Source organism: Convolutriloba macropyga, chromosome 1 (genome assembly GCF_964194025.1).
Source record: "Convolutriloba macropyga chromosome 1, txConMacr16.3, whole genome shotgun sequence".
Taxonomy (NCBI): Eukaryota; Metazoa; Xenacoelomorpha; order Acoela; family Convolutidae; genus Convolutriloba; species Convolutriloba macropyga.
The window spans coordinates 65,497,389-65,569,477 of record NC_134468.1 but is presented as its reverse complement, the minus strand read 5'-3'; the positions used below and the strand labels follow the sequence as shown (position 1 = coordinate 65,569,477).

Genomic DNA, 72,089 nt, shown 5'->3' with positions numbered 1-72,089 from the left:
CAAGAGTGGCAAGTACGTGCTCAGTGTCAGTTCAAGCAAACTCATAAAGGATGATAGGAAGCTGATCATTTAAATTATCAAAGGAAAAATTTTGTGGTTTCAAAATTTTCAACCTTCTGCATGAGGACCTTTTTTAACTGGTAAAACTTCTAAACTTATTATTGAGAGATCGACTTTTAATCCCTCCCAGACAAAATTTTGATCCAACGTTTTGTAACCAGTTTTGCTATTTCAATGTTCATGAAAATGGTTGCGATTGCTATTTGTTAAAAACAGAATCTGCTGATATTATTTTTCTTATTTCTGCAGTCACTACAATCCCGACATTCAACTAAAGGGAACGTGAGGTAAAATTATGTCTGTGTAGCCAAATGAAACATTGGAAAATCATTTCATCAAAGTCTCCCTTGGATTCAACGTCAGCCCAATCCTGTATGTTAGAAATTCGACTCAAAGTATAGTCTTGACATTAGATAAACATTAAAAAGTTAAACTTACCAGTTTAATAAGATGAGCAAACTAATTCAGGCCACTAAATTGATATAAAAGAATGTCTTTCCCATTATAGAACCTCATGAATTTGAAGCCCCCCATATGGTATCATTACCATGATTGGGGGGTGCTATAGGTAAACTGACCACTAAGCTGGGGGGTATAATGGGAAAGACCCGAATCTTCAAGAGATTCTGCCGTGGATCATTGATCGGCTCAAACTGATGTTTCTAAATGGCTATTATTAGATTTAGACTATTTGATGTAAATTCTTCCCAGCAAGCTTTGATGGCTTTTGATACCACCAGAAGTGTGAAGGAATTCTTAGAAAAATGCAAATTCATTCTTTATATGTTATCCGATGCGACTCAATTCTAGGAGTTTTGAAGAAGCGAACAATAATGGTCAACCATTTCGAACCCCACTAAAAACCTTGGTGCTAATATTAGTTTCACTAAAATGGATCTTGACTTTTAGCACTGATAATGGATATTTATACAGCTGACATTTGAGCTCATTTTCATTCCTCATTTTAAATCAGCATCTTGATCTATTATTTAGATTTTTCCTGTAACTCTTTTTAATCTCTTGTAAAATAACTTTTTGATATTCTCTCAGCATTCTTATATCATTTCACCTGCGATAGTTCATAACCCAACAGGTTTTGGAACCAGCAATTTTCTCAGTCATAAAAATTATCTGAAACAAAACTAATTTCTGGTTGACATTCGCAAACTTTTTTCCTCTAAATACTCATTTTCCCAACTGTTTATCCAACTCACATTACGATGGATCAACAGACAATGAACTTGTTGAACTACATAAGAGAGACACAGGACATTCCAAACTCGAGATTTATTGCCATGACGCAGACGAAGGGCTCTACAAAGCACTACTGGAGAAAGACTGAGGAGCAACTCGATAAGCCTGCACCACTGGCCAAAACCCCCATCAGATGCAGGAAGTTCCAGACTTCGGGGAGAAGAGAAACAATATGTTTTGCAATCAAGCACTGACTCTAATTGCAAAGACTTTCTTGCTGATGCGACACGAATGTGTGGAATGCAACGGTTTTTGAGATGTAGCAAAGTCTTGGGAGATTTTTTCGAAAAAGTTTTAGATTGTGGAGATTGAAACAGTGGTGACTTTGACGGCATAGCTGTATCGACTAGTAAAGAATAGTAATGACGAGTTCAACGAAGCCAAAACCAGACAAAAAAAATGAGGCGTTTCTTACCCAGTGGAAGACAGCAGTTAAGTTAAGGGGCAATGGTTACACATATAATTTAGTGACAACAATAGATGGGTTCCTGCAATTTGCACGCATTCAATCAGTGGTCAGTTACACCTACGGAGAGGTTTTCAGCGTGTTGGGCAGAGATTGTGTGAGGATCAGCATATCCGAAAACACAGAAGTTTTCCAATGCTAACCAAAGAAACTTTGTTTTTGCTCTGCCGTACTTCTAGCCCGCCATCTATCTTAGGAGGCACTGATTGGGGACATAGCTTCACTTTTGAGAAAAAACACAGGTGCATGAAACTCCATAAGACAACTCAGTTGAAACTAACTCAAAAAAACCAACTGTTTTTTTACCCTGCGGGGTTCTAGAGTTCAAGATGTGTTCTAACAGCGTAAAGCGTGACAGAACAAAAAGTGGCGTAAATGATTGGTTCATTCAATTCAAGCTGATGTGGCCAGGAATGCAATACAGACAGTGATAATTCAAAAGTTTGTGCAATAAGTGCTCAATGGCCAAGATCACAGAGACTCCAGCGCCAAGTGTGGCAGAAACCCCAGCAAAAGAGAAACCGGAGAGGATAATCAATTCAGAGAATTTGAGAAGACGGCACGAGACTTGCCTATAAACTAAGTACTTCCAATGTTGACGTGGTGTGCAGCAATTCTCCCCACGCAGTGAATGTAAAACACATGGTTGAGAGACAAGTAGAAGGCTGATGCAGAGTATATAACATAATATTTCCTACGATTTGCCTGACGATGAAAAAAATAACACCCAAAGAACCAAAACGACACTGAAACGAAATGCTTTGGATGTTGAGGAAGCAGCACTTGATGACAGATCTACTGCAACAACAGGGAGACCCGGACAATCAGAGTAACTGGACGAGAGTAACACAGAAGAGTGCTTGGAGTCGGAGAAAGTTGGTTCCCACTTAAGATGCATTGGAGCAAGTGGATAGAGCAGAGACCCGTTGAAGAGCAGGCGCACGGATTGTTCCATGTTTTTCTTGGAGAAACAGAACACATCTTGTTGTTACATTGAACAAGGATGAAACAACATGGAAGAACATGGATTACTTGGAAGAACATGGATTACTTGGAAGAAAAACAATCTATGGATCCCAGAAATGAAATGTGATTATTGGGACAGTGATGCCGGGCAAAAAACGACGAAGTCAAGGCACTCCAAGGCAATGGCACTTTCTGCTTCGCTTGACCACCAACAGAGACAAACCTCATTCTGGGTGAATGTCTCTACAGCCTGAAATTGGGAGCCAGTGGTCAAAGCGATGAATATAAAGCACGCTATGTGGCAATATGTTCCAGCAAGCAAACTATTTTGAGGCTTTTGTGCCTAATTGTTACCCCGAGACGTTCAGGATTCTACTTCAGGTGTTTTTTTGACGCATTGTCATCCGATTCATTAATTTGATGTCAAGACTGCCTTCTTACACTCACCAATTGTGGAAAGGTGTATCTGAAACAGCCACAGGAGTTTATGAAATGATATTCGTGTTTAGTGAAGTCAGTAGGCCGACCGAATAAATCACGCTATGGTTGGAAACAAGCAGCTAACAACTGGTACCAGAAAATGGCGAAATTGCTAATGAGACAAGGTTTTATCAGATGCAGGAATAATTGATACTCGTTCGCGGGAGCAGATCCAGACAGTCACATCTCGGTTGGTTTTGATGACACTAAGGTAGCGTCAATAAGCACGAAAGTGATCTCCAATGTCGCAAAAGTATTCGAGTCAATATCCAACAAAGAAGACAGAGAGAGACAGGAGACTACAACCGTATCTGGGCCTCTAAAACAGATAAGGGAGCAATGCAGCACTCAACCAGGAGCACTACATAAAAACAATAGTTGAGAGGTTTTACAAGGATCAACCCTCAAAAACTCCAGCTGGCTTGAATTTGAAACTTCTGACAGCACGGAACAGAGCCGAAGAGGTGGATCAAAAGATTTACAGAAGTTTTGTTGAATTCGTTCTTTTATTGACCAAGCAGACATGGGCAGACATCATGTTCACAGTCAAAATTCTATCCTGACACAAGAGTTCTTTTACCACTCAACACAGGCTCTGCAGAAAACGGCCTCTACGGTATCTTCACTTTTCAAAATGTTTAGCACTCTTTTATTCAAAAGGGACTAGCTACCTTTCAGAAGCGAAACTGATGCAAACTGGTTTGGTCATGTGAACGACATAAAAACAACGGATCTTGCGCACCACTCATCTGGGTTCTCATGAAGCAGGCCACAGTTGCAATTTTCGTCAGAGGTAGTTTATCATGGTATGGCAGCGGAACTTCAAGAAGCACTGTACTTGAAGCTCCCTCTAGAGAATTTTAGCTTCCAAAAGAATCATACAATAGAAATTGGTTAAAACCACAAAAACTGTGTCAGACGTTGCCAAAACCCAGTCAGCCGGATAAAACTCTCGGCAATCAGGTCAAGTCCGAGTGGAGGTGTTGAAAATTTGTTTTGAATTGTAGTTCTAAAATTAGTTAAAAAATATTAGAAAGGTTAACTTTTGACATAAAGTTAAATTTTAACCGTTTTAATCAGACAGGAGCAATTTTTTTCAGGTTACCAAAATGAAATATATGAATCTCACGAGATGGTGCAGTGGATCAGATTTATCTTACTTTATGTAAAATATTCACATCAGGTATTGAATGTTTTTTATACCGCTAGAAGTGTGAATGGAATATTGGAAAAGTGCAAATGTATTTCTTAAACGATATCACTTGGACTGATCTCTAGGATTTTTGTAGAAGCAATCAATATTTGGTAAATCTTGCGACCCCAACCACAAAACTTGATGGTATGATTAAATATTTATCTTTATTTTTTCGCTCTGATAACGAGTATCCCTCAATTCGAATTTAAGGATCCCTAAACTATGGATCACTAAATTTAAGACCTAAACTCAATTCACCATCTTGAACTGTTTTTCAGATCACTCCTGTGAATCCCCAATTTTTTTTTGTGGAATATCTTTTTGTTAATTTTCGTTTTGAGAAATTAATTCTTGAAAAAAACTTTTTCTTTCGCCTGCGAATTGCGAATGCCCATAACCCAACACTTAACAATTAAAGAGAGAGAGAGAGAGAGAGAGAGAAATATTATTTTTGAAGTTGGAACCATTGAGGAAAATCAAAATGTACTGCTATCTTTGGGCTTGCGGCCAAAGAGGACTCGAACTGAATTTCAATCTCCCCTCACAAACACACAGACACGGGCCAGACAAGGTGACGAAAAATTTTTGGTTTAAACCATTGTTATTTTTTATTCTTATTATCATCTAAAAGCGCAAGATGTCTTATCAAGATTTCTGATCTGTAACAATCTAAAAAAATTAAATAGAATTGTTTTAAAAAAGCAAACATAAAGTTCAGAACTTAGACTCCGGGGATTGTACTGGAACTTGTTTTTGAGATTATAATTTGCTTCATTTTATAGCTAATGAATGTTGAATCAGTAATCTTCATCTACCAAATAATTTCTATTTGCAAGCTATCTGTTGAGAATTATTCCAACATAAGAGCAGCACTGAGATGCCCACATAATTGACTTAAGTCTCAATTTCTATGTGTTTCTAACTGTGTTTGTGTCTGTTTCAATATCAATCAATTTTTTCTAATTTTTAAATTTCTGAGAAATTTAGCATGTTTCGGGTCATTTTGATCGATTCCAAAATCACAGTTGAGTACATTTGATATTAGATTTTCTCAGGAGGTTCATTATTATTAAAAATTCGAAACACATAGAGCTTAAAAATTTGAAAAAAGTTTTGCTAAAAAGGTAAATTTTTGTTTACAATATTCTTTCTTTCTATGAGTTGTTGCAGCATAAAATACCTAACACGGTTGTTTTCACTAACGAAACATTTTGCGAGGTTTTCACTTTTTTGTTTTTGGTAAAGAGAAAAATTTAACTTTTTAACAAAAAGGTAAAGTTTACTAAAAACAAAAAAGTGAAAACCTCACAAAATGTTTCGTTAGTGAAAACAACCGTGTTAGGTATTTTATGCTGCAACAACTCATAGAAAGAAAGAATATTGTCCTGCCAAAGTCACTAGGGGAGCATGAACTTCTAGCAAAGAAATTTAAAGCTCTCTTAGTAAAAAAAAACAGAAAGCGTATTGGTTTCAATAATTCTAATGAGTGGTCTAAAATTGAAAGATTCACATACAACTACACTGTAGACTTTTCAGTTTTTTACACTGAGCGATATGAAATTACTTATACCAAAAATTCCAATTAGTACGGCACCAAGGGATGTAATATCACCTAGATTTTGAAAAATTGTTTTGACAAAATCTCCGGACTAATTCAATCCATTGAAAAATTAAACTTTCTGAACAGGATACTGTTCAAATCATTTCAAACAAGGCGTCGTGAGGCCGCTCATAATGAAAATTAATTTTGATCTTGAGTTGTTGTCGAGTTGCCGCCCTAAGAAAAATTCAAGATTCCTGTCAAAATTTTGCGAAAGAGTTGTTTTTTGAGCAAATTAATTTGATCTGGAATCTAATGATCTCACGAGCAAGTTACAGAGTGCTTTTCGTTGATGGCATACAACCGAAACGGCTTTGCTGAAAACCTTTAATGATCTTTTTTTGGACGAGTTTCGTTCCGTGATGCATATTGGGTTAGATTTGCAAGTTAAGTCAGGCGCGCCACACGGGTCGGTTGTTGCCTTTCCTTTTACTGTTACATGATGCATTTAGAAGATAAGCTGACAAAATGGAAATACCTATCTTTTCTACGCAGATGATTTTGTTCTTTTTTTGTACTCAGTCAGTGCATGTTTGATGATATTTTGACCTCGATTCAACGTTGGTTCAGCAATTCAAAATTGAAATTGAATGCGGCTAGGAATAAGTATATGATTAATGAGAAATAAGAGAAATGTAAAATTGATGAACGTGGTGTTTAAAGTCTGCCAGAAGATGGTAACTTCACTGAACGGGTAACAGTTGTAATTTGTTTATTGATTGTCAAAATAGGTCAAACTGCTTCGTTTGCACTTTATTATCTCCGCGGTAAAAGGTCAATTGCAGATCAATTTAAAGCATCAGTCCTAATTGAGTTAAACATAGTTTTAGTGTTATCACGTTTTGATTACTGTAATTCGCTTTAATAAGATCTGCCAAAATTTTTCTAACAAAACTTTAGCGAATATTGAACTTTGCAGCGCTAGTGGTTTTTCGACCTTCAACACCAACCTCGTCGTACCTGAAGAAGCTACAGTGGTTGCAAATTAGACATTGCATTGTGCTCAAATACTTATTGTATGCGCATTGCTTTGTATATCAGCCTCGTAAACTCGAATCGGATTTAATGAAGCAAAACACGATGGAATCGAGGTCGCAAAAAATTTACAATTTACTTGTTCCCAAATTTCGCTCTAATTATGGATGACGTGTGTTCACACAGGCCGTCAATGTTGAGTGAAATAAATTCTATTTTGAGTTGAACCACAAACACTCTGAAATATTATTCAGGCAAAAACTCAAACTTGTCTGTTTTAACTCTCCTGCACTGTTGAGATTTTAAATGGAGCTTAAAGAAGTAATAATAATAATAATAATAATAATAATATTGATAATAATAATAATAATAATAATAATAATAATAATAACAATAACAATAATAATAATAATAATAATAGTAATAATAATAATAATAATGTAATAATAACAATAATAATAATAACAGTAATAATAACAAAATTAAGAATAAAAATAATATTAATAATAATAATAATAATAATAATAATAATAATAATAATAAAATTAAGAATAAAAATAATATTGATAATAAAAATAATAATATAATAATAACAATAATAATAATAATTATAATAATAATAAAATTAATAATAATAATAAAAAAAAATTACGAATCCAGATCAGGTACAGGCATCAAACAGCTTGTAATAACTAAGTCTACAGTTTTGCGTATCAGGGTCTCTCCCGGGTCTGGTTACCGACGGGCATCTCTCCTTTTCAGCGTTCGTTAAAATATTGTCTTCGTGTTTTTGGAGCTGTTACAATCACAGACTATTTGCCAGCTGCAGCTATTTGTTTCTAAAAACTGTTCATCGACCAATTTTGAAATGATATTCAATATTCGTTTTTTCAGACCAGTCATTTTTGTAAAGTCTATTTGCTTTTCGAGTCTGTTGACTATGCGGGCCGTTCTATACATCAAATCGTTTCTCACTTTTTTCAGTTGTAGTTTTCAATGCCTTGAACAGTTAACAGTTCGTGAGCTCTTCCCTTTTTTGTTTCACTCTCAGTAAGCTTAGGTTTCCTTACTTCCCCAGATGTTAGTTTTCTTAGCAGTAAAATGTAATACCGTTGCAGATGTTTAGAAAGAAGCAGCAGATTTAACAGTTTTAATTGAAGTTCGTATCTGGTTTGGACTGCAGCTATCCATTTTATGCACCATTTTTGAATATTCTTCAGTACAGTTAAATCTGTTTTCGTGAGCTCAACGCATTGACGGCCGTAGACTAATAAGGGAAGATATACGGACTTGTAGTGACCGAGTTTCATATTTAGTGCAACTTCCCGGGAAACATTGTGCTTAAGAAAACAGAGAACAGTATTTGCCTTTTATCTCGGTGCTCAAAGTGCTTTTCAGAGAACAGCATTTCATGTTTATTAATCCCCAATGCTTTCACTACATCACTGCTAATCAACACATCATTCTGGAGGTAAAGAACTATTTCAGATCCTCCAAAATGGATTGTGATGCACTTGTCCATAGCTAAGCCCATTTTGTTTTCAGTTACCCGGTTTGCTTATTGCATCTAAGTCTGCTTGTACTTGATCATGCCTTTGTTAATGCTTAGTAGTCTCAAATCTTCATCGAAAATGTAGGTATAACTGAATCGTATCACGTCAGGGAGCTCATTAATAAAAATACAGAAAAGCAAAGGGCCCCGCAAGGAGCCGTCCGGCACTCCACTAGTTACATCTAGGGTTTCTGAACTAACAGTGTCCACTCTCACAAACTGTTTGCTGTTTTTCTGGTAGTCATCCAAAACTTGAAGTTGGCAGCGTCCAACGCCCTCTATGGCAATTTTGTTTAGAAATTAACCGTGAGGAACCTTATCAGACGTTTTCGAGAAATCTATGTAGAAGGCAAAAATTTCATTTTTTGTGGTATTATCAAGGCTTTCAAACTTTCACTGCCGGAAGGCAAGCATATTCTTCAGTGCAGATCTTCTCTTTGGAAAGCCGTGTTGATACTTCGTTAAGTTTTTGACAAACTGAACATAGAGGGCTAGAGGGCATAGTATAAATATTTTTTGAAGTTTTTTTTATTTTTTTCAACAGAGAAATTGGTCTGTAATTTTTAACTGATTTTCAATCGTCTTTCATAAAAATCGGGGAAACAGCTGAAATTTTACAACTATCAAGTAATTCTCTTAGACGCTTTACGTCTTTGAAAACTTTGTTCAGGCAGCTGAAAATTTGGTTAGAAGTTTTGTGGTAGAATACTGTTGATAAACTGTCTTGACCTCGAGCTTTTTTAGGATCTATTGTCAGAAAAATATTTCGCAGAGATGTTTTGATTAGCTAAAAATTGTCAAGTCTTGGTTTTCAGGTTGAATTTTTTTGATATCGAACAGAATTTTGGTTTAAAAGATTGGAAGAACTCTTTCAGCTTTTTGAGATTGTCATAGATATTTGTTCTTTCTTTGGATTTAAATACAAGTAGTTTTGGCAGACTGCATGATTTGTTCACGCTTTCCAAGTGCTTAAAAACATTTGTGTATCTCGAGTACGCATAAGATTTTCTTGATAAAGAAGTCTATCTGTTTTCGTAGCTTCAGTCACGACAACTCCTATACTCTCTACATGCCTTTCTGCGGTAGCTTGTGGGCTTTTGTACTAAGTAGTTATTGTTGGGTTTGTGGTCTTTTCATAAGAAGTGCTAGCCGTTATCCAAGGTGGGAGACTCTGATTATGAGGTGTTCTACGAGGTGCGTTAAGGTTAATTATGTCTTCAAAAAACTGGTTTATTTCTTCACTCATTTGATTAATATTTGTATGACATATAAGATTATAAAGTTTAGTTCTCATCATTTTGCATGTTTCATAAATATTTGTCTTTCGGAAGCCTTTGAAAGTCTCAACAGATGAATTGTTTTTAATATGCGGAACCTCAAATGTCATTCTAATTGGAGCATGATCAGAGCAGATGTATTTTTTCTCAACAGCTTCGCGTTTTTGTGAAAATTGTTCCGCCACGTGACAGTTTTTATGCAATGAAACATTCAGTATGTTTTTCGAGCAGGTCGGAAAATTTATGGCAAGAATTGGGAGGTTACTTTTATAAGATCTAGTAGGGATATAGTAAGGTCTAGTAAGGGAAATTCAACTCACCGCATATTAAAAGAGGAGTCTTTTTAGGCAATAGCAAATGACCTAAAAAACTTTCTAAAAGTGTGAGAGTAATATCTGTAGGTACTGTTCGATAGAGGGGAGTAAAACGCGCAAATTATAATTTTGATGTTATCAATTGTCAACACAGGAGTCAGGTAGTCCTTTTGCATACTTTTCGAATTTAAGGTAACTTTTAACAGCTATCAGAGTTCAGCCATGTGTATTTTTATATTCAACAAGATGTCTATCGGCTCGGTATATACCGTAGTCTTGCAAACGCAGCTCAGAAGAAGAGATATGTTTATTTAACAGTGTTCCACAGGGATAAATAAATTAAAAATTTTAAGATAGAATCAAATTTGCTAGGTTGGTTCTCTCAAAGTTTACTAGGCTTCCATTGTTTAGCTGTAGTGTGCTGAGGAATCCTATTTAAATTAATTGATTTTGCCCCTCATCTTTTAATTGTCTACACTTCTGAGGGACTAAGTTTTATCTCAGGGCATCGTCTTTTGTATGAGCTGGCAAGAGGGATTCGCCTCTTCGGGAGAGACTTTCACAATTATCTCTAGCTCTAGCAAGCACCACGTGTACTTCATGTTCAGATTGTAATGATGCCAGGCTGGTTTTTTTCTTGCTCTATCGTATTTGAGAAGTTTCCTAATCTCTTCAATTCTTGGACGGTTGCGTTTTTCCCAACTTCATCATTATCATGTTTACTTCGTCAGCAATTGGGAATAGATGTTCTCACTTTGAATAGCTAAGGTCCATTTTATTTGAGCCCTTGCAATCTAAAGCTTTTTGCAATCTTCTAATCAGACTTTCATTGAACTGTTTGCCTCTCAGATTTAGTGGAAATTTTAGGGTTGAAAAATCAGGCTGTAGTTGAAGCCTACATTTTCTCTACCTTTTCACAAGTCTTCTTGAGGCATTTTTCACTTTTTGGGCTACTATTTCCTTTAGTTTTTCCTCAAGTTCCTGGAGTTCCTCTCCTACGTTACTATTTTCCCTAACTGTTTCTGCTCTGCAGCGTATGAAGTAATCAAGCTCGTGGTTATCAACACACCTAATACGGGAGAGGCATGCAGTTAAGACCTAGTTCTCGAATACCATCGGTTGCAGTTTGTGACAGAAGTGTGCATTCAGTAGTCATAGGTAAAACCGTGTTACAGGAGACACATTGGAATGGCATATTGTTTGCTGATATTTGCCTTTTGCAAAACTTACAAATCTTACCCATGTTCAAGTTCTCAACAGCTTAGTCCAGAAGGTGCTTTAGGACAAAGAGAGCAGTTAAGACGTGAACTTATTTGCAGTATAAGTTGGCTTGCTGTCTCGCTTGTACGGCACCTTCTTCTTGATGCAGTTCGTGATGTTATCCAGTCCCGCTTTGTTCAGATGAGTTCTATCTTCTCTGTAATATTTTTTACCACTAACGTATTTGGTTACTCAACTGAATTTCCCAGGAATTTTGGCTCCACTCTAGGATATCTGTTTCCCAAAGCCTCCAAGATGTCGTTAGCTTTCTTTGTGTGCTCCTTGTTTTCGTCTCGTTCTGGGATGCCGAGCACGAAAAGTCTTTCGTTCTGAGGGCTAGGAAGATGGCTATGGAATGGAGTTCTTGGGCTACTTGTGCTTGTAGGCTACTAGAGTGCTTGTAGGTGTGGACACAATCAGAGAACAGACAGTTACCTCCTATGAAGAGGATGATGAGCTCGTACTGCTGGTCGTTGGGGATGAAGTTGTAGGCGTCGGTTGTGCTCCCACCCGGGAGTGACAGGATGTTGAGGTTGTCTGGAAATACTTCTCTAGCTTGAGAATCAGCAATCTGAAAGAAATTTGTTTCTGCTGGTTTCTAGAGGTGGCATCGTTTCCTCTGGTCAGTCATCAAATGCTGTAATCATAGCCATCATCATCATTACCAATGTGAAACTTTTTTTTTCATATTTGTAATGCTTAGGTAAAACGTTGATCCCTTTGGTTAAGCTTTCATTTTTGTAAATGGATTTTTTATATAGTCTGGCTCTATTAAAAATGACAGTTGTATCAAAAAATAGGTTTTTGTGTGCTGCCCAATCAATTGTGAAATGTTAATACTGTTTTTGATTGACTGATTGCTCAACAAATTCTCCATTTTTTAAAATAGGATATGTTTTGCTCAGAATTTGCGTGAAGCCAAAAAGGAACAAATTATGTTGCTGGTGGCAGCTGAAATCACTTTGTTTGTCTTTGATTCATATCAAGACTCAAGGACCACTGAAGCGTGACTACACACTAAAAAAAGTTCAGGTAAATTTACCTGAACCAAGTTCAGGTAACTAGAAGTTCAGGTGAAGTTCAGGTGTAAAAGCACCTGAAATACACCTGAACTGTATTTCAGTAAATTTTTACCTGAACAAGTTCAGGTGTGGTTACCTGAAAACACCTTTTTTGTATTCAGCAGTGAAACAGCAAAAATTTAGCAGTAAATTAAAAAGAAATACAAATACAAACTTTAGGAGAAACATCATCACATTTATTACAGGCAGTGTCCAGCTTTTTTTTAAATTTTGCAAAGTTAAGGATAAATTTGTCATCAAGTTTTCCCCCTCTTCAGCTCTACTGATGTTTCTTTACTGAACGGTCAGGTGTTTTTTTCAGGTAATTTTCAGGTAAGTTCAGGTAAAAGTTCAGGCAGTGATACCTGAATTTTTCAGGTAAATTTCAGGTATTTTTCAGGTGTGTTCAGGTATGGTTCAGGTGAGACAAATCTACCTGAACTGTTCAGGTAAGTTCAGGTGTTTTTTCAGGTAAATTTACCTGAACTTTTTTTGGTGTGCATGGACTGCGACGCAACAGCAGATACGGTAAAATCTATAATCCAGAATTAGTCTACGTCAAATAACTACCTTTTGTACGTTCATGTTCTGCGAGGTCACCCCTGCTTGCTATCTTTTAGAGAGGAGCGAGGAAAGTTTTTTCTCTATTAATAAATGTTTGTCAAGAAATTTTAGTATTGGTTTGCTGTTTTCCTGGTGATTTTCAAAGGAATTCTGAGTGAATATCGCCTCCCTATGTACTCCACAACCTAAAAAAATCTTGACACATTTGGCAGTCACATGCTGCTTGCAACTTGCATGAGTGGTATGTTTAATTTAACATAAAATTTTGCCATAAGAAGAGTTCAGACTACATTTCAAATATCCAATTTGATTCCACAGAGGGAATCAGAATATGTTCAGACCAAAATGACCGCACGAGGGGAGGGGGGGGGGGGGCGTCGTGCGTTCAAAATTGCATGGTCTGGATACACGGATGAACAACGATGGTTTGGACATGAACGCACAAATGTCTGGAAATGAACGCAGGAAAGTCTGGTGAACGCATGAAAGTCTGGACATGAAAGCACGAGAGTATGGACAAGAATGCACGAAAAATGTTCGAGCGTTTATAATCAGACTTCTGTGCGTTCAATTCCAGACTTCTGCGTTCACGTCCAGACTTTCGTGCGTTCATGTCCAGACTTGGGATGGTCTGGACATATTCGACTTCGTGGACTGGGATGGTCTGAACATATTCGACTTCGAACGCACTAAAAGTTCGAACGCACTTCGAACACAGTTTTGTTAGTTTTTCACTTTTATTTTTTGTGGACAATTACATTTTTAAAGGTGTGGATTAAATCAGAATGATGAGAACATTGGGGTAAATCAGAGTTTCAAATTGAGTGACTTCTGCGGAATCACGTTACCATTACTCAAAACAAGCAACTTGTGCTGTTCAAATTTAGTGGAATTCAACGAGATTTAAAACACATGCGATGTTTTGAAAAACTTTACCCTTCTTAACTGCTATATAAGCTCAGTATAGATTTCTTCAAAAATCTTCATTTTATCAAACAAGATAAATTCTTTTTTGGAAAACAATTTCATCGACAATTGATTGGGTACTCTATTTGGCATCTGAAAACGTTATTGGAGCACTCTTGCTTTTTTCTATTTCGTCAGCCAGTGAGATCAAACCAGTTCATTTTTCTTTTCAGGGTAACATCTTTTTTGCATTGTTTAACTAAGACTTTGTTTTAAAAACACAAAGTATCCGACATCAAAATGGAGACAACTGCACTAGCAAAACAGAATAAGGAAAATTTGATAAACGAAATTTTGAAACTAAGAGAAAATAAAAGAGCATCACTTTGTTGTAGTTCGCAACATTGTGAAATAGATGAGCTCAGGAAAGATGTAGAATTATATAAAGAAAAAGTTACGTTGATTGAACAAGAAAACAAAGAACTTCGGCAGCTTTAGAGAACGAAAAAAGATTATCTGATCAGTCAGCGTCGGAGATCATTCACTTGAGAGCTCAAAATCACAATATGCTGACAAAAATTAGGATGGTATCAATGACAATGAACATTAAGCGTCTGAGAGTGCTAGCAAAAAGTTTTTCCCCAAATTTGTACCTAGGTTTGCTAAAAATTTGGTTATTTCGGACAGCAAGTTCATATTTGTATAACAAAGCCATATCAGTAGCGAAACAGTTATGCACTTCTAACCATCTGCAACCATAAATGACGTCAACAGTACCAATGATTCGTATTCAACAGGAACTAAGTCGGAAAGCCGTATATTTCACCTTGGGCATAACACTATTGATCAGGGTACTGGCGGAAAAAAGCAGCAGAGCAAATGGGTGACCTGGCTTGCAAATGTATAACAAAATTCAAACCACATAAATTTGCCATTTGCAAAATACCGAATGCAAAGAATGGTCTATATGGAAGAAATGTGAATAACAAAGAAATTAATGAATATAACAAGGAAGTCAATAATATAGCCGATCAACTTAATGGTGAATTTCAGTCGTGTAAAGTAAATGTCCTGAACTATGACTTGGAAAACAACGATATAAGGCATGATGGTGTTAACCCTAATTTACATGGAGTTAATAAAATGGTAGAGACGCTGAGAAATCACTTGAAAAGGATTGGTTACAAATGTTCAACAAATGATGTCTCTTTGAGAAAAATTCCACCAAAGCGCAAAGATCTTTTTGTACCCATGAGAGATGGATGGAATAACTTCAAGAATCGTATTGAACTCTGATACATTTGGGTGACTTGTTAGAAATCATTAAAAATGTTTTATTCGAGATGTAGGTGCGTTTTTATCTTGGTTTTAATTTTGATGAAGTTTGCTTTTTTCTAGAGCAGATTGAGTTTCTCAAAAGTCACTCAAATTTATGTAAACTTGAAAAACCTAACTGCCATCATATCGATCAGATCAAAATTTTTTAAAAGGGTTCGGAGTATTTAGCATAAAATATCCACTTATAATCATCGTAGTTATTCTACAAAAATGTGGTGACATTGACAGAAACTCAGGTCCTTCAAATTTGGATAATATAACAAATATTGAAATGTACAATGGTGGGTGTAGGAGAAAATCGGAGTTTCCCAAGTTTTGGCATATGAATTGTAGAAGAGTCAAAAATAAAAACGAGTAACTGTCTCATTTTTTGAAAAATCTTGATGAAAATTCATTCCTAGTTGTTACCGAAACATAGAAAAATGAAAAACTGACATTACCGAGTTTTATCTGTGCAATAGTCATCACTTCGTTCACCAACCAAGATCATCATTAACTAATGTACAGAGAGGTGGAGGGGTAGGAATTTGGTCTCCAAGTTTTTTTCAGTAAAATTGAGAAATGATTTGAACACAATCAATAGAGTCAAAGTGGATTGAATTTGTTAAGCCTTTAACACAAAAACTACTCATTAATGTGGATTCGTATACAGATAATCTAATTTTATTCGGAGATTACAATATAAATTTGTTAGGCGCAAAAGGTAGACAATCACTAGATATTTTCACAGCAAACAATGGGCTATGTTACGCAGATGAAACGGAGGCAAGATGGACAACTGGTGAAAAATACTTGTTAATTGAGCACTGTTTTATCTCGAAGAACCAAGTTTTTGAAGCCAATGTTCTAGAGTCGACCCTTGGAGTTGCTCACTTCCCAATATTTTATCAGTCATCATTAAAAATAGAACACAGTGATAAGAAAAGACAGTTTTTGATACGTAATACCCAGAACTATTCAAGATCAAATTTCAATCGTGACATTGCGCTGCAAGTTTGGTCGCCTTTGTACCAGACAAATGAGCCTAACAAAATGTTTCTGAAATTTATCGACATTTCTGAAAATATACTGAGTTGTCTGCACCCTTGAAGTTGGTAGAAAGTAGGACCAAAAAACCACAAAAACAATGGTTGACAAAGGAATTAGGTGGTCTCATAAATGAAAAACAATGCGTGGAAGAAAAACTCAAAACCAGAGATTTGTAATATTACAAATCTTCACGCAATTCAGTGATCAGAAAACAGAAAAAAAAAGCTGCAGATGATTATACAAAGAATTTTTTCAAGCAGCTACCAACTTCAAGAGAACATTGGAAATTCATCGAAAAACAGGATCAACTCCAACAGTTAAACAGAAAAAATTGACAAATTAAGGAAGGTAGTCATTTTGTTAAGGATGACAGAAAGATTTTCAAAATTCTTTATGACTGTTTTGCGAGGCTCGGATTATACAAAGGCAACGACGTTTCTCCAAATCATTATTCCCTAACATTTGAGGGACCGGAATTTAGCTTCCAACCAGTCACCAGAAAAGAATTGTATAATGTTATTGATAATCTACCTAAGCATAAATCGCCCGGACCGGGCTATATAACAGCATGGGCGCTAAAAGATAGTAAACTGTCTATTGGAATTCATTTACAATTTGTCGTCAACAAATGTATAAACAAGACACGTTTCCTAATAGTCCGAAAACAGCTCAAATTACACCTGTTTATAAGAAAGGAGACCGGCTAGAAACTGAAAATTATCGACCTATATCAGTCACACCAACTCTAGCAAAGAATTTTGAGCGATTACTACTTGAACAACTAACTCACCGCCTAAATCTTAATAGTCTCATTAGCAAGAATCAATTCGGATTTCAAAAGCAAAAGCCTTGTCTCGATACTATGATTTTATTAACTGAACAAATAAACCAATGCGTTGACGAAAACGAAATTGTTGTCACTTTTGTTAGACTTAGCAAAGGCTTTCAACTCAATATCCAGAGATGTTTTTTTAAACAAAACAAAAAGGTATGGAATTGGAGAGAATGCACGAATCTTAATAAACTCCTTTCTTTGTGATGGAAAACAGTGTGAAAAAAATGGGACAGCAAAATCAGATTGGGTTGTCATAAATCACGGTGTTCCTCAGGGAACTGTCTTAGGGCCTTTAGTTTTTATACTTTATGTCAACAAATTCAGTGAAGCTGTATCAAGGAATTGTGATGTATTACAGTTTGCCGATGATACAGCAGTTCTATGTCATGCAAAGAATGAAGCGAATTTGCAGCTAATTGCTGAAGATACATTAAACAAGACTGATCAATATATGAAACAAAACAGGTAAATCTGAAATGAGGAAAAAACGGAGGTAATGGTGTTCAGGAATGGAAAATTGCCCATCATTTAAACTGTCGATTTCAAGGGACACCGATTGGAAAAATCTGTAAAATGTAGATATTTAGGTGACAAAATTGATAGTGAACTGACATATCCAAATCAACTAAATAAGGTTATCCGTAAAATGGCTTCAGCAAACAGATCATTATATTTGGATTGTTATCGGGTACCGCTAAAGAAGAATAAATCTTTTTACATCTCTAGTTTTGTCTCATTTAGATTTTAGTGTGATTTCAAAATTTACCATCTTAATCTATTGACAGAATTAACAAACAGATAAAGTGGGGCATAAAAGTTTGCTTTATGAAAACCAAATACGATATTGCCAGAGATCTACCTCTGGAGACTAAAATTCTCCCAGCAGAGTTCCAAATAACACGGGTGTCATTAAATAGTTTTTTCAAAATTCTTCAACAAAAAAGAAATCGCTCTAATAAACATTTCAGATTTTTAAAAATGTGACAATTATTGCAAACACACGAACCCATAAACTTTTCCTAGAACAAAAACGTAAGTAAAAATGAAGTAATGGTTCAATTGTTCGTAACTTTATTCGAAAATGGAACACACTTCTAATTAGAATTAGAAAAGAAACGTCGAAGACCAAATTTAAACAAAAAGTTACAGCGGAAATGCTTAAACGACACGAAAGAGTTTCAATAGACGGAAGGGTTGCGTTTTTTATATGATGGTTCCGCAGTCAAGCACCCGTTGTGGTATGATACTTTTGAGCCTCTCGCTTTAAACTGATGGTTATAATGGAAAACTTGTACATACTAGAGTGTTCATTTGTTCTCAGCCGTGGTTCTTGAGCTTCTCCATAGTCTAAGTGAAACATCTAAAATAGTTAAGGTCCTCTCCACTGTATGGACTTTTTTTAGCTGAATTTATTACTTTTCTATCGTGATTGACCATCAGCTGGAAAATTGTTCTTTAAAATGTACTCGTAGAGTAGCAGTAATTTATATGAAATCATTCTATTCTATTTGTAATGGAAAATTGATCAGGTTTCTTTTACGTATTTTATACAGGCGGAACGCTAAAGCGAGTATCCTGGGTTCTATTTTTTTTCTGAGTTTTGATTTATATGTTCCAGATCTGAATTGTCCTTGGGATTGTTTACCACTTTCGCTTGGAAATGGCAGCCGTAGTCTCGCTGTATTATTTTTTTTCAAATGTCTTTTTTTTCAATACAAGCGCTTATGATTCATTTGATTGCGACACTGTCTACGCTGCGTCGCATGGTGCTGCCAATTTTTTTGGAAATGAAGACCTCAATATTATTAACTTCATGCAATATAGGGTAAGGAAAAACGAGTGCAACGCTCGACTTAAGTGGATGAAAGCTCGAACAAAGGATACTATCCGCGCGTTACTTTAAGCTGAATGCCACGTTGTTGAATTGGCATCAGAACAAAGAGCTTCGAACTAGCTCACTGCTATTCAACATCATCAGTAGGACAACGGAGAAGCCAATGACGAAGAAACTTCTGACAGAGATGTACCAAAACTATTTCCACAGAAGCTACAACGAACTCGACAGCTGCACCTGGAGACTTCTATGCAACTGTGGAATCTGCAATCCAATGAAAAAACTCGTGCCAAACGAAAACTGAAGGGTTCCACACCCGAGGGCTCCGACCCTAAAGACTCTCCTACTACTACTACTACTACTACTATTTTAATTTGACAAATTCTGAATTTTTTGACGGTTTAATTTTCAGTACAACCTTGAAGACAAAAATACACGGATCGGCTGCCCTTTTTTTCAAAAGATTTGAACTAACTTACGTTTTCCACTGTGCAAAGGGGATATGCCCACAAGCGGCACGATGAAATTAGGAAACGTTCTTGAAAATACTGCGTGACGTTGCTATGATCTTGAAGTTGAGCCGTCACTTTAGTTTTTGAGGCGAAAACTTTTACAACAAATCTACGAGCATGAATCGCACCGGCTTGTGGGTTCCAGATTCGGTCAAAAGTTTTGGACTTCTTTAACACTTTTTAAAGATTGTCGGCCATATAGTTCTCAAAAGAAGCCAGTAAGCATACAAATATCAGCAGGCAGTTGAAGATCTATAATATAAACAAAAATTCTTAATTATGAAAAAAGTAGTTTTGGTCCAATCGTTTTTTCCTCTATGGAAGGCATAGGTCGGTCTGGAAACGCACTATGAAACAGCTAGCAGCAACAATCACTTAAAGGAAGGACGACATACTCGGACCGATTAACATACATTAAGAGGAAGATAAGTTTCGGAGACATACGCAGCGCAATTAACTCGAGACTGCCGCCGTACTAAATTGTAACATAGGTTGATATTAATCAGAGTGTTATTGTGCAAAAAGTAAGGGTAGTAACTAATTTGTATATTAATATTTCAAAGTCTTATCGCTGCTCCTAGAGACTAGCATATTGCTGTAAGCTTAAAACATATAGCAATTTGCGGTAAATTCATTGAAGCTGCCGTGATTTATCATAGTGAGGTTGACTGTTTTGTCCATTTGTAGAATTTCTCTTTTTCCTCATTTAGTCAACAAAAAACTGGACATGCAGAATTGCCATTAGAATTGTTTAGAATACATTTTTAATACGTTTCATAACTGGAACCTGTCAACCCCAGTCAACGAGACAACACCTACCGTGGAGCAGAGCGCTCAGACAGGCGACACAGAACAGCGCGAGACATGGATCAGCTGTGGACGAACCTCCATAGCTATGAAGAAGAAATCGACAAAATTTACTTCAATGTGGTACACTGGAGGAGCCGGTTTTTCTCACTCGGCAAAAATAAAGGTGGGACCAAATTTGTAGACACAGTGAGAGCGATTTTACAAATTTTTACAGACAGAAAGGGCAAGAACGACATCCCAATGAAATTGATGATGATCTTACCCACTTGATACTGCCCAGGACAAAGTCTGAGAATGCCCTCTCAAATGCAATCATCCAGAGAAGACTAGATTCGCTCACACAATGTAAGTTCTTGGAGCTTTATAATGAAGCACGAGCAATACAAGTGAGGCTGGCCTAACAAAAAATGCCGAAAGAAGAGTCAGATTTGAAGAGCTTCAATAAATTCATGTGTCAAGGAAAGATCTTGAGTGCACTGAAATGTCTGTCCGATCACCAGAAAGGAGCAATTTTATCATTGAAAGAAAAAATCGGAGAGAAAACTGTTTTAGAACTATTGAAAGAAAAACACCCCTCGCCTGGAACATAGTAGGAAGATTTTATTACTGACGAAGTTGATACCATCCCATATCACGACTCAGTTTTTGACAAGATCAACGCTGCGACAATCCGCAAAGCAGCCATGAGAGCACATGGCAGTCATGGGCCTTCAGGTCTAGATGCGGATGAATGGAGAAAGATCTTGACCAACTATGGACAATATTCAATAGATCTGTGCAAAACAATTGTCCAACTCGCGCAACAAATAGCCCGCGAGAAGCTCACTGAAAATCATCTAGAAGCATACAATGCGTGTCGACTCATACCCTTAGACAAATTCCCAGGCATCCGCCTCATTGGAATTGGAGAAGTTCTCAGACGGATTATCGGCAGATGCATAATCAGATGCATCTCAAAAGATCTTCTAACAATTGGCAATGCAACCCAACTATGTCTTGGACAAAAATGTGGAATTGAGCACGCTATACATTTGCTTAGAGAAACATACCAGCAACCAGAAACTGAAGCTATCCTCCCAATTGATGCATCAAATGCCTTCAATGCGCTCAATAGGAAACTAGCTATGCGAAATAATGACAGCATCTGTCCTTCGCTAACATCAGCAGTCTACAATTCATATATTTACCCGTCTAAACTATTTGTCAATGGTGAAACCCTACTATCCGAAGAAGGAACAACACAAGGCGACCCAATAGCCATGGCAATTTATGGCATCTCAATCTTGCCAATAATCAGAAAGTTCAATCCATCAATCGTTCAAAAATGGTACGCTAATGATGGCAACATGGCCGGGACACTTCCCGATTTGCTGGACGCCTTCAAGACCCTCGAATCAATAGGGAAAGCCTTCGGCTATTTTGTTAATGCCCCGAAATGTCAACTGATAGTGAAAAACTGCTTACTTACGAAGGCGGAGCGCATATTCAAGAACTCTGAAGTCGAGAATACTGATGTTACTTAACTTCTGGGATAAGTAATTGAGAAAAGAGGAGCCTGCGCGGAGAAAACGAAAGATTTTACAGAGAAAATGATAACCATGATACAAAAACTTGCAAAATTCGCCAAAAAACCCCCACAGAATGCCTACGCATGTCTGACCAAAGGCCTGCAAAGTAAATTGACATTCATGTCCAGAACAACACCAGATATGCACCAACAATTTGACACAGCCGAGAATCATATTAAAATGGAACTGATTACAGCCATCACTGGCAAACCCAATCCCGATGAAACAATGCGGAAATTGTTGGCTCTGCCCCTCAGACATGGAGGCCTGAATATAAAACATCCAGATCAGCGACTGAATGACTACACGAACTCATGTCTAATTTCCGATGCCTTCGCAGCCTGTCGAGAAGACGAATCTCAATTCAGCAAATTAACGATGCAGATAAGATAACAGAACTCGAAGTCGTTAATTGAGCGCTGAAACCAAGTACTGAATGATATGGACGAAAAAGAACAATTCATTGTGACTTTAGCTTCAGAGAAGGGTTCGTCCAATTGGTTAAATGCGCTGCCACTTAAAAAAAATACGGATTCAACATGAAAAAATCAGAATTTCGAGATGGGCTGTCTTTGAGATATCATTGGGACCTTGAGAGAACCCCCGAACATTGCGCATGTGGAGAAAAATGGACAATCGCATACTCCCTCCACTGCCCGAAAGGAGGATATACTCACTTGAGGCATAACGAAATCCGTGATTGTTTCGGAGAGTTGTTGAATCAGGTTTGCAATGATGTAGAGATAGAGCCGAAACTTCTTTCGCTTCAAGGCGAGAGCTTTGCAAGCAACTCAGTAACCAAAGATGATGAGGCTCGACTCGACATTAAAGCAAATGGATTCTGGGAGTCACGATTCCACCGTACCTTCTTCGACGTCAAGGTCTTCAATCCGCATGCCAAATCATGTCCAAAAAACACCAAGGACGCTTACAGGTATCATGAATCACTGAAGAAACTGAAATATGAAAAGCGGATTGTCGAGGTTGAACAGAGCTCCTTCACGCCACTGATCTTCTCATGTACTGGCGGAGCGAGTCCCAACACGAACAAAGTCATCACAATGATAGCTCAGAAATTGAGCCACAAACGAGAAGAGAGTTTTAGCGATATTGTTAGTTACATACGGACGAGGTTAAGCTTTGCACTTCTACGAAGCTGCCCCCTATGCATAAGAGGCTGCAAAGTTGTAAAAAAAACGGAACTAACCGAATCATCCATAGGGGCCATTATAGAGGAGGGAAGGCTCAAATAATTTTAGTTTCTAGACGCGATGATTATTACTGTCATCTAATGTTCCTTACATTGCTATTATGTCTTTTCCTGAAGCTATTTAATAGTTACTCTTTGTTGTACCACCGTGTTAAACTGAATTCACGCTTTTCTCCTTTTAAATTATATACACCTGCTAATATTGTTCTATGTACCTTTAATGTACGTGCTTTTCTTAACGCTAGCTTCTATTTGATTTTTAATAAGTTTAGTGGTTAGTTTGATGATTTTTCGATTTTTACCCCCTTGTATAATTACGGTAATTGGGGAAGTGAAAGCCCCGTTGAGTGTCTCCCTTTAAACCGGGGGTTATAATGGAAAACTTGTACGTACTAGAATGCTATTTTTTCGGAGTTTCTTGTCTTCTCCGTAGTTTTTGTGTAGCCTTAAAATAGCTAAGGTCCTCTCCACAATATGTACTTCTTAGCCAAATTGATTAATTTTCTGTCTCGTTATTTCCCATCAGCTTAAAAGTTGCGTGTTTTTTTTTCTTTTTAGGTACTTCATGTATTCGATACAGTAATGCGAGTATCCCAGGTTCTATTTTGGCGGAGTCCTGATGCATGCGCTCCGGATATGAAAGGAGCTTGGAGCTGTTGACTGAAGCCAGCTGCCCATCGAGGTGGCAGCCGTCATCTCATTGTATTGTATTGTTCGAATATCGCTTTCTTCTTTCAATGCAAGCGCTTTGAAGTGCGCTGTTTAAAATTTAATGGAAGCTTTTATGGATTAGTATTCTTATTTGTTCACTTACAACAGTCAAACTAACTGAACGGCTTCCAGATTCGTGTTTTCCGGCCACGTTCAGATAAAAAATCTCCGCCAGTTCTACCTGAAGTGCATCCTTGATCAACTCATCTGCACTTTCGTCAGTTATCTTTTTTTATTCGTAGTCGAAAAGTGTCAAATCAAGTGTGTAGTTTAAGAGATGCTAGCACAATAGATCGAAAGCAAAACAAGGGACAATAGATAGAAAATGAAATAAGTTGCTTTTCGGCCAATCCGCGTTTAACATAACTGCGTTCGGTCGTGGTGATATTTTCGGTTTTGATAGTCATATCAAGTCCCACAGGCTGCTGCCATGGTTCGGGAGGCATGGCGTTAATTTCCCGAGGGTCTTTCCAGTTAAGCCCCCCTCCCCCCCAATATGATAAAATTAATATGATTGGGGCTATACTTAATATAATGGGCTAAATATAACGGGAAAGACCATCGATGCCGGATGGTGTACACGGCCTTTTTTTTTTTAACAAATCTACTCCCAATCGTTCTGTTTTCGATCTGTAGTCCTTTTGATCTATTTTACGATAATCACTTTAAGATTTGATGTTTAAGGCCTTAGTCTTTCCAAACGTTTTGAATATTAAGCAGACAGCATCAATTGCTCTCGAACTAAGTTAAAAGCAATAAATATATTCGTGTTTTTTATGCCAAGTGTTTGCTTGGCCGATTTGACTTTTTTGTCTTTGACGTCTTGCGTTTTGTGTGATCTAATAAATTAAACATGAAATAATCTCGACCTCCTGTCTGTCGTTCGAGAGCAATTCGTCTGAGGGTCATGTTAGATTATTTTTGTTTGTTTGATTAAGGTCGCTCTTGTGTTCATTCATTACTTGTTGCTGACATTATTAATTGAGCCTACTATTTATGCTGTCAAAAGCATTATAAAATTCTGTTGTGATTGCTAAAATTTGTGTGCTGCAAATCTTTATCTTTGTAAGACACTTTGAAAACCTCTCATTAATTTCGAGCTCTTTACTAATTATTTTTGTAATATTTTGTAGCCATTGAATGCTTTGTGCGTGGACGTTAGTCACATAGGGTATTCAATAATGAGCTAATTCAATTGATCCTTCAGCTTTTTATTGCTTGAAGTCAGAATTCATGCTCAATACATAACAAAATGATTTCTAAGATGAAAGATCAGTTACTGCTTATTCTTACCCTCTGTTCAATAATTCTGGCTATTGTGACGGGTGTTTTATTGCGCCTTTTTGAAGTGCAGGTGTCGGATTATGCGATGTATTTGATTACGTTTCCTGGTGAACTCATGTTCCGGCTGTTGAAGATGATGATTGCGCCTCTGATTGTTATCACTATCATATCAGGTATATTTATGATTTTCACTTGATCTTCTTTTTGCCTTTTATTGCCCATGAAATCATACTATAGTTAACTAATTGTCTGACACAGCTTAATATTTAACATTATCAGTGGGTGGACTATTGTAAACAATTTCTTTCCTAATTAATTTTAGACGGCAACTGCCTCAACTGAACACGCAGTTAAATAATAATAATAAATTGTTTCCATCAGTCAATAAGTAGCTTTTCACAATTACCTGTACAAATACAATCACATATTTGACTGTGGGAGAGCACTATTGGGCCGATGGCCCGTTCTCAAGTGTCTCGTTCAGTTTATCTGGATGAAAGTGATTCAAAATAAAGAAAGAAAAAAAAGAGGAAGCACTATTTTTCAAGGTACCATTAAACCTAGTGAAAAACATTATTCTGGTTATGGAACGCCTTTGAGTTGTGATATTAAAACTCATACAACAGACTGACTATGTCCTCATTACCCAAAATATAATTATCTAGAAATTGATGACAAGAAATTTTTTGTTTCGGCAGTAGACATGCTTTCAATCTTTTCTATTATTTCATCATCGTAACCTAGAAGACCCGCCTTATCCTAACTATTATTGAAAAACTGTGAAATAAATTTTTACCTTGAGGTATTTTGTTTTTAATCAACCGCTTGCTTTTTTTAAGGCAATTTTGCATTGAGAAACCCTTTGAAATTGGTGAAATATTACATTGTCCCCTTATGTTTTTTAGTGTTTGCTTAAGTACCTGATAGGCATGTAACTTTGAGGCTAAATAGATCCTATGTTTTACTCTTTCTTCGTAAGTGCTTTCAAACTTTTTTCGATGAAAAATTAGCCGCACTATACGTTTGACAACTTTGTCTATTTCCCTAATAGTTGTGATTGTTGTTGACCCGTATATCAGGACTTCGTATTGTACTATTGGCTGTATGTATGTTCTAAACGCTTTTATCATCTGTGATTCTCTCAAAACTTTTCTTAGTTTATAAAAGATAGAACAATTCGTCAAAAGTTTTGTGACCACATGCTTTGAGTGCTTTGAGAAACGTAGATCATTATCTATTGTGATGCCCAGGTATTTGAAACTTTGTTTTTCTTCAATTTTAGTGTTTTTTATGAATGTTCATGACACAACATTTTTATTTTTCTCTACAAAAAGCATGCTTTTTGTTTTTGTTGTTCAGTGTTAGTTTATTTTTTATGAGCCAATCATTGACCTTATCTAGTGCTCTGTCGTGATCATCGTCAATTTTCGATGCAGAACTTCTGCTCTTCACAACAGTGTCATCGGCGTATAAAATAACATTTGATTTTTTCTGGGACAAACCTAAGTCATTCATGTAGATAATAAACAAAAGAGGGCCAAGAATTGATCCTTGAGTCACGCCTAGTTCTATAAGATTCAGTTTGGACTTTTTATATCCAATTAAAGTATATTGCATTCGTTTGGACAAATATGATATTAAAATGTTGTATATTGGGCCACGCAGACCATATCTATAACACTTTTGCAGTAGAATGTTGTGATCGACAGTATCAAAAGCTTTCTTTAAGTCTAGAAAGGTGCATTTGGTTTTTTCACTGTTGTTGTGGAGATTTGATCTTATTTCCTCTATTAAGGTTGCAATGGCATCAACTGTGCTCTTCCCGTGCCTGAAGCCAAATTGTGAATCTGAGAGAATTTCGAAAACGTTTAGGTAGTTTTGAATTCGATCAAATATAATCCGCTCAAAGACTTTCCCTATAATTGGTAGCAACGAGATGGGCCTGAAATTTGATGGGTCACCTTTGTTTCCATTTTTGAAGAACGGTATAACTTTTGCTATTTTCAAACTCTCTGGGTATTGTCCAAGTTCTATGCATCTGTTAAACAAGAGTTGTAAAGGAGCTGCTAAACAGTCAAACTTTTTTAATATAAAAATAGTTCAAGTTATAGCAATCAAGGCTAAATTTGTTTTTACAGTTGTTGATAGCGTACATTACGTCGTTTTCAGCTATCGATTTTAGAAACATACTTTGACTCTGGTTTTCAATCGTAACGGCACTTCTTGTTAAAAATTCTGCATTCAATTTTTTCCCAATGTTTGAGAAGAACTCGTTAAACTCTTCTACTTTATTTTGCGAGCAGAAAACTTTAGAGGACTCTGAATTGCCGGCTAAAGATCTGTAAAGCTCAAAAAAAGATTTTTTGTTTTTTACCGAATCGGTTTTAAGTAGATTTTGATAAAAAGTTTGTTTTTTAGATCTGATGAGAGATATAAGGTTTTTACAAGTTTTTTGAAAATTTTCGTAAATTTGTGGACTTCCAGTTGTATCTGCCAGTTTCTTAAGACTACGTTTTTTCGTCGCTAAGTTTTTAACCTCATTATCAATCCAATTTTTGTTCTTTTTTTGTGTACGATATTTTTCAGGAAGGTGACTGTTTAATGCTTCAGAATCCTTGCCCCGCAGAAGCCTTCTGAGTGTCTCATACCTAGTGCTTCTTTATTATTATAGGAAAACCATTCGAATATCTTTATGTGTTTGATTGTATTACAGTACGCAGGGAAGCTGCTAACGGAAGCTCGACGCTTCTATTGCTTGTCTCTGCTGTTGATTACTAAATTATTTAAGCGAGATAAATTCTTTAAGCAGTATAGAGGAAACGTTTGGTCACCAATTTATTGTTTTGCAGGCGTGTGCTCGTGTAAGGATGGAGCTGATGGAGGCAAAATTGGCGGGCTAGTTATAACCTACTACATATTGTAAGTGGCAGAGCGCGTGACACAAAATTGAAAATTCTAATAACAATTATAGATATTTGATCTCTTTGCAGCACTTCTGCTTTTGCTACTTGCCTTGGACTGTCAATCGTGCTAGTTGTTTCGCCATATCTGAAGACCCTCTCAGACACATTTGGAGTGAATGAGGACGAGCTGAATCAGTGGAAAAAGTTTGATGGAAATGCGATCGATGCCATCATGGACCTGCTCAGGTAAACTTGTTAGAGAAATGACTGCGTAATGTTTTTAAATAGACGCGAGATAGCTACGTGAGTTTGTATTGGCCTCCTCTTATTTTTTTTATAGCTGCGAAGCTGTAACATGAGCGGAGCTATAATGCCATGCTCTTGGTTTTCTTTACGACTCGAAGAGTATTGGTTTCCTTGAGGTTTTTTTTAATAGCCGCGAAGCGATAACGGCTATAATTGAGGACATCGTGGTCTTTTTGAATTCGTCGTCTCCATCGATGATTCTTGCGACCTGACTTTTTAGAATTGAGTTTTTCCGTTTCAGTGATTTCTACTGTTTTGCAGTTAAAATTTGTTTGCGTGACGTCATTTGTTCTGCTTTTAGGTCAATTGCGTGACCTACTTCACTCAAAAAAATTGACTTCTGAACTCACTTAACGAACTTTAAATTTTCTGAATGTACTAGTTAAAGGTCAATAGTGTGCATCTAAGTAGTGCCAAACGTATATGCCCTAATTCTTGAGTATTAGAGTCTGTCTTGAGTTTTTGATTTTAAATATTATTTTTGAAAAAGCTCCAGTAGGGCGTTTTTCTTATAGAGCGTATATGTCATAAAAATGGCACTCCGAATCTACCCAAAAAGTCGGGTGGTCTATTTAAGGACTGGTGTTCAATCTGTCTATCTTATTTCTTTAGTTGTTTCAATTCATGGAACGCCACAAGTTTTTATTGCGGCTTTTTTCCGGCAATCTTTTTACCGGAAGTACTGTTTGTTCAGGTGGCGTTTTGAGCTGTATGAACTAACTTTTTTTGAGTGTGAGCAGTTTTATGTTCATGAGCTGCGTTGAGTGAATGACTTTTTGACTCTGAAAAGAGTTTTTCAGAGATTGGTGCATATAGATGACAGTTTTTAGCCCAAATTTTGGTCCCTCTGGCCATTTTTTTTTCAATGTAACTTGGTGTTTTGTAGAAGTAAATTTTGATCGATGACGCATGAATATGCAACCATATGAAAGCGATGCCACAATGTTTTTGAGAGCCTAATATAGCTTTTCAACTGCAAAATTGGCACATGTTTGTCGATTTTTAATTAATTTCTTAATTTTGCATCTTCAGCGGACTTTTTAGGCAAATTAGTAAATATGGCGACGTATTTGTGATAATTCCTGACTTGGAGGCCTCTGTTTTCGTGAGGTAATTTGGTTCAGAAAATTAATATACTAATCAGATTTTAGCGGCTTTGTCCAAGTCCTCTAAGTTTTCTGTTTTGTATTTTGAGTTTAATTACCATAAAAAGTCTGTTGTTGCCCGGTTGGTGTTTTTTGGTCTCGTTTTGTTTTTGGCGAAAACTGTGAACATTTTCACCATAGATTAAACATTTTTTCAAATCGTTTTACTGTTTCGCAATTGAGTTGTTTTCACTTCTTACTGAGAAAGGAAAATGGCTATGTAATTTTTTTCAATCCTCAATCGCTTAATCAAACTAGATCCTCGTTTTTTACCCCAATTTTTCATTTGAGTTTTTCATTAGTTTCCGATTTTATTTTTTATTTCATTTTGCAGAAGTTTCGAATTATTTTTTTTTGGTTTTTTTCTTAGTGTATGTATTTTTTCCACCGTAGCATGTTTCTTTCTGACATTTTCCTAAGACATATAGTTTTAGTCGCCCTGACTTTATTCAATTGAAAATTCTCGATTTGAACTAATAAGTTTTTGTCGTTTTCCTTTGATTTGTTTGTTTTGTTTGCAATTGTTTTTATTCAATATAGGGTACTGAGATTTTGCTTGCCTCGGTTTTCAAAATTTTGAACCACCCTGTTTTTTGCGAGTATTCTTATGGCTTGGTTTTGGTAATCTATGATTTTTGCGTTTGAATAATGATTGTTCTGTCTCTTTAGTCTTTCGCATAATTAATTTCAATTTGATTATTATTTTGGCCATTGTTGAGTTTTATCGCGTCCGTTGTGATTTAAAACGACAACTAATGTGCAAATTTTTTAATTAAACAATTGATTACTTTTGTAAAATAGTGTTTCGATTGAGGGAACGTTAGGAGATTGATAAATTTTGTAACAATTTTTAGCTATTTCTTGCAGTGTTCAAAATTTTTTTCAAAAAGAGTGTGTTGGGAGCCAAATATAACTTGACTTGTGCTGCCCGCGCAGTTTATATTTTTCAATTGTCCTAAATTTCTAAAATTTTGGCTGGTTTGATATTTAGGAGTAACATAATTTTTTCGTTCAATTCGTTTTATGGGCTATTTTTCCCTTTCTGACGCTCTTTTTCGTAAGCATTTGTTCATAGAGCAAAGCTGAAAAGTCAAATTTTCTGAATGACTTCTTCCTCTCATTGATATAGTTTACTTGCGTGACGTTATTTCTTACTCTTTTTAGCCAACATTTTTAGCTTATTTGCGCGATACGATTTTGATCATATGTGACTTACCTCACTCAATAATATGACTTTTGCACTTTCAAACTGAATTTTGTTTTGAATTAGTTTTATGGTTGAAGGAGCTCATATGTGTAATAAAGGTTCCTAATGAAATGGCCTCTGCGGAATGGATTTTTACCAAGTTTATCGCTGAGTCTTTTTAAAGAGTTTTTTGAGGGGCGTCAATAACTTCTTCAACTTATATCTGTATCTTTTTATCTCTCTTATTTGACACGCAAGTCTATTCTTTCGCGTTTATTCCGGCAATCTGCCGGTTATGTTTGCAATTCCAGGAATTTGGAGCACTCTTTTTTATCATACCGAAATAGGAATTGAAGTGAAAAAGCGAGCTCTTTTGAGGTGTGATTATTTTTCATTTCAATTTCAGAGTCGAATCTATTTCTGTTTCTATCTTGCTTTTATGGCACACAAGTCTATTCTTTCTGGTTTATTCCGGCAATCTGTGGCTTTTGTTTGGAATTCAAAGGATTTGGAGCGCTCTTATCACACCGAAACAGGAATTGAAGCGAAAAAGCAATCGATTTTGAGGTGTGAATATTTTTCACTTCATTTTCAGAGTCGGTTGAGAAAATTCGCTTATTCGGTTGTAGTTTTGTTTGGCTTCAATTTCAAAGTCGAAAGTGAACTTTCGCTTTCTTGGTTTTATTTTTAATCACATTCGCTTTCTCGGTCGTATTTTTTATTTCACATGTGGCAATGTGAGTTTGAGTTTCGCTTTCTGTGACTTTGATTTTCGCTTTGTGTCTTTGATTTTCGCTTTCTGTGACTTTGATATTCGCTTTCTCGGTTGTAGTTTTTGTTACATTTGGCAATGTGACTATGCTTTCTCGGTTGTAGTTTTATTCACTTGTGGCAATGTGATTTTGCTTTGTCGGTTGTATTTATGTTCATATGGCAAAAATTCGCTTTCTCGGTCGTAGTTTTGTTCGAATGTGGCAATGCGATTTTGATTTTCGCTTTCTGTGACATTGATATTCGCTTTCTCGGTTGTAGTTTTGTTCACATATAGTTTTTGTAGTTGATATTCGATATCTCGGTTGTAGTGTTTTCAACTAATATCTGTATCTGTCTCTATCTCCCTTATATAGCACGCAAGTCTAGTTTTTCGCGTTTATTCCGACAATCTTACGGTTATGTTTGCAACTCAACGAATTTGGAGCGCTCTTTATCTCACCGAAACAGTAATTGAAGCAAAAAAAAATGATCGATTTTGAGGTGTGAATATTTATCACTTCAATTTCAAAGTCGGTTGAGAAAATTCGCTTTCTGGGTTGTAGTTTTCTGACTTTGGCTTCAATTTCAAAGTCGAAAGTGAAGTTTTGCTTGCTTATTTTTTTTTTTAATCACATTCGCTTTCTCGGTCGTATTTTTTGTTTCACATGTGCCAATGTGAGTTCGAGTTTCGCTTTCTGTGACTTTGATTTTCGCTTTGTGTCTTTGATTTTCGCTTTCTATGACTTTGATATTCGCTTTCTCGGTTGTAGTTTTTGTTACATTTGGCAATGTGACTATGCTTTCTCGGTTGTAGTTTTATTCACTTGTGGCAATGTGATTTTGCTTTCTCGGTTGTATTTATGTTCATATGGCAAAAATTCGCTTTCTCGGTCGTAGTTTTGTTCGAATGTGGCAATGCGATTTTGATTTTCGCTTTCTGTGACATTGATATTCGCTTTCTCGGTTGTAGTTTTGTTCACATATAGTTTTTGTAGTTGATATTCGATATCTCGGTTGTAGTGTTTTCAACTAATATCTGTATCTGTCTCTATCTCCCTTATATAGCACGCAAGTCTAGTTTTTCGCGTTTATTCAGACAATCTTACGGTTATGTTTGCAATTCAACGAATTTGGAGCGCTCTTTATCTCACCGAAACAGTAATTGAAGCAAAAAAAAATGATCGATTTTGAGGTGTGAATATTTATCACTTCAATTTCAAAGTCGGTTGAGAAAATTCGCTTTCTGGGTTGTAGTTTTCTGACTTTGGCTTCAATTTCAAAGTCGAAAGTGAAGTTTTGCTTGCTTATTTTTTTTTTTAATCACATTCGCTTTCTCGGTCGTATTTTTTGTTTCACATGTGCCAATGTGAGTTCGAGTTTCGCTTTCTGTGACTTTGATTTTCGCTTTGTGTCTTTGATTTTCGCTTTCTATGACTTTGATATTCGCTTTCTCGGTTGTAGTTTTTGTTACATTTGGCAATGTGACTATGCTTTCTCGGTTGTAGTTTTATTCACTTGTGGCAATGTGATTTTGCTTTCTCGGTTGTATTTATGTTCATATGGCAAAAATTCGCTTTCTCGGTCGTAGTTTTGTTCGAATGTGGCAATGCGATTTTGATTTTCGCTTTCTGTGACATTGATATTCGCTTTCTCGGTTGTAGTTTTGTTCACATATAGTTTTTGTAGTTGATATTCGATATCTCGGTTGTAGTGTTTTCAACTAATATCTGTATCTGTCTCTATCTCCCTTATATAGCACGCAAGTCTAGTTTTTCGCGTTTATTCAGACAATCTTACGGTTATGTTTGCAATTCAACGAATTTGGAGCGCTCTTTATCTCACCGAAACAGTAATTGAAGCAAAAAAAAATGATCGATTTTGAGGTGTGAATATTTATCACTTCAATTTCAAAGTCGGTTGAGAAAATTCGCTTTCTGGGTTGTAGTTTTCTGACTTTGGCTTCAATTTCAAAGTCGAAAGTGAAGTTTTGCTTGCTTATTTTTTTTTTTAATCACATTCGCTTTCTCGGTCGTATTTTTTGTTTCACATGTGCCAATGTGAGTTCGAGTTTCGCTTTCTGTGACTTTGATTTTCGCTTTGTGTCTTTGATTTTCGCTTTCTATGACTTTGATATTCGCTTTCTCGGTTGTAGTTTTTGTTACATTTGGCAATGTGACTATGCTTTCTCGGTTGTAGTTTTATTCACTTGTGGCAATGTGATTTTGCTTTCTCGGTTGTATTTATGTTCATATGGCAAAAATTCGCTTTCTCGGTCGTAGTTTTGTTCGAATGTGGCAATGCGATTTTGATTTTCGCTTTCTGTGACATTGATATTCGCTTTCTCGGTTGTAGTTTTGTTCACATATAGTTTTTGTAGTTGATATTCGATATCTCGGTTGTAGTGTTTTCAACTAATATCTGTATCTGTCTCTATCTCCCTTATATAGCACGCAAGTCTAGTTTTTCGCGTTTATTCAGACAATCTTACGGTTATGTTTGCAATTCAACGAATTTGGAGCGCTCTTTATCTCACCGAAACAGTAATTGAAGCAAAAAAAGATCGATTTTGAGGTGTGAATATTTATCACTTCAATTTCAAAGTCGGTTGAGAAAATTCGCTTTCTGGGTTGTAGTTTTCTGACTTTGGCTTTAATTTCAAAGTCGAAAGTGAAGTTTTGCTTGCTTAGTTTTGTTTTTAATCACATTCGCTTTCTCGGTCGTATTTTTTGTTTCACATGTGCCAATGTGAGTTTGAGTTTCGCTTTCTGTGACTTTGATTTTCGCTTTCTGTGATTTTGATTTTCGCTTTCTGTGACTTTGATATTCGCTTTCTTGGTTGTAGTTTTTGTTACATTTGGCAATGTGACTATGCTTTCTGGGTTGTAGTTTTATTCACATGTGGCAATGTGATTTTGCTTTCTCGGTTGTATTTTTGTTCATGGAAAAAATTCGCTTTCTCGGTGGTTATTTTGTTCGAATGTGGCTATGCGAGTTTGATTTTCGCTTTCTGTGACATTGATATTCGCTTTCTCGGTTTTAGTTTTGTTCACATATAGTTTTTGTAGTTGATATTCGATTTCTCGGTTGTAGTGTTTTCAACTAATATCTGTATCTGTCTCTATCTCGCTTATATAGTCTAGTTTTCGCGTTTATTCCGACAATCTTACGGTTATGTTTGCAATTTAACGAATTTGGAGCGCTCTTTATCACACCGAAACAATAAATGAAGCAAAAAAATGATCGATTTTGAGCTGTGAATATTTTTCGCTTCAATTTCTCAGTCGATTGAGAAAATTCGCTTTCTCGATTGTAGTTTTATCCACATGTGGCACAAATTTTTTTTCTCGGTTGTAGTTTTGTTCGCATGTGGCAATGTGACTTTGATTTTTTGTTATTTTCAATTTTTAGATCGAATTGTTTTTTAATTTGTTTTTCCATATCCTTTATTGTCTGTTATTGGTCTTATTGCTTATTTTGTCGCTCAAAATTTTTAAAATTGTGTGAATATTTTTACTTCTTTTTCAAAGTCGATTGAGAAAATTCGCGTTCTTGGTTGTAGTTTTGTTCAAATGTGGCGATGCGACTTTGCTTTCTCGTTTTTAGTTTTGTTCACATGTGGATATGTGACTATGATTTTTGTTATTTTCTTCAATTTTTAGATCGAATTTTTTTGAATTAGTTTTCTCAGTCCATTTTTAGCCCAAATTTTGGTCCCTTTGGCCATTTTTTTTCAATGTAACTTGGTTTTTTTGTAGAAGTAAATTTTGATCAATGCCGTATGAATATGCAACCATCTGAAAGCGATGCCACAATGTTTTTGAGAGCCTAATAAGGTTTTTCACCTGCAAAATTGGCACATGTTTGTCAATTTTTAATTAATTTCTTTTTAGGCGAATTAGTAAATATGGCGACGTAATTGTGATAATTCCTTACTTGGAGGCCTCTTTTCGTGAGGTGTTTTTGTTTCATAAAATTGTAATAGACTAATCAGATTTTAGCGGTTTTTGTCCAAGTCCTCTAAGTTTTTCGTTTTGTATTTTGAGTTTAATTACCATAAGTCTTTGGTTGCACGGTTGGTGCTTTTTGGTCTCGTTTTGTTTTTGGCGAAACCTGTGAAAATTTTCACCATAGATTAAACATTTTTTCAAATCGTTTTACTGTTTCGCAATTGAGTTGTTTTCACTTCTTACTGAGAAAGGAAAATGGCTATGTAATTTTTTTCAATCCTCAATCGCTTAATCAAACTAGATCATCGTTCTTTTTACCCCAAATTTTCATTTGATTTTTTAATTATTTTCCGATTTTATTTTTTCTTTTTGCAGAAAATTCGAAATATTTTTTTTGGTATTTTTTTCTTAGTGTATGTATTTTTTCCACCGTAGCATGTTTCTTTCTGACATTTTCCTAAAACCTATAGTTTCAGTCGCCCTGACTTTATTCAATTGAAAATACTCGATTTGAACTAATAAGTGTTTGTCGTTTTCATTTGATTTGTTTGTTTTGTTTGCAATTGTTTTTATTCAATATAGGGCACTGAGATTTTGCTTCCCTCGGTTTTTTCAAAATTTTGAACCACACTGTTTTTTGCGAGTGTTCTTTTGGCTTGGTTGTAGTAATTTATTGTTTTTGCGTTTGAATAATGTTCTGTCTCTTTAGTCTTTCGCATAATTAATTTTAATTTGATTATTATTTTGGCCATTGTTGAGTTTTATCGCGTTCGTTGTGATTTAAAACGACAACTAATGTGCAAAGTTTTTAATTACACAATTGATTACTTTTGTTAAATAGTGTTTCGATTGAGAGAACTTTAGGACATTGATAAATTTTGTAACAATTTTTAGCCATTTCTTGCAGTGTTCAATATTTTACAAAAAGAGAGTTTTGGGAGCCAAATGTAACTTGACTTGTGCTGCTCGCGCAGTTTATATTTTTCAATTGTCCTAAATTTCTAAAATTTTGGCTGGTTTGATATTTAGGAGTAACGTAATTTTTTCGTTCAATTGGTTTTATGGGCAATTGGTTTAATGGGCTATTTTTCCCTTTCTGACGCTCTTTTTGGTTAGCATTTGTTCATAGAGGAAAGCTGAAAAGTCAAGTTTTCTGAATGACTTCTTCCTCTTATTGATATCGTTTGCTTGCGTTACGTAATTTCTTACTCTCTTTAGCCAACATTTTTAGCTTATTTGCGCGATAAGATTTTGATCATACGTGACTTACTTCACTCAATGAAATGACTTTTGCACTTTCAAACTGAATTTTGTTTTGAATTAGTTTTATGGTTGAAGGAGCTCATATGTGTAATAAAGGTTCCTAATGAAATGGGCTCTGCGGAATGAATTTTAACAAGTTTATCGCTGAGTCTTTTTAAAGAGCTTTTTGAGGGGCTTCAATAACTTCAATTGATCATCTGTATCTTTCTATCTCGCTTATATGACACGCAAGTCTATTCTTAGTAGATGTATAAAAGGATAACAAAGGATTTGCAATTTTATTGTTCAATAATAAATCTGATTGATTTGATGTGCATTTCATGAACCCGGTTTTAAGTCTCCAGGGTTTTAAAAGTTCTGAAAGTTATTTTTGAAGCGGTTAAAGTAATTTTCTGTAACAAAACTCGACAGTTCAGACGAATACTTTTTTCTGCTTTTAATTTTAAGTTTTCAAAGTTAATCTTTGCAGTTTTGAGAGCTCTAAATTGTCTCAAATCTTCGATTTCTCGGAAAATTTTTTCGGGACAGAAAAAGAATGGTTCGTGCAATAGCTTTTAACCGGCAGGAAAAAACCGTTCAAAAATGAGTAAACAAATACAGAAATTAGCAAAAACCAACTGATCCAAATAGAGAAAATTTCAATAATTCTTTAGATAATACAAGTACAACTAACTTCAATCTTTTTCCCATGCAATCGAAACCGTTAAGCTACTGACACAGGAATAGGCAAGCCATGTCAAGCTTAAAAGATGGGAGAAAAATGGGAATAAATTTTCAAAACGTATACTATAATTTATCACTTTCTGTCCTCAACAAAAACAATGCCTTGAACCACAAAAAATATAATCGTCTGGTCACTAGAAATATTTTGAGCCAAGGACAACCAGATGCTATAAAACAGGACATTGGCCAAAAAATTGCTAAATTAGCTTAGAAATTAACAAAATAGTTGAAAAACCTCAAAACGACCAAAACCCGGATAATTTATAATGAATTTTGGAACAATATCTGAACATGCTTAAAATTTTTTGAGAGCCTATTCAAATCGCTAAATCCAAAAATTATTTTTATACGACCCCTTTCCTGGAAAAAATTTGAAAGGAAAAATTCCGATAAATTTTGTAGTTTTTTTGTGTAATTAAAGTCAAAACCGAAAAGATCTCGTAATTCCTTCGTCATTCCTTTTAACTTTGCACCTTTGATATGAGAGGTTTGAAATCTTTATTTGGCTACTGTTTGCTTGTCATTTTTTGCTTGTACGAAGTCTGAAATGCCTCGAATGCTGCTATTCACGTGTCATTAAATTGGATGGTTTGGGCGTGTGTGTTGGGGTGCGAGAAAATAGTGATATGAAGAAAATGTTACTTTATGACACCTGTGATAAGATTTTACTGAGCAACATCTTTAAAAAAAAATCGAATTGAGACAATTTTTATACTTAAATGACAAGTTTGACTCATGCATACATGCGCATTATTTTTGATGCAAGCGTTCACATGGGGTGATATTTGAAGTTTTAGTGCATATTGGTGAATAATGTTTTAGTGCAGATTGATTCCTGTTTGGTTACTTTTGGCAACATTAGATTCATAATACTAACGAGAAGTTGGAAAAAACTGACTTGATTTCGACTGAATTTCTACATTTTGAGTCATCGCGTTTGTGGTTGAAAACAAATAGATTTTAAATCAGCATCCCTTTTTGTACAGTGCAGGTTAACTGAGGGAAAAATTGTTATCTAGGCATCAAGATGTGGCAGATTTACATTTACATTATCGTTGTTTATAATTTTTTACTGCAATTAGGTTATTAACCAAATTGCATTTTTAAAGATTTGCCTGTTTTTAGCTGTTGAATTTGCTGTTAAATGCCCAATTTAAAGTGTTGTGGTAATGTCATTTTTTTCAATTGCTCTCAAACTAAGTTTTTTTTGCCGTGCTCCCCCCCCCCCCCCCCACCCTTGAACTTCGTTGCACCCGCAATAACCTAGCGCGCGACCCCCCTCCCCGTACCCCTTCAATTAAGCTAAAGCTAACCTCCCTAAACGGTACCTAGCTACTGGCAAAGCCAACCGCTCGTTAGTCTTTTGAGAACAATTCGCCCGACGTTAGTTGGTTATGTTGTGGATTTTTTTCGATTCAGATCGTTTTCTTGACCATGAGCAAAATAGTTTTTAGATCAAAATATTCATTGGCTACAGATTTTTACTGCTGTGCAAATTTAGGAACAGTGCTAAAGTTTCGCTGGCGGTCAAGCAAGCCGATAGGAAAACAAGCCGAAATTTGAAAATGAGGTCACGTAAGCCGAAAAATTTTGGGTTTATGATACCCGTATTTTAAGTTGCTCCTGGCGGGCCGCGCGTCGCGGATAACCGGCCCGCGGTTTTCGGATTGCATGCAACAGCGGATGAGAGGCATGGGCATGGACAGTGGTCCACTGAGGCCCGTACCCACTAGATGTATAAAAATTGACGAAGTTTTGTTTCTTTGGTGCATTGGAATACATTGTGCACTATAATACTATACACAGTGTTGATTTTAACGGTTAACAATGTATTATTTCTAATATATTACATAACTATCACATAGGTTTCGGCTTGCTTTTATGTCGGCTTACTTTTACTTCGGCTTACTTTGCGTTCACCTAAAGTTTCGTCAGTGTTGTTCCACAAGACATATTTCCCCTTTTTTTCAATGTCTTAAAGAAAATATTGCGATTTATACTCCGTTTTATAAGTCGGTGAGTTTAGTTGGTTTGTTAAGATTTATACTTTTAGCTGTTTTTAGATTTCTTGTTTTTGTTTTTTCATGCAAAATTTTTGTCTGGTCGTTTGGCTTTTCGATTCAAGTCGCTTCCTTGACTGTTTCGTTTTTCGTAATCGCAATTGCGCTAAAGATTCTATCTAAGTGCTAATAGCGCGGTCTGTAGAAACCTGTAATAACGTCAGTTCGTTATGTTCTCTTCCAGACATGACACCCTCAACAACCCAGCCGAAGCAGGTTGCGGTAGAATGGAGCTCGCCAGAGGTTCGAGAACAACTATTCCGACGTTAGTCGGTTAAGTTTGAGGTCATAATATTAATTGATCGCAAACGAAGTTTGAAGCAATTATTTTAGTCGCTTTTTATGCAAAATTTTTGCGTAACCAAATTTGTTCTAGAATATTTTTTGCTCGTTTGAGTGAGTCGAATTTTCAGTGACATTTTCAAGCTTGACTTTGTCTTTGTGTGATATAAATTGCTCTATCAGAAATTCCTCTACAGCCGTTTAATTCGCGGCATTTTATAACTAAAGTTATCCTTAGAAATTCCCGTCACCTAGCAAGCAGGCTAAAATGAATTAAAGCGAGCCCCCGCCTGTCGCTCGCGAGCAATTCGTCGTACATTATTCAGTTTGTTTACTTAGGGTTCTTGTATTTCAGGAATGCTGTGCCAGATAATTTGGTATCAGCGACTATGGAGCGGGTTAGGACGCACTACACGAAAGTGTACCTGAATGCAACGGGACACGTAGTGTCCTCAGGTTCGAAATTTAGTTCACTTCTAATTGGTTCGTCCAAAAATGCTTTTGGATGCAGCTAAACATCCCCTGTAGATTGAAAATGCTGGTATTCGTGTATTAATTTGGAGTTTTTTACAACACAGTTTGTGATCTATGATCTTAACAGTTGAAAAAATGCTTCGTGTTTTATGGAGAGATTTCACAATTCGGTTATTTCTAATAGGTTATCAAAAAATTTAAGACTCAGGACCTGGAACTTTTCAGAACAAATATGACTGAAGCGTTTCCTTTAACCGATAGAAATAATCTATAGCCGAGCTTAAGACGGTATGCATCAATTTCGTGATTTCTGTCTTGTTAGACTTTCCAGATCTTCAGTTCTGCTTTAAATCATGTTCAGATTATGTTACACGCGTATTAAAGATAGCAAAATTGTTCAGAGCTGATTCTTCTCAAACCCTTGGTCTCATGCTGTAAAAATGAACATTAAATGAGATACCTTCAAACGTGCTAAATGTGGAAGTTGAAACAGAATCAAAGCTACAAGGATGAAAATTTATCCTCCAAGCTTGAAAGCATAAGTGGCGTTGTCCATTGATGCTGATCAATAAAATTTGCGACTTAATGCATGACTTATGTTTCTGAAAGCGCGTATGATTTCAGGCAGCCTGCTCAACGATACAATGATAAGAGACAATTCCAATGCTCTTGTCATGGAAGTCACTCGGCGAAGTGTTGAGACAGTTTCGGGCACTAATCTCATTGGTAATGATGCTACATGTTATAAATAGTCGTTCTGTGTCAACAGAATTGCGCTGTTTTTTAAGTAAATTATAATCTTTTCCGTGAGTTCTCCTCAGAACATGGTGAATGAGCATGAAATTCAATCCGCAGGTGCGTTTGAACTATAGCCTAAAATAGCGTGCTATTCAATAGATTTGTGGGCCATTTCTTAGAAAGTGGGTTGGGGGTTCAATTGAACTTTCGTGTTCTTATTGGAGTTTTATCACAGGTGTACCCTTTAGTTTCAGCTGCCATTTTAAATGATTAAATGCTTATTTTTCAGTTATAACGTCTAGAGCCGTTTTTCAGCAGTAAAAACACGTAAAAATGTTTTGACTGTTCGTCAAGCATTTTCAAGCATGTACAAAATGCTCTGGGTAGTTTTTCCCCAGCTTTACTAGGTTTCTGTATCACAATCACTCATTGTTTTATTTAATTGCTGTCTTTGGAGTAATCATGTTTGTCTCTTATTAAATGCGGTTTTTGTCCGAGCTTTGAGCATTTCTTCCAAGATTTTTTGTGATCCAATGAATATTATCACACGGTTGTTATCGCCACCGAGAAGTTATCAAACTCCGAGGCGAAGCCGATGGTTATGATAACCTCGAGGGCGATAACAACCGTGTGGTATTTTTTTAAATCAACACCTGTTGCGATCATGTTTGTTTTTAGACTATAAGTTTATCAAACACTTTCTATCATTAGACTACGAGTTTATGACCACTCTTTTATCGCCACTGTTTACTTAGTAACAGTGGCGATAAAAGAGTGTGATAAACTCGTAGTATAATGCTGAAGTGTTTTTCCAGTGTCGATCGGGCATTGAAATTCATTACACTGGCAGTTTATATAGCTGCGATTATCGCAACAGGTGTTGATTAAATGCAGCAATTGAAGGCACTGAATTTGAGCTGTTAGAGAAACCGTGATAAAAATTATCAGGCTAGCACGTGCATGACAACGCTTGAAGGCTGGTATTTGTCTAAGTTTCATTCCCTAAGTTAGATGCCCTAGTTCGACTAAAATTATTTATTAACATGCTGCAAAGAAGCTATTCACCCCTAAACAAAGGCAAATGATTGTAACTACAATCTGTTTCCCGTCAGAATGATCTACGATGAGACAATGGGCAGATTGTTTTTATATAGCTTTTAATTAATAGCTGCGCAGAGCTTTTATTGTCCTCTTGATTTTGTTTTAAGTCAAATAATTCCAGTTTTATTGTTGCGCTGTCGTTTTAAGATTTGTATTTTGATTTTTGAAGTCCAATTGGAGCAGGGATCCTCAACATGCCAAAGCAGTAAGTAATGATTAAGTGACTCTGCTTGAAGTCACTAAAAACTTCTGGCGTTTATCGAGAACCGCGAAGCGGTTCGAGATTTTAAGTCAGAATTTCAAAGTGACTTCTGCAGAGTCACTTAACCATGCTTAAAACACGAAACGCGCACGTTTAAAATGACAAAAGTCAACGGATGTTAACTTCTGGCTAAGCAGCAACTTCTGGCAATTTAACTTCTGGCACTGCAGACTTTCGGCATTTTAAAATGTGCACGTGAGTGTTTTAAGAATTTTAAATAGGAATTATTCTGCTCCATGAATTTTTTCTCTAATGTAGATTGAGAAAACGTTGTTTAGTCAAATAGTTTTTTGTGGTAGTAATTTGTTTACGTACGGCAATTTGACGTTTTTGTACTTTTCTGTTTACACAATAATTTCTTGTCACTAATGAGTAACATCACTCTAAAATAATTTTCCTTTCTCTATTGGTTTTAATTTGAATTATTTGCGTCAATTAAGGATAAAACACTATAGTTTAAGATTGATTGAGGATACTTTTGCAGTACAGTAAACCTCAATCATTAAAAAATTATTGCAACTTTTAGTAAAAAGACTGATATAATCTTCTGTTTAATAGCCGCCAAGTGATAGCTGGGGCTGTTATTGGCCTTCTCTTGGTTTATTTCGTCAAGACTTCTGTTACGAAATGTTCATTAGTTCATGCAATTTCAACGGAATTGCGTGCGTGACGTCATTTTTAACTCTTAGTGGAGCGAGTTTTTTGTGCATTCGCGTGATTAAGGTTTTGGTAACTCGTGACTTCACTCCCTTAAAATTAATTCCCACATTCTGAAGTTTGACTTTTTTACATTCATTCAAAGAGATAATGTCAAGTGAATGCGTATCACTCTGATTGAGGGTAAATTCTTATTGAGAGCAACTAATAGAAGCAGCAAAAAGTTAAACAGATTCTTAATCAAAATTTAACATCTCAGCATTTAATAAAGTTGTTTATTGGTCTGTTTTTTTTACTATCTTTTTGAGACTGCAGATCTACGAAGCTATTGCGTCTATTTTCTGGCAATCTGCCAGCTATGTTCATTGGTTTTTTGAGACTGCAAGCCTGTAAATCCATTGCTGTTTTTTTGGCAACCGATGTTTAATCTCGTTAAATCTCAAGCCTATTTGATTGTTTCGAAACTAATTTGGAACTTGAGGTTTTTCGAATCTTTGGTTTTTAATGAACCGTTGCTTTGGGCATTCGGATTGTTAACTAAATCTCAATGAAGTGACATGTTTTTTTTCATTATTTCGTCAAAAGTTTTAACTAGTTTCTTATCTTAATAACTGCGCTACCTGAACCAGCTATTGGTGGTAACTTTCTGGTTCTTTGGTTTTCTGAAAAGTTCTGTACCAACTTCTTGTTCACGCTCCCTTCCATTCAAATCAGCTATTTTTCATTCCTAGTCATAGTCGTTTTGTTAATTCGATTGAATAATATGTTGATCAGATTTGACGTGACTCAATCTAAATATGGAGGAGTTAAGGAGAACGTTTATCTCACTCTAACTGAAACACAGTTCAACTATCCATAACCCAGGCAGTTTTTTGTACTGTTTCAGACAGCACAAATGGTAAAACTCAGCTTTTTAAATTAAGAATTTTGATTTTGAGATCTCTAGATGTGTGCAATTATGGGGATCTGTCTCTTATTTATTTAAACAGTTTCCCGTTGTTAGAAAACGGTTTATTTCGCAGCTTGAAATTTTGGCGTTGGAGTGAAAATTGGTCGTTTCAGTGTACTACAAAACTTTGTTCTAAATATACGTTTACTGATCGATTCTATATTTGTAAAGAAATTTTTTGATTCGTGGTCGAATTTAGGCTCCGTAATTTAATTGACCTGCTGCTCATTTTGAAACTGCCAGCCTTTAAAGCTATATCTGTCATTTTTGGCAACCGATCTTTAGTCTCGTTAATTCTCTAGCCTCTATGATTGTTTCGAAAATTATTTGGAACTTGAGGTTTTTCTAATCTTCGGTTTTTAATGAACCGTTGCTTTGGGCATTCAGATTGTTAACTAAATCTCATTGAGGTGACATGTTTTTTTTCATTATTTCATCAAAAGTTTTTTCATTTTTTCATTATTTCATCAGATTGTTAACTAAATCTCATTGAGGTGACATGTTTTTTTTCATTATTTCATCAAAAGTTTTAACTGGTTTTTTTGTTAAAAACTGCGCTACCTGAGCAAGCTATTTGTGGTAACTTCTTGGTTCTTTGGCTTTCTGAAAAGTTTTGTACCTACTTCCTGTTCCCGCTCCCTTCAATTCAAATCAGCTATTTTTTCATTCCTAGTCAGAGTCGTTTTGTTAATTCGATTGAAAAATGTGTTGATCAGATTTGACGTGATTCACTCTCAATTTGTTGGAGGAGTTAAGGAGAACGTATATCACTCTAACTGAAATACAGTTCAATTATCCATAACCCAGGCAGTTTTTTGTACTGTTTCAGACAGTACAAATGGTAACCCTCAGCGTTTTAAATAAAAATTTCGATTTTGAGATCTGTAGATGTGTGCAATTGTGGAGCTGTCTCTATTAATTATAAAAACAGTTTCCCGTTGTCCGCAAACCGTTAATTCTCTAGCCTCTATGATTGTTTCGAAAATTATTTGGAACTTGAGGTTTTTCTAATCTTCGGTTTTTAATGAACCGTTGCTTTGGGCATTCAGATTGTTAACTAAATCTCATTGAGGTGACATGTTTTTTTTTCATTATTTCATCAAAAGTTTTAACTGGTTTTTTTGTTAAAAACTGCGCTACCTGAGCAAGCTATTTGTGGTAACTTCTTGGTTCTTTGGCTTTCTGAAAAGTTTTGTACCTACTTCCTGTTCCCGCTCCCTTCAATTCAAATCAGCTATTTTTTCATTCCTAGTCAGAGTCGTTTTGTTAATTCGATTGAAAAATGTGTTGATCAGATTTGACGTGATTCACTCTCAATTTGTTGGAGGAGTTAAGGAGAACGTATATCACTCTAACTGAAATACAGTTCAATTATCCATAACCCAGGCAGTTTTTTGTACTGTTTCAGACAGTACAAATGGTAATCCTCAGCGTTTTAAATAAAAATTTCGATTTTGAGATCTGTAGATGTGTGCAATTGTGGAGCTGTCTCTATTAATTATAAAAACAGTTTCCCGTTGTCCGCAAACCGTGCATTTCGCAGCTTGAATATTTTGCGTTGAAATGAAAATCGGTCGTTTAAGTGTGCTACAAAACTTCGTTCTAAATAAACGTTCACTGATGGATTCTATATTTGTAAAGAAATTATTTGACTAGTGGTCGAATTTAGGCTCCGTAATTTAATTGACCTGCTGCGCATTTGAGACTGCAAGCCTTTAAAGCTATTGCTGTTATTTTTGGCAACCGATGTTTAGTCCGTTTATTGTCTAGCTTCTTTTTTTGATTGTTTCGAAAATTATTTGGAACTTGAGGTTTTTATGATCTTTGATTTTTAATGAACCGTTGCTTTGGGCATTCAGATTGTTAGCTAAATCTCAATGAAGTGACATGTTTTTTTCATTATTTCATCAAAATTTTCAACTACTTTTTTATGTTAATAACTGTGCTACCTGAGCAAGCTATTGGTGGTAATTTCTTGGTTCTTTGGTTTTCTGAAAAGTTTTGTACCAACTTTTTGTTCACGCTCCCTTTAATTCAATTCAGCTATTTGTTCGTTCTTGGTCATAGTCGTTTTGTTAATTCGATTGAATAATATGTTGATCAGATTTGACGTGACTAACTCTCAATTTATTGGAGGAGTTAACGAGAACGTATATCTCACTCTAACTGAAATACATTTCAACTATCCATAACCCAGGTAGTTCATTGTACTGTTTCAGACAGCACAAATGGTGAAAATCAAGTTTTTTAAAATTTTCGCTTTTGAGATCTGTAGATGTGGGCAATTAAGGGGAGCTGTCTCTATTAATTGTTTAAACAATTTCCCGTTGTCCGAAAACCGTGCATTTGGCAGCCTGAAGTTTTGGCGTTGGAGTGAAAATCGGTCGTTTCAGTCTGCTAAAAAGCTTTGTTCTGAATGAACATTTACTGATCGATTCTATGTGTAAAGAAATTATTTGACTCGTGGTCGAATTTAGGCTCCGTAATGTTAATTGTTCCGCTCCGCTTTATTGAAATAGTTTTTTCTCCAAATTTTCTGATTGATATTCATGAAATTTAAACCGGGCCGTTTTGTTGTTGCTCCATGTTCATATTTAATGTTTTCTCTCTAACCTTTGATTTCTTTTCAACGCGTCATTGCCCTTTTAAAGTACAGGTGGTTTGTGGGCATGTTTAATAGCCGCCTTTAGCCTCTCAACAGCTATTATTCAGGCGCTCTCCTGTTTCTTACAATTCAAAGAAATTGAGTTGTATTGGGGCCCTGTCTTTACACATTTTCATAGTTTTTGAAGTCAAATTGGAGTTGTGATTTTGGTCACGCCGAAACAGGAAGTGGAGTGGAAAAGCGAGTATTTTGCGGCGTGACATTTTTTCGCTCTTATTTTAAAGTAGAATGAAAAAACTGCTTGAACAAAAATTCTCTTTCTCGCTTGTGGTTTTTTTGGTTTACATGCGGCAGTTTCACTTCGATTTTTTGTGTCTTCGATGTTTCACTTTGATGTTTTGTCGATTTTTTGGATTGGATTTTTTAAATGGTTTCCCAATCCATTCATAGTTTTTTCCAGGCCTAGGTTTTTGTTTTCTCTTTCTCGCTAGTGGTTTTGCGTTCACATGCGGCATTTTGACATTGATTTTTAGTTTTTTAATTTTTATCTTATTGTTTTTGAAATGGTTTTCCCAATTCACACAGTCCGTTCTAGGTCTAGTTTTGGTTAAGTTAATGAAAATTCTTTGAATTGTACGTCAGGACTTCCTGCTATGTTAATTTGCTTTACCTTTGATCGCGTTCTTCGTTTTGTATAAGTCACAATTTTCATGCTTGACTTCTGACTTACTTCACTAAATGTTTCAACTGAATGGATTTGAAATTCTTTCACGTATTGAATGACGTAATGTAGTGAATACGGTCAAAGTCAAAAGAGCAAAAATCAAAAGAAACGGGATAAACATATAAAGCCCGGCCATAATGCATTAGGTTATCAAAGTTCATTAAAGCGATTGCCAGCTGGCATTAGTAGTATGCTTAAAAGCCTTCAGTTTAGAAGCCGAATTAAGTGAAATTTTAAAATGGAACCGAATATGCAGAATTTACACACCAACTAAGAACACTTTGTGACACTTCTGTCGATTTCTATCTCTTATTTTTTTTCCTGATTCAATCCCAATGTGCGTCAAACGGGTCAACGGTGGCTATTTTTCGGCAACTTGCCTGCTATGTTTAAATGATAGTTTTAATGGATAGAAAATTAAAACCAAAAATATTAAATTTTGCTCATCTTTACATTGCTCATCATAATAATAAATTTTGCGCATCAGTAACATTGATGTCTTTACTGGTTTTGTATATTTGTTTGCTCAGGCCTCATAGTGTTCTCAGTGCTGTTTGCTCTGACTCTTTTGAGGATGCAAGACGAATGCGAACACATAATCAGCACAATTCACACCATCAGTCGTGTCGTCCTTGCAATGGTTACCTCGTTCATGTGGTGAGTTTCGAAACTGCAAAATTGCCGAGACACTCAAATTTACCTTTCAGGATCCTCGTCTTTTGTGTTCAGCAATCCCGCTAGTTTTCTGACCAGATTAAAGGCTTAATACACTAACTAATTCCACATCTCGCTTTTTGATTAATTTGATAATGGGTCTAATTTATTCCTGTTTCTGGTTTGATGTTCTAGGATAGTAACATGATAAGTGCTCTGGTTGTATTAAACACTTTAATGACGAATCAAAGTTTTTATAGTACCTCGCAAGTTATCTCTATATTCCTAGAGAAACGGCGCGCTTTTTGTTAATGCTAAATTTTTTCCTGACTGCTGACTTACCGCCGTAAATTAGGTTTAATTTCTTCCCAAAATGATGTAAAGTTTCGTTGAAACCAATTAAGTATAACCAAAGGAAATTGAAACTTTGTCCAATGAGCGAGATTGGGTTATCTGTTTTGTATCTATTAAGTTTCAATTTCATTTGGTTGCACTTATTTGATTTCGACAAAAGTTGCGCACTTCAAGAGGAAACATTTCGGGCTTCATAATTCCATCATCATGACTTCATTTTACGACCTTATGGCAAAAACTCGAACTTACTTTATGGCGCTAAATCTAAAGTAGCGATAAGTTAATCATAAGCATTAGCGTCCTCGAATCCCGATTATCCTAATCCTGTCACTGGATTTGAGGTCAAACATGCATGCATTTTCCAACAGGCTACTTAATTTAACTCAAGCAAAACTCGCACGACTTAGCTATTGTCGAATCCTATGAAGTCCATATGAATCCTGTCGGCGGCCAGATTCCTCTTGCGTTGAAGTCCTGCAGAAGCCAGATGAGGTCACCCATCGGTAGTCTGTTCAACGAAGGAACTTACTCGGTTAGAAATCTCGTCCAGATCTGTTGGAATCTCTTTCATTTGCGTCCAGGCCGAGCTAATCAGTGTCAGATTCTGCACATAAATTAAAGGATAAGAGCTGACAAGGTTTTCAACTTTGCTCACTGTTGTTAAAAAAAACTTATCGAGAGTCAACTTGGCTGAGGTTCAAGATATGAGCTTGTTTGGTGCACTGAACGAAATTGACGCACTGAGCTCGTTTGACGCACTTAGAAATTGCCTTGGATCTAATGAAATATTTCGTTAATTTTTAATAGCCGCCCTCATCTTCTCAGCCGGCTATTATAGCGCTCCTATTTTTTTTTTTTACTTCGTCGAATAAAAAAATGTTTCGCTTTACCTCATTTTGCCGCCTTTTCAACATTTTGCGTGAAATCTTTTTGACTTCTCTAGGCTAGTTTCTCTCTTCTCTCATTCTGCTAAAAGTGATTTTGAACATCAGTTGCTCAGCAAAGCAATTCAAAATGAACAGAGTCAGTATAAAAAATTGAAGTCAGAAATAGAAACGGGATAAACCCATAAAGCCCAATTTTAGATGCCCGCTATTTGAACGTCGGTCCTATAAGTATTAGTTACCTCTCTCTAATGCTTATTGTTATTGATAGTAGCCCCTGTAGCCTCTCTCTAAGAAACAGAAGTATGTTCAACTACGAAATGCCATCAAAATAAATCGGACTTAAAAAATGTTTTTGTACAGAAATCTTTCTTTTTTCAATATCTTCTGTTATTTCAATCCCAATCATGCTTTTTGGAATCAACGGCGGCTATTTTCCGGCAATCTGCCGAGTATGTTTATCTCATTTGGCGGCTTTTATACTGCTGATTTTGTGGTTGAGAGATTCAGCCGTCATTATCATATTATTAATAGCCGCCCTCATCTTCTCAGCTGGCTATTATAGCCCTCCTATTTTTTTTACAATTCAAAGAATTTGATTTGTATTGGGGCGCTGTCTTTTTTTTTAAGATCTGTTCACACATTTTCATGATTTTTGAAGTTAAATTGGAGTAGTGATTTTGGTCACTCCGAAGCAGGAAATGGAGCGAAAAAGCGAGTGGTTTTGCGGCGTGAATTTTTTTCGCTCTAATTTTAAAGTAGAGTGCGAAAATGGTGTTTGAACAAAAACTCGGTTTCTCGGTAGTGGTTTTTTGTTCACATGCGGCAATTTCACTCTGATTTTTACTGTTTTTTCGATTTTTGGATAGGATTTTTATCTAAATGGTTTTCCCAATCCATTCACAGCTCATTCTAGGCCTAGTTTTTTGTTTGAATTAAAATTTCATTTCTCGATAGTGGTTTTTTCGTTCATATGCGGCATTTTGACATTGATTTTTTGTTTTTTTTATTTTTTGATCTGATTTTTTTAAAATGGTTTTCTCAATTCACTCATAGTCCATTCTAGGTCTAGTTTTTCTTTTTTCTCAATGAAAATTCTTTGAATTGTACGTCAGGACTTGTCCTGCTATGTTTTTTTACTTCGTCGAACTTTTTTTCGCTTTAACATTTTGCCGCTTTTTCGACATTTTGCGTGAAATCTTTTTGACTTCTGTAGGCTAGTTTCTCTCTTCTCTCATTCTGCTTAAAGTGAATTTGAACATCAGTTGCTCAGCAAAGCAATTCAAAATGAACAGAGTCAGTATAAAAAATTGAAGTCAGAAATAGAAAGGGATAAACCCATAAAGCCCTATTTTAGATGCCCGCTTTTTGAACGTCGTTCCTATAAGTCTTAGTTTCCATCTCTAATGCTTATTGGTATTGATAGTAGCCCCTGTAGCCTCTCTCTAAGAAACAGAAGTACGTTATGTTCAACTACGAAATGCCATCAAAATAAATCGGACTTAAAAAATGTTTTGTGCAAAAATCTTTTTTTTTTCAATATCTTCTATTCTTTCAATCCCAATCATGCTTATTGGAATCAACGGCGGCTATTTTCCGGCAATCTGCCGGGTATGTTTCATATCATTTATATCACTATCATATTATCATCACTATTTTGAACAAAAATTATCAACAAAAACAATTTATTTAGAAGTACCTCACAGTTCAGTGATTGGGCTTATGCTTTTAAGTATTTATGTAAATTAATTTACTAAAATTTTAACGATTTTGAGAACTTTTTGAACGACAGCGATGTAAATTATGCCAAAATAGAATATCAAACTCTAACATTAGTAGTCGAGTAACAACAACAGTTTGACTATCCAGTGTCACTAAACAGTTGTTGTTCCTAGTGCGAATCAAGTTTCTAATCGCTCTGAAACGAAGTCTGACGCTTTCGACTTTTCGTCCTCAAAAATGGAATAAATGGATAGCGCACGGAGGACCGTAAGTTCTGTTAGAGCCTTTCGGCTTTTTAGTCGCTAAGTATGCGAATCGCCGAAACTTTAGGAGTTTACAAACAACTTTTTGGCTTATTTTTGTTTCATTGGTCAAATTTTTTATGATACTTATTTTGACCATTTGCTTCGTCTTGGGCCTATTGAGAAATAAGTACTATTCATTTGAACCCACCGTTGCTGGCTCTTTGATTTTTTTTTTTTCGGAGGAGAAATCGTTCGTTGTGAAAATATCAAAATCATTTTTGAAAAAGTTTATGGATTGTTCTAATTAATAGACGCCTCAGCTTCTCAGCCGGCTATTATAGCGCTCCTATTTTTTTCACTGTTCAAAGAATTTGAATTGTATTGGGGAGCTGTCTTCATTCTTTTTGAAGATCTGTTCACACATTTTCATGAGTTTTGAAGTCACATTGGAGTGGTGATCTTGGTGATGCCGAAACAGGAAATGCAGCGAAAAAGCGAGTGGTTTTTGGCGTAAAGTTTTTTCGCTCTAATTTTAAAGTAGAGAGAAAACGGTGTTTGAACAAAATTCGCTTTCTCGCTAGTGGTTTTTTTCACATGCGGCAATTTCACCTTGCTTTTTACTGTTTTTCGTTTTTTTTTGGATAGGCTGTTTTCTAAATGGTTTTCCCAATCCATTCATAGTTCATTCTACGCCTTGTTTTTTGTTAGAATCAAATTTACATCTGTCGCTAGTGGTTTTCTGTTCTCCCAAGCTGCATTTTGACATTGATTTTCTGTTTTTTTGTTTTTTTTAAATCTGGTTAATAGCCGCTTCAGCTTCTCAGCCGGCTATTATAGCGCTCCTGTTTTTTTCTAACTTTGTCGAATAAAAATGTTTAGCGTTACCTTAGTTCACAGCTTGTTCACATATTTTGCGTGAAATGTTTTCGACTTCTCTAGGCTAGTTTCACTCTTCTCTCATTCTGCTCAAAGTGCTTTTAGACAGCTGTTGCGCAGCAAAGCAATTCAAAATGAACATAGTAAGCAACAAAAACGAAATCAGAATTAGAAACGAGATAAACTCAGAAACCAGTTTTAGGGGTGGTGGTCAAGCAAGCCGATAGGCAAGCAAGCCGAATTTTGAAAATCAGGTCAAGTAAGTTGAAAAATTTTGTGATACCTGTGTTTCAAGTTGCCCATGGCAGGCCGTTGGCTTCGCCGCGATAATCGGCCCGCGGTTTCCTGATTACATCCCACAGCGGATGAGAGGCATGGCCATGGACAGCAGTCTGCTGAGGCCCGTACCCACTAGATGTCTAAAAATTGACAAATTTTTGTTTCTTTGGTGCATGGGAATACATTATGCACTATAATACTATACGCAGTGTTGACTGTAACGGTTAACAATGTATTATATCTGACAGATTACATAACTATTACATAACTTTCGGCTTGCTTTTATGTCGGCTTACTTTGCGTTCACCAGTTTTAGATGCCCGTTTCTCGAAATCAGTCCTTATAAGTCTTATTTACAATCTCTAATAGTTATTGGTATTGATGCTAGCTCCTGTATCGTCTCACTATGCAGCAGGAGTATGTTCAACTACAAAGTGACATCAAAATAGTTTGCACTTTAAAATTGCTTTTCTACAAAAATCATTTTTTTTTTCGTTATTTCTCTTGCAATCACAATCGTGGTTATCGGAATCGACGGCGGCTATTTTCCGGCAATCTGCCGGATATGTTTTTTTGGAAATTGTTTTCCCAATTCACTCATAGTCCGTTCCAGGTCTAGTTTTTTGTTTAGTCAATGAAAATTCTTTGAATTGCACGTCAGGACTTTTCCTGCTATGTTTTTTTTTCATCGTCGAATAAAAATTTTCCGCTTTACCTTAGTTCACAGCTTGTTCAACATTTTGCGTGAAATCTTTTTGACTTCTCGAGGCTAATTCCACTCTTCTATTATTCTGCTTAAAGTGGTTTTAGACAGCAGTTTCTCAGCAAAGCAGTTCAAAATGAACAGAGTCAGTATCAAAAAGCGAAGTCAGAATTAGAAACGGGAGAAACACATGAAGCCAAATTTTAGATACCTGTCACTCGAAATTTGTTCTTTGTTTCCAGCTCTAATGCTTATTGGCATTGATCCTAGCAGCTGTGTGGTCTTATTACGAAATGGGAAAATGTGCAGCTCAAAATGACAACAAAACAGTTTGCATTTTAAAATTGTTGGTACAAAAATCATTTTTTCACAAGTTTTTTCTCTTCCTTGAATCCAAATCTTTGTCATGGGAATCAACGGCGACTATTTTTCGGTAATCTGCCGGGTATGTTTTTGTATGCTGCTTAGATGACAGGCCCCAAACGACGATTTCTCATCATTTACAATAAAATTACGTTCTAAAGCTACTAGTTAACAAGCTTTCGAAATTCAACAAAAATCCTGGTTGTTAAAACCAAATAAATTTTTGTTAGTCAAATAAGAAACAAACTAAGGAGGTTTTTGAGCGGTAGGCAAATGAGTAATTTTTATTGATATCCGATAGGTTGTTGGAACTGTCTTTGTCCACATACCAGAGCCCCATTTTAGAGACTTAATTGTTTTTGTGAGCATTTCAATGAGTGTTGCAAAACTTCTAATTGTCTTCTTAATCCCCAATTAAAATTGTGAGCTAGTTTTCAGCTATTACTCACCAATTGGGCTTTCCCTAATTTTGGTAGAATTGACACTCTGTTAACTTTCGCAGAAATCAGATACTGTTAATATGTACAACAGTGATGGCGTAGACAACAGTAACGGTTAGCTTGGGCAACTGTAACAAGACGGGATCAATGTTGCCAACGTTTGCACAAAAATGGGCCTCGTAGATAAATCTGCGGCATATTTCCACATTTTTTATGCAAATCGACTTTTCGCCCGCTTTCACGGTTGACAACCCATGCTGCTGACAACTCTAATGTTAAAACGTGGTCGTCGATATCACTGAGAATTTTTAGTGAATTTACTGGATAAAATATACTGTTTGCACAGTAATGATGATCGAGTTTTTTGACTTGATGTTTTTTTAGCTCTAACTATTATCTTCAAACAAACTTAATAGTTAGCACTTCGAATTTAACCAAAAACTTTCCCCCACTTTCTCGAACCTGTTGCCGTTTTTCTTTCATGTACCACGACAAGTGTTTCTGAAATGGCCTCCCCACTGATATGGTACATAGTATGCTGTCAAATACGTATGTAGAATTTTCTGTGCCACTCACAGTATAATGCTAGGGTTTTGTTTTCAATACGTCTGTGATATAATGCTGGCTGTTCAAGTTTGTATTGAAATACTATAGTCTGACCTATTCCTATCTTGTGAAACAATTTACATTCGCACGTTTAAGGGTGACTCCTGTTGGAATCTTCTCCCTGATCGTTGGGAATATTCTGCAGGCTAAAGAGCTAGGTGACTTGGCCACTATCTTGGTTGTGTTCTGTGGTGTGGTACTCATTGGTCTTTCAATACACTTGTTCGTGGTCCTCACCGGCCTCTACTTATTTGTTGTGCGAAAGAATCCACTCGCTTTCTACAAACACATATCAAAAGTTAGTTATTCTTCAATGCTTTCAACATAGCTCTACGATATGAATGTTCCTGAACGTGCTCCTTGAACGCAATATCTTTTCAATTCGAACGGTTTCGGAATGCTAAATTGATCTCCAGTGAATTGTATACGAACTATCTCCAAGTTCATAGGCGCAATTATGATAGCATATAATCTTTCATATGGGATCTTTGCGAGTGGCCAATTTGACTTTCATAGGGAGTTTATGTCCATCGCATAACTTTGCTTTTCTTGTTCTATTTCCTAGGTTTAATGCTAATGGGTCTGGCACTCCACCCCAAGTCAGTTGTGTTTGTAATTCCTCTTGAAAAAAGTTTGAAACAATTTTTGTAATTGTTTATCTTTTTAATGCAAAATTTTAAATTGACTGTTTTTTGAGCTTTTGAACATTGCTCTGTAGCGACTTTTTGCTTCTTGATACCCTAGTGGCTGAAGAGAATTTTTCTTTGGATTTGTATGATTTTGGAAATTCTAAAAAAATTTGTAACTTTTTCCATTTTTTCAGTGAAAGTTGTTTGTAAGAGCTTTTTTTTCATAATTTAGCCTAAAGTATTTTTTCAAAAATCACAGTGGTTTTTGTAAGTACTAGTTGGTTTGATAAAGTTATTTTGGCGGAGATAATTTTTTTCGCGATTTCAATTTATAACAAAATTTGATCAGATTTTTATCATATTTTAACAGATTTGATTTTATTGTTTTTACTTTTTTGTTTCATGATTTTGTTTCAAGATTATCATAAATTAGTGAGGTCACGTTTTGTTTGATGGGTAGTTGGATGGCGTTTAGATGGATTTTTACTTAGAGTCGTTTCCGGAATTCTTCCGGCTATGTTTTTTACAATTCAAAGAATTTGAATTGTATTGGGGCGCTGTCTTTTTTTTGAGATCTGTTCACACATTTTCATGATTTTTGAAGTCAAATTGGAGTAGTGATTTTGGTCACGCCGAAACAGGAAGTGGAGCGAAAAAGCGAGTGGTTTTGGCGGCATGAAATTTTTTCGCTCTAATTTTAAAGTAGAGAGAAAACGGTGTTTGAACAAAAATTCGCTTTCTCGCTAGTGGTTTATTGTTCACATGCGGCAATTTCGCTTTGATTTTTTCTGTTTTTTCGAAATTTTGGATCGGATTTTTTTTCTAAATGGTTTTTCCAATCCATTCGTAGTCCTTTCTGGGTCTAATTTTTTGTTTAGTCAATGAAAATTCTTTGAATTGTACGTCAGGATTTGTCCTGCTATGTTTTTTTTTCTTCGTCGAACTTTTTTTCGCTTTACCATTTTGCCGCTTTTTCAGCATTTTGCGTGAAATCTTTTTGACCTCTCTAGGCTAGTTTCTCTCTTCTCTCATTCTGCTAAAAGTGAATTTGAACATCAGTTGCTCAGCAAAGCAGTTCAAAATGAACAGAGTCAGAATAAAAAATTGAAGTCAGAAATAGAAACGGGATAAACCCATAAAGCCCAATTTTAAATGCCCGCTGTTTGAACTTCGTTCCTATAAGTCTTAGTTACCATCTCTAATGCTTATTGGTATTGATAGTAGCTCCTGTAGCCTCTCTCTCAGAAACAGAAGTATGTTCAACTACGAAATGCCATCAAAATAAATCGGACTTAAAAAATGTTTTTGTATAAAAATCTTTTTTTTCCTATATCTTCTATTCTTTCAATCCCAATCATGCTTATTGGAATCAACGGCGGCTATTTTCCGGCAATCTGCCGGGTATGTTTAATTTTGGAAAAGAGTTCTCCATTATCAAATTTTGTCATCTATCGGTGTGATAGTCTGTCGGTAAATTTACTCCAAATCGCATTTTAGCATCGATGCAGAAATGTACAAGTATTGCTTGCGGAATTACTAACCATAATACGATGTAATCTAATTGTCCAGCTAAGCGTACTGCTGAAAATCGCAAAAGAACAATAATTAAATGTGCTTAGAGAAGCTCTGCATCACAGCTGCAACAACTAAATTAACGTGATCAATTAGAACTGTAACAATTTTGGAGCTGAATGATTGTGAGTTTAGGCTGCAGTGACTGCATTTGGCACCAGTTCTAGCAGTGCCACCTTGCCCATCACATTCCACTGTTTGGAGAGGGAGGTGAGAGTGGACCCTGTGATCACCAGACTGATGCTACCCCTTGGGAGTGTCATCAACATGGACGGAGGTGCTCTATACGAGGCCATGGCATGTGTCTTCATTGCACACCTTAGTAACTTCGACCTCACAGTTGCCGATTATTTCACTATATGGTGTGTATCACGGTGATCTAAAAATAAGTGACAATTTGTTCCAGTGACGAAATTTGAACCTGTAATAATGAAGAGATTTCTGATTAGGAGAGAACATTAAAGTTAATTGACGTTGAGGTGGGTTAATTCGAGGCACTTATTAAAAATTGGCTGTCGTCTAAAATACTCAATGTGCCAAAATGTACCCAACATTTTACTCCATTTTTGAACTTATCACAAAGACTGTTCAGCATAATAATGCATATGAGAAAATTCATGTAATTGTTTGTTTAATAGCCGCGAAGCGATAGCGGCTGTTATTGGGGAGATCGTGGTTTTTTACAATTCAAAGAATTTGAATTGTATTGGGGCGCTGTCTTTTTTTTAAGATCTGTTCACACATTTTCATGATTTTTGAAGTCAAATTGGAGTAGTGATTTTGGTCACGCCGAAACAGGAAATGGAGCGAAAAAGCGAGTGGTTTTGCGGCGTGAATTTTTTTCGCTCTAATTTTAAAGTAGAGTGAGAAAATGGTGTTTGAACAAAAATTTGGTTTCTCGGTAGTGGTTTTTTGTTCACATGCGGCAATTTCACTCTGATTTTTACTGTTTTTTCGATTTTTGGATCGGATTTTTTTCTAAATGGTTTTCCCAATCCATTCAAAGCTCATTCTAGGCATAGTTTTTTGTGTGAATTAAATTTTCATTTCTCGTTAGTGGTTTTTTTGTTCACATGCGGCATTTTCACATTGATTTTCTGTTTTTTCTTATTTTTTATCAGAATTTTTTAAAAATGGTTTTCTCAATTCACTCTTAGTCCATTCTAGGTCTGGTTTTTCTGTTTAGTCAATGAAAGTTCTTTGAATTGTACGTCAGGACTTGTCCTGCTATGTTTTTTTAATTCGTCGTCTCCGTCAATGATTCTTACGACCTGACTTCTTGGAATTGACTTCTTGGAATTGACTTCAGTGACTTCTATTGCTTTGCAGTTAAAATTTATGTACGTGATGTTTCTGCTTTTAGGTCAATTGCGTGACTTACCTCGCTCAAAAAAATGACTTCTGAACTCACTTATGGAACTTTAATTTTTTTATGAAGATTTACTAGTTAATAGTGTGCATCTAAGTAGTGCCAATCTTATATGCCCTAATTCGTGATTATTAGTCTTGAGTTTTTGATTTCGAATATCAATTTTGAAATAGCTCTTTAAGGGCTTTTTCCTTATAGGACGTATGTATCAAAAAATTGACAGTCCGAAGCTAACCCAAAAAGTCTAGTGGTCTATTAAAGGACTGGTGGTCGATCTGTCAATCTTATTTCTTTAGGTGTTTCAATTCATGGAAGGCCACGAGCGTCTATCGCGGCTATTTTCCGGCAATCTGCCGGCTATGTTTTCCAAGTTTTAAATGTAATACTAGCTCATTTGGCCATGCCTCAGAGGCCCGTGGGACTTGATGTGAACGTATGACAAGAACATAGTATTAAATTATCCTCCTAAGAGAGATAAAATGTGTTTCCAATAGCGAATGTCATTTGAACGAGATTATTGAACGAAAAGATGAAATGGGAAAAATTGGGTATTATGGCATTGGATGATTTTTCAGATCACTGATTCCCAGACAACTGGAGAACAATTGGAAAAAAATATGATGAAGCGGTGCTTCTATTTAGATATTCGTTTGTTTTTTAATTGCTCTCAAACGAGGTTTGTAGCAATTATATTAGTCCTGTGGTCTTTTTTATGTCATTTTGCGCTTGGCCCTTTTTTTGTCGAACCCTTTTGATTTTTCGTCTTCACAAGCGGGATAAACAGCTAAAGCCTGGAGGACATTAAGTGGCTGAGCAGCTCTCTTAAAGCCCTATTATGATATACAACAAAACAGTTAGTGATACATAAATTCATGCTGAGGGGTATTTTGAACCCCTCCCCTCTGCACTCCACCCCAATTCGCCCGACATGGGTCAATTATTTTTAATTGCTCTCAAACAAAGTCTGTAGCAATTATATTAGTACTGTCGGTCTTTTTTATGCGATTTTTCGCTTGACCGATTTTTTGTCTGACACTTTTGACTTTTCGTCCTCAAAACCGGGATAAACAGGTAGCGCCCAGCGAGCATTAAGTGCTATTAGAGCTTTTCAGCTCTGTTTCTGCTCAAACTGTTTTGGAGACTTATACTTATGGTGTGAAGGGCGGTTCTTAGAGGTTGAAGACACCCCCACTGTTGACCCCCTCACTATTGTCCCCCACCCCTCAACGCGCTGTTGCCCCCCACCCTACTATTGCCCCACCCCCATCAGCCCCCGGTGCAACACACCCCCAGACGCAGGGGCCAGAAAACGTCCTTAAGGGTTTGATAATAAGTTATTGGAAAGATTTTATTTGCCATGGAATTGCTTTCAATTTTTTAATATAACAAATTTTATTAATTTTTTTGATAAAATTTGCATTTTCAAATTTTTTGAAAATTTTTGTTAGTTTTTTGGTTTCTCCAGCGTCAAGAGCCACATTACCTCCTCTGGGGTTAGATTATAAGTTACTGCATAAATTCTAACTGCAATGGAATTTTTTTCAAGATTTTAATATCAGCGAAAAAACATTTGCAATTTTTTCAAGTTTTTTGAATCTTTTTGATTTTTTGATCATTTTTCCCGGTACCAGGGTCTCAGGGACCTCCTCCAAGGCTTGGCGATGAGCTGCCGAATAGTTTCTAGAGTTAATGGAATGGTTATCAATATTTGGCTCCAGCTTCAGTATTTTTTTGATAAAATTTAGTTTTTCAAATTTTCGGAGCATTTTTATCATGTTCCAAGTTTATGGATCTTTGAGCCAGTGAAACTATTTGAAGCTTGAAATAGAGACGCTGGATAGTCTCTTGAGACAATGAAAATGTTTCGAAGAGTTTATTATCTTGAATTTTAGCAAGATTTTGTTAAAGTTTGCGATTGTTTTCAAAATTTCTGATTGTCCTTTTCCGAGTTTAACGATCATTACTGGCCAACGACGCTTTTCAACTTTCTTACCGGGAAATCTGGAAGCTTTTCTTTCAAGTTTTGCAATATTTTGCAAATTTTTAGAATATCAGTTTATTTGATTTATTTACTTACAAGGCTAGAAAACTAAAAGTTGGCAGAGTCGACTCAAGCTAAAGCTAGCCTCAATAAACCCTGGCTAGCTACTGACAAAGCCAACCGCTCGTCAGTCGTTTGAGAGCGATTAGCCCGATGTTAGTCGGTTATGTTGGTAATTGCTCTCGAACAAAGTTCGGAATAATTTTTGTATCTTTTTAATGCAAATTTTTTGCTCTACTAGTTTTTTGAGATTTTGTTCTAGATCATTCTTTCACTTTTTAGCAACTTTTTCACGCGGTTTCTTTATTTTTGCGTTATCTGAATTGCTCTTTTCGAAATTAAGTTAGTTGCAAATATAAAGGCGGGTGTAATTGTAATAGCAAAGCATGTGCAGCGAAGCGGGACAGTTCGTGCTGTGGAGCTCCCTTAGAGCGTTGCGCCCTATTAGTCTCTGATAAATCAATTCATCAAAATTATTTCGAGTTAGACAATTTCATGGTGTGAGCGGCAGTTTTCAATCTTAAAATATTTTAACTCCCCACCGCCCTCTCGCTCACCAACCCCCTCTCTTCCCCCCTCTTCTGCTCCCTCGTCCACCCTCTTCTCGAGGGTGGTCGGTACCCCCCCCCCCCACTCGTCCAGCCATCCTTACCCTACCCACCCCTACTCCGGTCATTCTACCCCCACCCCTCCCGCGCCTAAATACTAGCGTCCCTAAGCCCAGCTGCCTACTACCGAAGCAAACTGATCGCCCCTCGTTTGAGAGCAGTTCGCCCGACGTTAGTCGGTTATGGTAACTAAAATCTGTTTGCGGTCAGAATGTTCTACAATGAGACAATGGGGAAGGTTCTTTCTATATATCTTTTCAAATTGCAACGATTTTCATAGCAATTATTGTAAACGTGTTGATCTTTTTTGATGAAAACTTTTTGCGTGACAATTGTGCTTTTCTTCTAGAACATTCTTTGACTTCTCAAGTTACTTTTTCACTCTTTTGTTCTTCAGTTTTGATTGATCTCTATTGCTCTCACTCCGAAGTAAAGCTTGTTGTAAAACATGCCTTGACTCACTCAATATTGACTTCCTGAATCTGAAGTTGACTTTTTACTGCAATTAAGAGAAATGATGTCAAGTGAGTGAGTGTCACTCTGATTTATGGTAAATTGTCATTGAGAGCAGCTAATTTAAGCAACGACAAGTATTCTTTCATTTGAGCAGCTGTTTTCTGTCAATTTGATAGCTACGTTTTTAGTTTTTTAGCACATCTCAAACAATGTTGCTGCTTTTGGGGTCTTCTGTAGGTTAATGCTGGTAACAATTGAAACGCTCTGTTTTTAAAACTTTCCGGAGTGGACGGTTTTAGTAAATCAGATAAGTGCATATAATGCTAATTATAAGCTTCTTCAACCAAACTCTCTTGTTGATTAATTGCTCTCCAACGACGAAATTATTGGAAACATGTTGGTCTTTTTTATGCAGAATTTTTTCAACCGTTTTTATGCTTTTGTTCTTGAACAATGTTCGATTTCTCAAGCGACCTTTTCACACTTCTTCTTTTTTGAGTGATTTTAATTGCGTTGACTCCTAAGTAAAGTTTGTTGATAAGCTGAAAGTGGTTTTAATTTGATACAGGGCCTTATAGCCCTGTGTTGAAGGCTATAAGGCTAGGACTGTGGAGGTTGTATTTATTTGCACATAAACAATTTATCTGGGCTACAGCCCTTGAATTAAATTGCACCGCCTATCATTCGAGGGCAATTTGTCCGACGCTATTCAGTTCGTTCATATGATACCATTAGCAGTTGTCCCGATTCTTTATAAAATTTGTCCGTCCTTATTCTGTTTGTTGATAGCTGCTATGATACCATTAGCAGGTATTTTCTTTTTTATTCGATTCTATAGTTGATTTGAGACAGCACTTCAAGTTGAAAATGTCTCTAAGTGTTATCGTTCTCTTTTTTGAGAGATAGGGGCAAGAACTGCTTCTGGTTCTGTTTCGAAAAAGCCTTTACCTTTGTGTTTTCCTATATTGACTTCCTGAATCTGAAGTTGACATTCTACTGCAATTAAGAGAAATGAGGTAAAGTGAGTGAGTGTCACTCTGATTGATGGTAAATTGTCATTGAGAGCAGCTAATATAAGCAGCGATAAGTTTTATTTCACTTGAGCAGCTGTTTTCTGTCAATTTGATAGCTACGTTTTTAGTTTTTTAGCACATCTCAAACAATTTTGCTCCTTTTGGGGTCTTCTGTTGCTTAATGCTGGTAACAATTGAATTGCTCTGTTTTTAAAACTCTCCAGAGTGCACGGTTTTAGTAAATCAGATAAGTGCATAATGCTTATTATAAGCTTCTTCAACCAAATTCTCTTGTTGTTTAATTTCTCTCAAACGACGAAATTATTTGAAACATGTTGGTCTTTTTCATGCAGAATTGTTTTGACGATTTTTATTGTAAACGTGTTGATATTTTTTGATGAAAAATTTTTTTCGTGACCATTTAGTGCTTTTCTTCTAGAACACTCCTTGACTTCTCAAGCGACCTTTTCACCTTTCTCCATCATTTTTGAGTGATTTTAATTGCGCTGACTCGTAAGTGAAGTTTATTGATAAGGTAAAAGTGGTTTTAGTTTGATACAGAGCCTTATAGCCCTGTGTTGAAGGCTATAAGGATAGGACTGTGGAGGTTGTATATTTTGCACATAAACAATTTATCTAGGCTACAGCCCTTGAATTAAATTGCCCCGCCTATAATTCGAGAGTAATTTGTCCGACGTTATTCAGTTCGTTTATATAATACCATTAACAGGTATCTCGATTCTTCATAAAATTTGTCCGTCCTTAGTCCGTTTGTTGATAGCTGCTATGACACCATTAGCAGGTATTTTCTTTTTTAATCGATTCTATAGTTGATTTGAGACAGCACTTCAAGTTGAAAATGTCTCTAAGTGTTATCGTTCTTTTTTGAGAGATAGGGGCAAGAACTGCTTCTGGTTCTGTTTCGAAAAAGCCTTTACCATTGTGTTTTTCTATATTGACTCCCTGAATCTGAAGTTGACTTTCTACTGCAATTAAGAGAAATGAGGTCAAGTGAGTGAGTGTCCCTCTGATTGATGGTAAATTGTCATTGAGAGCGGCTATTATAAGCAGCGATATGTTTTCTTTCATTTGAGCAGCTGTTTTCTGTCATTTGATAGCTACGTTTTTAGTTTTTTAGCACATCTCAAAAAATTTTGCTCCTTTTGGGGTCTTCTGGTGCTTAATGCTGGTAACAATTGAATTGCTCTGTTTTTAAAACTTTCCAGAGTGGACGGTTTTAGTAAATCAGATAAGTGCATATAATGCTTATTATAAGCTGCTTCAACCAAATTCTCTTGTTGTTTAATTGCTCTCAAACGACGAAATTATTGGAAACATGTTAGTCTTTTTCATGCAGAATTCTTTTGACGGTTTTTATTGCAAACGTGTTGATCTTTTCTGATGAAAAATTTTATTCTTGACCATTTTGTGCTTTTCTTCTAGAACATTCCTTGACTTCTCAAGTGGCTTTTTCCCTCTTTTGTTCTTCATTTTTGAGTGATCTCTATTGCTCTCACTCCGAAGTAAAGCTTGTTGCTAATATAGAGTTGGTGGCAGCAGAGCAAAAGTAAGGGCAATATAGCACAGTCGGTAGTGCATATGGTAATGAAGTGAGAGGTGAATGGTTCGAATCCCGGTGGGATCAAATGTTTTCCCACCCGCCTGTCGTCCGAGAGCAATTCTTCCAAAATTAGTCGGTTTATGTTCATTAATATATGAGCAGTTTTATTGTCCTTCTGTTGATTTTCTTTCAAGTCAATTAATTTCATTTGTTTTTTGGCGCTGTCAATTTATGATATATTTGCATATTTGGGTTTTTTGACGTCCAGTTGGAGTGGGGATTTTGAGCATGCCAAAGCTGTAAGCAGAGTTAAAAAACGAGTAGTTTTGCGCCTTGAGTTATTAAAGTTTATTGCAAAATTTAGTATAAATGATATAATTTTCTGTTTAATAACCGAAAGCAAAGCTGGGGCTATTATTAGCCTTGTTTAATTGCTCTCAAACAAAGTTTGTAGGAACTATATTTTGTCCTGTAGGTCATTTTATGCGATTTTTTGCTTGAACGATTTTTCGTCTGACCCATTTGTTTTTTGTCCTCAAAACTGGGATAGACAGCGGGCATTAAGTGCTCTTAGAGCCTTTCAGCTCACTAGTCTCCAAATTTTCTATTCACAGAAACTGTTTTGGAGACTTATACTTGCGGTGTGATTGGCGGTTCTTAAAGGTTGAAGAAACCCGCCCCCCACTGTTGCCCCCATCAGCCCCACGCCCATCACCGTGGCTAGCTACTGACGAATCCAACTGCTCGCCCGACGTTAGTTGGTTATGTTTTTTATTTCAAGATTTTTGTCACAAACATATGTCATTCTGCCTTTTGTTCATTCCTTCATGTAATTTAAATGAAATTGCGTGCGATAAGTCATTTCTCACACTTATTGGAGCAAGTTTTATGTTCATACGCGTGATTAAGTTTTTGGTAACGCATGACTTCACTCACTCAATGACTTCCTGAATCTGAAATTGACTTTTTACTGCAATTAAGAGAAACGAGGTCAAGGGAGTGAGTGTCACTCTGATTGATGGTAAATTGTCATTGAGAGCAGCTAATATAAGCAGCGATAAGTTTTCTTTCATTTGAGCAGCTGTTTTCTGTCAATTTGATAGCTACGTTTCTGGTTTTTTAGCACATCTCAAACAATTTTGCTGCTTTTGGGGTCTTCTGTAGGTTAATGCTGGTAACAATTAAAACGCTCTGTTTTTAAAACTTTCCAGAGTGGACGGTTTTAGTAAATCAGATAAGTGCATATAATTCTAATTATAAGCTTCTTCAACCAAATTCTCATGTTGATTAATTGCTCTCAAACGACAAAATTATTGGAAACATGTTGGTCTTTTTCATGCAGAATTTCTTTGGCCGTTTTTCTGCTTTTGTTCTTGAACAGTCTTTGACTTCTCAAGTGACCTTTTCACACTTCTTCTTTTTTGAGTGATTTTAATTGCGCTGACTCCTAAGTTTGTTGATAAGGCAAAAGTGGTTTTAGTTTGATACAGGGCCTTATAACCCAGTGTTGAAGGCTATAAGGCTAGGACTGTGGAGGTTATATATTTTGCTCATAAACAATTTATCTAGGCTACAGCCCATGAATTAAATTGCCCCGCCTATAATTCGAGAGTAATTTGTCCGACGTTATTCAGTTCGTTTATATGATACCATTAACAGGTATCTCGATTCTTCGTAAAATTTGTCCGTCCTTAGTCCGTTTGTTGATAGCTGCTATGATACCATTAGCAGGTATTTTTTTTTAATCGATTCTATGATTGATTTGAGAGAGAACTTCAAATTGAAAATGTCTCTAAGTGTTATCGTTCTCTTTTTTGAGAGATAGGGGCAAGAACTGCTTCTGGTTCTGTTTCGAAAAAGCCTTTACCATTGTGTTTTACTGGCAGAGTTGCAAAATCTGGAGCGCGGGATTTTGTTTTATCTGTAAATTCCCAGTAAAACAGTTTTGCAGGATCCCAGTTGTTTCATAATTTTAAGTGAATTTCTAATAGCCGCTATCAGCTCTCTCAATGGTTAGTTTTTAGGCGACCTCCTTTTTTTACAGATAAAGCATTTGAATTATATTGGAGCGCTGTCTTTTTAAATTGCTCTCGAAGTTTGAACCAATTAATGTAAACGTGTCTTAATGCAAAATTTTTGCTTGGCCGCTTTCTTCTAGAACTATCTTTCCGTTTCACTTATTGAGTCACTTTTTAACGCTTGACGTTTTGATTTGAGTGATTTGAATTGTGCACATTCAGAAATTAAGTCTGTTGCTGAAATAAAACCGATTGTGAGCAAAAACCGTATTTTGCTCATGTGGCGTAGAGCTGAGTTTCCACGTCTCTCAGGCGAGAGGTCGCGGGTTGAACCCCTCCCCAGCCCGAAGATTTTACTCCATAGATGTTTCTCCAGCCTATGCCCCTTCTAAATTGTTTTCCTCGCCAGTTGTTCGAGAGCATTTTTTCCGACTTTACTCGGTTAATGTTTGGAGCATTTATCCAATTATTGCGGGGTGAAGTTCTAAATAAACAATGAAATTCAGCAAAACATTGTTTCAACAATTCGCTAGAACGAATAGTTAGGGGTTTAAAATTAAGATTTGAGCGTTTATTGTTGCTTCATATGTATTAATTTTGAACCGAGGTTTTTTATATTGAATAGGCAAATATTTTTTGCTCTTGGGTTTTGCAGAATTCTCATTTTGTTTCATCTTTTCTCGCCAATTAATGAAACACTGGTGCGCATGAGTTTTACTCAGTGCTCGCAAAAAGTAAGGTAGGGTGTCTAATTGCTCTCAAGCGAAGTTTGTTTCAATTATATTGGTGCTTGGTCTTTTATGCAATTTTTTTTTTGCTTGACCAACTTTTCGTCCTTTAAAACAGGATAAACAGGTTATGCGCGGAGGTCATTAAGTTCTCTTAGCCTATCGGTTTACAGTCGCTAAGTATGCGATTCATCGAAACTGTCATGAAGCTTCAAACCGTAGCTAGCGACTGACGAAGTCATTCGCTTGCCAATCATTTGAGGGCAATTCGCCTGTCGTTAATCGGTTGTTTTTTTGCCGAGGATTTAATTTTTTTTCAAACCTTTGTTGCTTCCTGCAGCTCTTCGGTAAATGATTTTACAAATGTATAGCTTCGAAGTGTGAAATCATGTAATCTGTGGTGTCTGTGTCTGTGCGAAAGACAGATTCTTTTGGATTTCTTGGATGTCTTTGATGAAATTCTGAAGGTATCCTCTGAAGTTGCATGGAATTATTCTTCTGGCTTTTAGGTCTTAGAAGCGGCGCAAAAGTTACTAACGTTGTTTATTGAGTTATTACCTTGCTTGTTGTGTTGTAGCCTCGCCAGCATTGCCTCATCAGTTGGTGCCCCTAGCATTCCAGCAGCCGGCATGGTCACCACCATCCTCGTATTTACCTCAGTCGGACTCCCGGTTGACAGAATTGCACTCATCTACTCTGTCGACTGGCTCCTTGACAGGTGAGTTCTCATTGCTTACCTCTTTCTTAGTTGGTTGGTCCTGTTGACTGATTGCACTGTCATCTCTAAGTTTGCCTTTAATTCTCTAATCAATCAGCACATATCACGTCAGTCTACTACAGATTGTCTTCAATTAGACGCAGTAAGATGTGAATCCGTAGCCGCTTCTCAGTTGCCGAGGGGCTGAATGTTTGCAAACCGCGAACTGTAAAACATAACTGGAGTCATGTAGAACGTGATTCTGAGCACTAATGCAAGGGTCTTTGAGAATGATGGACTATTAATTGTTCTTCTGAGCTAAAATGTATCTGCTAATAGTAACAGGTCCACTTTTTCAAGTCCCCCCCCCCCCCCCTAGGTCTTTGGTTTCTCCTTATTGGGTCTACTGGGCTCTACCTTGTTGGGCATCAGCCTGTAGTAGAGTCCCCTTTGCTGCTTCTTTTTTGCCTTTCATAGAACAATTCTGATGCATCAGATAAACCAACATTCAATCCAATTCAGTATTCAAAAGTAACAATTGACAATTAACTATCGACAGCCTTGAAAACTGAACAGATGTTTAATGCTGAAGATATTATTTCCTCATAGCTGTTTCATGCTTCATGGCATCCAAAATGTTAGTGTTGGGTCGTTAATTATTTGAATTTTCTTCAGAATTTTGTAAGCTTTTTTCAAACTTGTGAATTTCACGCATTGACACAAGAAATTCCATCTGAAAAGTTCAAAAAGTGCCTATCTAACGGGTTGTGCGCGAATAGTTTCCGCAGTATCAGAAATTAACAAAAAAAATGTTTCAACGTTACTTGTGGGGGGAGGGATTTATGCTTGGCGGATATTTGTTCCCCATTTTTAACTGAAGTAGTTTTCAGTGAAACTGTCCTTTAATTTGGCTGTTGTCAATTCTTGGAACGTTGTGTTAGTAGTTTGGAAACATGTGAGATGCAGAATGGTCTTTTCAGGTTCCGTACACTGGTTAATGTGTGCGGAGACTGCGTCGGCTGTGCCATTCTAAATGCACTCTGTCATGAAAAGCTGGAAGAATCGCGGAGAACTGTGAAGGCCAGAGGAAACAGTCTAAGACGAACGCCCTCTATGAAGAGGAAGAGCGCATCCAAGTTGCTGGACGAACTCTCAGATGCTGGATCATCTATTCCTGTCAGCAATGGAATTGAACTAAACGTATCGGAAGCTAATGTGTAATCTACTTATCTACTTTGACTAATTTCATTTCTATTACTTCATTATTCCTGTATAATTGTAAATCGAATTAGTTCATGCTCCAGTTTGTACTTATTTACCTTCTCAATTCGAATAAAATCAATTGTTTTGCAGTTTGTTTTATTGCGACGACTTGAATTATAATTTCAAAATCAAGTTACCTAAAGCGCATCACATAAAGATATGCAAACAATTCTTTTCTAGGATGAATTCAATGCACGATACGCGGAATTTTTGAGTTTTCCATTTATATCACTGAACATTGTAGGTAAATAGATAAATCACGTTGATAGCTGAATCCATACGGGGTACGGAATCAAAGGCACGATCAAAAATTAAAATTCCGAATCAAATCAACGGATATTAGCGAACAAATGTTAGCAGACGCTAAAATAACGAGTGAGATAAAGAAATCACGCAACTTCTTCCCAAGCAGGCGCTGTTTTGTGTTTTTGGAGGTCAAGCTCAATGAGTCAGTCAGCAAATAGCAAAAAATTTGTAGAAAATTTTGACTGTATCTATGCAAAAATATAGCAACCCGATATAGAAGTCGAACACTTAGATTGTAAGCATTGCTTGCCAAAGTTAAAGTTCTCACTTTTCAATAGCCGCCGTCAGCCTCTCAATGGCTATTATTTAGGCGCTCTCCTTTTTTATAAGTCAAAGAATTTGAATTGTGTTGGAGCGCTATCTTTTTTTAATTGCTCTCTCGTATTGAAGCAATTTTTGTAAATGTCTTTATGCAAAATTTTTGCTTGACCGTTTTGCCTTTTCGAGTGACTTTTACGCCCTTGACTTTTTGCGTTTCGCGTGATTTAAAATTCTCTCTCACTAGCAATTTCTAGCAACTGAACTCAATTGGTGGCAATTTAATACTAAAAGTCGAATAAAAAGTGCGAAACTGGTGCCATTTTTCACTTTGAATCTTAATAGTGGTATATGTTAACCTCTAATGTGGTTATTTGAAGCCCACTATTGAACTTCATAGTCCCATTTAGACTCCCCCAATTGAAGCAGGCTGCAATTGATTAGAGCTCGAACTAGTCGTTCGAGAGCTATTCTTCCGACGTTTAGTGGGTTATGTTTAAGATCTGTTCCTACATTTTCATGATTATTGAAGTCAAATTGGAGTCGTGATTTTGGTCACGCCGAAACAGCAGGTGGAGCGAAAAAACGAGTAGTTTTGCGGCGTGAATATTCTTTGCTCTAATTTTAAAATTTTGTGAGAAAACGTTTTGGACAAAAATTCGCTTTCTCGCTAGTAGTTTTTTGTTCACATGCGGCATTTTGACATTGATTTTCAGTTTTTTTTATCTGATTTTTAGGAAATGGTTTTCCCAATTCACTTATAGTCCGCTCTAGGTCTAGTTTTTGTTTTGTCGAGGAAAATTTTTTGAACAATATGTCAGGACTTGTCCTGCTATGTTTTTTTAAGATGTGTTTACACATTTTCATGATTTTTGAAGTTAAATTGAAGTAGTTATCTTAGTCACACCGGAAGAGGACTTGAAGCAAAAAAAAGCGAGTGGGTTTGTGGCGTGAAATTTTTTCACTCTGATTTTAAAGTAGAGAGAAAACGGTGTTTGAACAAAAATTCGATTTCTCGCTAGTGGCTTTGTGTTCGCATACAGCAATTTCACTTTGATTTTTCCGTTTTTTGGATCGGATTTTCTAAATATTTTTCTCAATCCATTCAAAGTTCATTCTAGACCTATTTTGTTTGAACAAATTTTTCTGTCTCGCTAGTTGTTTTTTATTCACATCCAGCATTTTGACATTGATTTTCATTTTTTTAATTTTTTTGATCGATTTTTTTGGAATTGGTTCCAATTCACTCGTAGTCCGATCTATATGTAGTTTTTGTTTAGTAAATGAAATTTTTTATATTGTACGTCAGGACTTTTCCTGGATTTTTTTTATTGGCTTTACCTTTTGATCACGTTTTCTGTAAGTCACGAATTTCACGTTTGACTTCTGACTTACTTATCTCACTGTTTTAACTAAATGAGTTTCAGTTTATTCCACAAATTGAATTACGCAATGTGGTGAATAAGTTCAATGTCAAAAGAGCAAAATCAAAAGAGACGGGATAAACCGATAAAGCCCGGTCATTAAGTCATAGTGCATTAGGTTATCACAATTCAATAGAATGTTTACTAGCTGACATTGGTATTAATCTTATTAGCTTTAAGTTTAGAAGCTGATTTAAGTATAGTTCTGAAATCTAACTGAAACTCTACTAAATTCGAACACTTTTTGACACTAAAAAAGAACTAAAAAAATCGGTGAATAGGTCTGTTCTTTTTTTCCTTTGCTTCAATCCTGATGTGCATGAAGCGCGTCAACGACTGCTATTTCCCGGCAATCTGCCGGCTATGTTACGCACTGGTTTCAAAAATAATTATTATAGAGTTCAAAAGTATCTGGCCGAAGCATCTCCGCAGAAGCCTGCTGAACAGCCTGTTTCTCGAACATTATGCCTGCTGCGTTCTTCGTTCTCTGCATCTTTCTAATAAGCTCCGAGGGTTAAAGACCAACAGTTGATTGAACTTCAAAGTTAGCCAAGTTGGGAACCAGCTGCTTTTGATAACTTTCTAACTTCTAAAATCACTTCTTTTTTCTATGTAAACAATGAGCATTTCATGGATATCATTACACTTACTCTTCAATGATTGGTATAGCGATTGAATGACATTAAGTAGAGAAAAAATGGTCAGGAATATTGCAGTTTCTTCAAATTTTACGCAAATATTGCAAACTTTGGGGGTTTTTCTAGTTCGTGGCAAATAACTTTTCCAAATTGCATTTGAGTTCAGCTTAAAAATAGCGTTATAATTTCAAAACAGAAAAAAAGACAACAGAACTACAGCTTTACTTGTCAAAACAGACCCCTTAATTTAAATCAAACTCTCCCTTAGTTTAGACCTGTGAATTTCTCTTACGGAAAATTGAGCTATGTTACACCAATCCGCCAGTGTTGTCCAATTGTTTTATCTAACATTCTATTGGGGGGATTCGTGAAATTAAAAAATGAAATTGAAGTTTTGATGTTCTCACTAGTGTTGATTGTCATCAATTCAGCTATTGTTTCACACTCCAAGTAGGAACTGAGAATATTCTTCTCGGGAACCGGAAACCATTTTTTTTACATGACAAAAATTCATGAAATTAATTACCTCTTTTATTCGAAAGAAATGGGGAAAATTCTGAATTTATGTATCTGTTCACTTACCTGCACTAAATAATGACAACGAGAATACGACTTTAGTAATTTCAAAACGACAATATCAAACAATGAGGGAGTCATATGCCCCCTAAGCTGGATGGGAGTGAGGAGGCGGGAACAAAGTGGATTTGCGAATCCAAATGCCAATGTATCTGTTCACTTACCTGCAATAAATAATGACAACGAGAATACGACTTTAGTAATTTCAAAACGACAGCATCAATCTATCAAACTCTGCTATTCGAAACCTGTAAGTTTAATGTTATCAATTATCCTGAAACATACATCAAATGCATATTGAGTTGGTTGAATCTGTCTACGCAAATTGTGGAACCTAATTACGCAGTTTAATCAAACATTTACAATAATCCGCCAGCGTATTCACCCAAGAAGTGTTTCGGCACACAAGACTAACTTAATTCACTCAGAATAGTTCAATCCAAGTCAATTCAGCCAACATACGATTTTTCCACAGAACTAAAGTATTAAGATTGCGTGTATTAGGAAATCCACTCGCACAAATCGGCCAACTATGCCCTATTTGGGGCTTTGTACTGAACACTGTAAATTCTGATTTTTTTTCTATATGCCTGAAAATGTTCAATTGTTTGGTCTAATGGTCATGTGAGGGTTTTTGAAATTGTCCATTCAGTTTTATGAATTATTT

At 36.2% G+C, this 72,089-nt stretch overlaps 1 protein-coding gene across 3 annotated transcripts; it reads left to right on the top strand.

Annotated features, from left to right (window-relative positions):
* Nucleotides 1-22,767: 22,767 nt before the first annotated feature.
* On the top strand, nucleotides 22,768-68,314 carry LOC142341713 (excitatory amino acid transporter-like). 3 transcript variants are annotated; one of them, XM_075392893.1, is made up of 11 exons: nucleotides 22,768-23,768; nucleotides 24,716-25,234; nucleotides 27,911-27,980; nucleotides 28,052-28,210; nucleotides 39,985-40,085; nucleotides 40,728-40,829; nucleotides 47,670-47,796; nucleotides 54,362-54,563; nucleotides 56,602-56,828; nucleotides 66,838-66,978; nucleotides 67,938-68,314. In XM_075392893.1, the coding sequence occupies exons 2-11, from the start codon at nucleotides 25,030-25,032 to the stop codon at nucleotides 68,176-68,178; spliced, it is 1,575 nt and encodes a 524-aa protein (XP_075249008.1). In that variant the 5' UTR covers nucleotides 22,768-23,768; nucleotides 24,716-25,029; the 3' UTR covers nucleotides 68,179-68,314. The 3 variants fall into 3 exon arrangements, with proteins under 3 accessions (XP_075249008.1, XP_075248992.1, XP_075249000.1); XM_075392877.1 differs by having other exon boundaries at nucleotides 22,768-23,994; XM_075392885.1 differs by having other exon boundaries at nucleotides 22,768-24,038.
* The last annotated feature ends 3,775 nt before the right edge of the window (nucleotides 68,315-72,089 follow it).

What these genes read in the sequence shown, in the direction of transcription:
- LOC142341713 (XM_075392893.1), top strand. Translation starts at nt 25,030, where the DNA reads ATGATTTCTAAGATGAAAGATCAGTTACTGCTTATTCTTACCCTCTGT. An exon ending in GTTATAACCTACTACATATT is followed by an intron (nt 27,981 to 28,051) that starts GTAAGTGGCAGA and finishes ATCTCTTTGCAG; the next exon opens with CACTTCTGCTTTTGCTACTT. An exon ending in TTCGGGCACTAATCTCATTG is followed by an intron (nt 40,830 to 47,669) that starts GTAATGATGCTA and finishes TTGTTTGCTCAG; the next exon opens with GCCTCATAGTGTTCTCAGTG.